Source organism: Geotrypetes seraphini, chromosome 5 (assembly GCF_902459505.1).
Source record: "Geotrypetes seraphini chromosome 5, aGeoSer1.1, whole genome shotgun sequence".
Taxonomy (NCBI): Eukaryota; Metazoa; Chordata; class Amphibia; order Gymnophiona; family Dermophiidae; genus Geotrypetes; species Geotrypetes seraphini.
Window position 1 is genome coordinate 63,746,930 of NC_047088.1, and position 58,718 is coordinate 63,805,647.

The following is a 58,718-nucleotide window of genomic DNA, read 5'->3' on the forward strand; positions in this document are numbered from 1 at the left end:
TGAAAGAGGTACGGGGGAAGGGGAAGGACGTGCGTGAGGGATTTTTGAGGAGATGTGTAACTACGGCCACTTTGCAGATGTCATCAATAGATGCAAAGCGAAAATGAGCTACCAAGGGTAGCCATAACCTGTACAGCGTCAACCCAGCCTAATTATACAGAAAGGAGACAATTGTTTTTAAAGCGGTATATCAAATTTTAAATAAAGCTTGGAAACTTAAAAAAATAAAACTTGGCGATACAGTCTGCTAGCCAAGTGGAGATGGTTCTCTTGGAAACAGCAACTCCTAGCCTATTAGAATCAAAGGCAACAAAGAGCTGGGAGGACCTTCTATGTGGTTTAGTTCGTTCCATGTAGTGTGCCAGAGCACGCTTGCATTCTAAGGTGTGAAGGGCTGCTTCTCCACGATGGGAATGCGGCTTTGGAAAGAATACAGGCAACGCAATGGATTGGTTGAAGTGGAATTCTGAGACTACTTTAGGGAAGAATTTTGATGCATTCAAAGGACTACCTGTCTTGATACTTGTACAGGAAGGATCCAATACAAGGGTTTGAATTTCACACACACGGCGTGCACACTTGAGGGCTATGAGGAGAACAATTTTCCAAATTAGAAGTTTGAGACAGCAAGATGAAAGCGGCTCAAAGGGAGATTTCATGAGAGCAGAGAGAATGATATTAAGATCCCAAGCAACAGGTCTTGATAGGTGATGTGGGAACCTGCAGGCCTTAAGCATGGGGTAGACTGCCCCCCCTTACTACACCACTGAAGGGAAGGATAAATGACTTGCCCAAGATCACAAGAAACAGCAGAGGACTTGAACTGAGCTTACCTGGCTGTCAGCCGAGTCCTCTAACCACTAGGCTACTCCTCTACTTCACACTGAATGTAGAAAAACTGAAGGAATAAGAGAAGTTATCTGCTTGACATATGTTTCAATCATTTCTGAGCTATTTCAAGACAGAGCTGGCCCCGCCTACTGATGATATCATTGGTAACATGAGGGTGAAGAGCAGGAGACGCATGCTGGAGCGTTAAGAGTGGAATTTCAATCATTTATGTGAACTTCACCTAAACATTGCCAGAAGTACATCTCACCATAACTCCCTTCTAATGTATGGTGAGGTCTGCAAAACTCCCTTAAAACCTAATATACCCACCTGTCCACTACCTCAATAGCCCTTATAGCTGTAGGTAGCACCTATGTAGCAGTATTGTAGGGTTTTGGTGGGCTCACACTTTAAATGTAGCAGTTAGAGTGGATTTTGGGCCTAGCTCCTCCTCTGTATGGTTCACTAGCCCACCTACCTGTCTACGTAAGACACTTGTGTGATGCTCTACTAGTCTTTGCCATATCAAGTGCTGCTGTTCTAGAGCCAGGTATTTATTCAAAATTTTTTGGGATGGGAGGGGATCAATGACCACTGGAGGAGTATTATTTAATCCCTAGTCAGTTTGAGTACCCTTTTGGCACTTAGATGCTTCTCAAACAGGTCTAGGTGAAAATGTCTAAAGTTCCATCCAAGACAGCCAGGGAAAGGTTTGATTATAGCAGCAGGACATCCAAGTCTAATCCCACCCATTCCCCGCCTCCCAACACACCCATTTCTACTCTGGATGCACAGTGGGTTAGAAGTCCCACTAGACGTCCAGAAAATCGGTTTTGATCATTGGCACTTGGACGTCCTGTCTATTAGGACATCCAAGTGCTGACTTAGGCGGGTTTTTAGACATTTTAAAGTTTTGATTATGAGCGCCATTAGGTAGAATGTGAGCCCACTGGGATAGATAGGGAAAAAATGCTTGAGTATCTAAATGTAAACCACTTAGGCTGTAAGTGGGATATAAATAATTTAACAAATGATGGAGCCAATGCTCAAAGCTGGGTGCTAAAGCCCACAACACAAAACTCCATAGCACAACAGCACAGAAAAATAATTAAGTGATGCTCAAAGGAAATGATATGGAAATAATATGTTCACTTAATTTGTGCTAACATATGGGGAACAAACTGAAAGCAAGGGGAGGAACATGTCTGGGTTTGGGGGCAAGTGCAGCTCTTGTGCACACAGTGGTGCTTTTCTTTTGCACTTTTAAGCACGAGCTTTTCAAGAATTGTTTGCACTTAAAATTTTTGAAAGACTCCTATTTAAGTGCAGAAAAGCACGCATCAATGTGAGCTTTTACTTTTGGCTTTGCTCAGGTTTGCACACGCTTGTTTCTTACTATCCGCGCTTAAAGTTGTCCAGGCTTACTTCTGCTTGCAAAACAGGACAAAACTCAGAGCTCAATGTGGAAAATTGACAAGAAATCTGCTCCTGAAAACTTTCTACACTACCCATGACCTGGCAGTAAATTTTCGGTGTTAGAGCTATCAGTTCTTTCTGTTCATTGCAACCCTTTCATTTGTGCATTGAGAAGGAATACTTACTGACCTCATCAATATCCATTTAAATACAATTTGCAGCCATCTTTAGCATGCACATTAACACTGGTGCTCAAGCCCTTTGAGCATTCAGCACTGTATAATGTGTGGGCAATTAACCTCATATTAATTCTGGCGGTAGTTTTGAGCATCGGCCCTTAAGTATTCTCCCTGTGTGGTTTTCTCTTGTCATCATCATCACCACTACCATTCACCTGGTGTGCTCAGCAAGAGACTGGCAACTTAGGTTGTGGGTCGCTGATGACTGAAGCAATGCTGCCATCTTGTGACTATACTTGAAAAAAGCTTCAATGCTACACTAACTTTTATGTCCAGGGTGCACTGAATGGGAAAAGGGATGGGATTTGATATACTGCTTTACTGAGGATACAATCAAAAGTTTACATATTTTTTACAGGTATAGCACCTGTAGCAAGTGTTCTCCGAGGACAGCAAGCATATATTCTCACATGTGGGTGTTGTCATTCATGGAACCTGGTACAGACACTGCCAAGTACACTGTCAGCACTCAGGAAGGTTTTTTGAAAAGAAGCTTTGCCATAAAAGTTTAATTTTTAACATCTCGCTACCCATTCTTTCTATACAACTTTAAATCTTTAGGCCGGTGTCTTCCTACCTGATGGCTCATGGGACCATCAGTTCAGTAGCAAAACTAAGAAGCCAACTAGGGGAGGTGGGCTGGCTGTGAGAATATATGCCTGCTGTCCTCAGAGAACACTACTACTACTACTATTATTTCTAGAGCGCTACCAGACATATGCAGCACTATACTAGTCACAAAGGAGACGGTCCCTGCACAAATGAGCTCACAATCTAATTAATAAAGACAAACAAAATGTTAGGGTAGGGGTTACAGTTATTGGGAATGGTTAAACTGCAACATGCAGTGGTTAAGCTGCTTCTCAAAAAAAAACCTCACTGGACTCCACCTGCCCTTCCAACTATTGCCCTGTCTCCCGCTATTGAGAACTTCTCAACTGTGCAGAGTTTTGCCAAGAATCACTTCTTATCCACGAGTTTCTGAGCCAGGACCTTTAGGGACCCCTGAGGAAGACAGTTTTGTTGAAACACAGACCGTGTTGGGCCCATAGTCCCCAACGGTTTGGGTCCTAGATATTTATTTTTGTGGATTTTTGGACTGAACTTTTAATAAAGCCTGCATCTTGATGTAACCCCCTCCTTCTCAGACTGAGGTAAAAAGTATTTTGTAGTCATGAGCACCGAGGGTTAAATTGATACCTTTCCCCAGGAGGAGTGAATTACATAAAACTATAATAATGAATGTAATAATAAAATGTAATGTAACCTGGAAATAAAAAATGTTAATTAAACCATAAACAAAATAGATATAAAGAAGCACTAAGGATTCAGAATTTAAATTAGAAATAATATTTAATAAACAAATGCTGTATATCAAATCTAGACAAATAAATTCTACTTCCCCTCTGTATAGTTCTTCTTGGAGTTTTTTTTCAGGTTAGGGTATTTGAAAGGTTTTATGTAGGGGTACCACGTAGGCCCGCTGTTGCTAGCAGACTCTCTCTTCCTGGAACCAACCTACTACTCTGACTAAAACAAATCAATAAGGGAAAACCCTATCCTAATCTAATAACCCCAAAGTTGCCTAAAATACTTTCTAAGCTAAAAAACCCCCAGATAATTGATGTTCCCTATACTTTTTCCCTCCCCAGAATTTCCTATATATAATCACAAAACTCATCCTTCTAAACATTTCATACAAATAAATCTTTTCCCAAAATCCCAAAAATCTTTACAGAAATTATTCCCCAAAAAAGATTTTTAAGGCAGTTTCACAACTTTGCTTCATTAATAGTCTCTCACAACATTCCACAGAAATCTGTCACAGGACATCTCATTAACTTCTCCAAAAATCAGGTTTCAAAAGCAGTTCACAACCTTGCTTCACCAATATTTCTCTCACAACATTACATAGGAATCTCACACAGGACCTTTCGTAAAATTTTCTCCAAACATCAGCACCACAGATTTGTCACTCAGAGAATCTCTCAAAACACTTCCCAGAAGATTCTCACAGACTATTTCTAGCATCAGATATTTCACAGATAAAACAATTCTTCACATCAGCCTGAAAGAAATATTTTCACCCTTGGATAAATACCAGAATCTATATATCAAACCTCAACTTCAACCAAAACCTCCAATTCCTATTCAAAATTCAATAAAACCAGCTATAAGGCACAGAAACCAAACTATCTGCACACAGATCCAAGTCACCCTCCCAACTGTCAAATCTGATGCTGAACTCTGAGTCTACACTAGGACAGCAAACCTGTGCAGATCAGCAACAGAAAACCAAAATTGCACCAATACAAAAGACACACAAACCAAACCTCTCAAAATAGGGGAAAAAACCCCACAGTTCTTACATTCCAGATCCTCTCTGCTTCAAAAACCCTTCAAAATCTTCTTTAAACCCTGTTTTTCACACTCAAGTAACTTTTAACCCTGGTTACAGTGATCATTTTCTCCACAGTGTCTTTGGTTTTACCTGTCTTCCTCCTTCCATTCAAGCTACTTGAATGTGCTTTCCTCTGTTGCTGCCTAGACGTCATCTCGTCTCTTGATCCGCTATAATCTGTCTTTCGCCCCCCAACACTCCGCAAAGACTGCCCTTACCAAAGTCTGCAGTGACCTGTTCCTGGAAAACAAATGGGCAGCTGATCCACAGGATCCAAAACAACAGTAGATTGGAACAGAGGTCCAAAACTCCAATGCAAAACCCACTTACCATATAAAATCACAAATACATAAACAGTTAAAAGCCTGACATGGCCATGTTGGTGTGGTTTATGTTGTTATCGCTCCATGTAATCTTATGTATACTGGCAAGACAAAAAGGAGACTCAATCTGAGGATTATCGAACACAAGAGTGTCATTAATCCTCCTCAATCAGACACAGAAGAACCCATTCACTATTCTATTACCCACCATCCAAAAATGTCAAACGAAAAGAACTCTATGACAACTTAATAGCCTCCAAAGCAGCTAAGTTGGACAAACAACTCACCACTCTGTTATCTTCAACCACAGATTACAAAACCTTCAAGAAAGAAATTAAAACCATACTCTTCAAAAAACAAGTTAAACCTATCCAGCACAACAATCCTAACCCAACATCCAACACTCTATAAACCCTTAGTACTCTCTCATTTTTCTAGTTACCAAACATTATCTAAAACCCATAATTATCCCTTAAAATTTTATCTCATCATTTAATCTATTACTTCAAAGTTGAAATGTAATTCTTGTTTTTAGTTTGGATGTAATCCGCCTTGAACTGCAAGGTAATGGCGGAATAGAAATCACTAATGTAATGTAATGTAATTAAGAGGAAAATTAAAGACAAGCCACTTGTGGAACGCACGATTGGAACTGGTCATGCTTTTGAAAAGTACAGATTCTTTGCACTGGAAACACCCAAGATGTCATGGAGAGGAGACAACAAAGACCTCCTGCTACAGGTAAATATCTTTGCTTTCTCCAAGGACAAGCAGGCATAATATTCTCACATGTGGGACTCCCAAGTTTCCAGGATGTCACCTCTGGAAGAGGTTAAACATTGAATATACAGGAGCCTGGCAAAAATGCATAGGATTGGAGGGAAAATTGGCATTAAGTAGAGAATAGATTCAGTAGAACTGTTTGCCCAAACCGACTGTCTCTTATGGAACTGTGTTCTAAACCGTAGTGAGAGGTAAACATATGGAGTGAGGACCACTTACTACTATTTATCATTTCTATAGTGCTGAAAAGTGTACACAGTGCTGTACATTCAACAAGCAACAGATGGTCCCTTCTCAGAAGAGCTTACAATTTTATTTGGACTAACAGACAGGACACATAAGGGGGTTGGGGAGTTTCTTGCAGAGAATGATAGAATGGACATACAGTAGGTAATTTTATAGAGAGTGGGAGTTAGGTGTTGAAAGCAACATCAAAAAAGAGGGCATTTAGCCATGGATTTGAATACTGCTAGAGATGGTGCCTGCCGTAAAAGACTCGGGCAGCTTATTCCATGCATAAGACAGCAAGATAAAAAGGACAAATTCTGAAGTAGGCAGTGGAGGAAAAAGTATGGATAGGAAGAACTTGCCCAATCAACGGAGCTCATGGGTGGGAGCATAGGGGGAGAGAAATGTGGAAATATATTGAGGGGCTGCAGAGTTAGTGCACTGGTAGGCCAGTAAGAGGAGTTTGAACTGTATTTGGAAATGGATGAGGAGCCAGTGAAGTGACTTGAGGAGAGGGGTAATATGAGCATGGAGGCTCTCACAGAATAAAAGTCATGCAACAGAATTTTGCATGGATTGAAGGGGAGAGAAATGGTTGAGTGGAAGACCTGAGAGAAGCAAGTTGCAGTAATCTAAGCAAGAGGTGATGAGAGTATGGATAAGGGCTTTGGTAGAGTGTTCAGAAAGGAAAGGTCACAGCACCGAAGCCCTTCAATGAGCATTTGTTTGCATTTGATGTCTTTATAGGGAGAGGCAGCAACTCTTAACTATCCCCCGAGGAAGATCCGTTTAGGATTGAAACGCCTCTACCAGCGGGCATCGGGAGTTTACATTCAATACACCAACTTTGGTGGTGGCTAGTTTCACCCACCATAAGTGTTGCCTTTTTTCTAAAAATATGTATTCTCCTTAAAATATTTATTAACTCCATGGTCACTTGGTAGATTCTATATTTTTTGTCTCGTATCTAATATAATAAAAGCCTTAGCGCGCATGTGCACTCCCACCTGCGTGCTCCCGTTTTCCGTGCCGCTTTAGGGACCCGCAGATAGGAGTGCGCATGTGCACGGCCCATGCTCGCGGCAGCAGAAAGAAGAGGCAGCACAGCGCCGCGTCTCCCGCGGCTAAACTGAGGTTGCAGGAATGCAGACTTAGGAGTAATGTTAGGAAATTGTTTTTCATGGAAAGGGTGGTTGATGCTGGGAGGCAGGGAAAATTCTGGGTGCACAGGGCCACTTGTCCTCTTTTTTTTTTTTTGCAGGAACAAATCTGGTAACCCTACCAGGTGTGGAGGGCCTTTGAGTCATCATGTCGCATTTGCGCACGCTCGGTGGCTCTCCAGATACAACCCCAAGCTTGGAACCTTCCAAAACCCGGATAAATTGCTGTTAAAATGTACAGAGCTGCGTATGCCTTTCAGCGCTATAGAAATAATAAATAGTAGTAGTAGTAGTTTTGGAAAATCTGTCAGAGCTCTAAAAAGAGGTCATGTCTGGGTTTACCTTTACATCTGGTAATCCTAAGACCCGGTCTACCCCGAGCTCAGAGACATCCTGATTGTTACATTTTTTTGTTCGCTCTGGTCATGGGTCCTTGACCCAAAGATAAGGTGACCATTTATTAATTCTCAGTCCCGCCCCCAATTCCGCCCTAGCCTCGCCCAAATCCCACCCTAGCCCTGCCCCAACCCTGCCCTAGCCCCGCCCCAATTTCTTCCATTCATTTTTCATGTACACATAATATCTTCATATTAATTCATGATGGTAACCTTAAAATTAAAAAAACCTACAAAGCACACTATACGCAGAGAAAATGTTAATTATAATTTATATTTGCGGGGTTTCAAAGATGTCAAGGCAAATGACTTTAAAATATGCAATGTCACCTCAGTAACTATAGAAAAATATAGTGCAAAATATAGACAGCAGATATAAATTCTCAAAACTGACACATTTTGATAACTTAATTGAAAATAAAATCATTTTTCCTACCTTTGCGGTCTGGTGTTTTCATGAGTCTCTTGTTGCGTTTCCTTCTGACTGTGCATCCTTTCTTTCATTTCTTTCTTTCTGTACTCAGACCCAACAATTGTCCCTTTCTATTCCCTCCCTCCCTCCTTCCTTCCTATATCCTTAGTGTCCTCGATTCCTCCTTCCTATGTCCCATCACTGCCTTCCAGTCTTTGTCTCCACCCCCTCCCCTATGCTCTGGCATCTCTCTCTTCTCCTTTCCTTCCTTCCTTCCCACTCCACCCCATGGTCTGGCATCTCTATCTCCTTCCGATCTCTCTCCTCTCCTTCCATCTCCCCCTCCCACTCCATTATCTGGCATCTCTTCTTCCTTTCTCTCCTTCCTTCCTCCTGATCTGGCATCTGTCTCCTCCCCCTCCCCCCATATACCCTGACATATCTCCCCCCTCCATGGTCTGGTAGCTCCTTTCCCTTCCCTCCCTCCCATGGTCTTGGCATATCTTTCCTCTCCTCTCCCTTCCCTGGTCTTCCTTTTCCCCTCTCTCTTCCCAGTTGGGTGCAGCAGCAGCTACTTCTCTTCCCCTATCCCCTCCCCAATTGGGTGCAGTAGCAGCTTTGCTCTTCCTCTCTCCCCCCCTCCTTGGATGCAGCAGCAGCAGCTTTTCTCTTCTCCCCTCCCCCCTTGGGTGCAGCAGCAGCAGCTTTTCTATTCCCCCTTCCCCCCTTGGGTGCAGTAGCAGCAGCTTTTCTCCTTCCCCCTCCCCCTTGGGTGCAGCAGCAGCAGCTTTTCTATTCCCCCCTTGGGTGCAGCAGCAGCAGCTTTTCTCTTCCCCTATCCCCCCCTTGGGTGCAGCAGCAGCTTTTCTATTCCCCCCTCCCCCCTTGGGTGCAGCAGCACATGTTTTCTATTTCCACATCCCCCCCTTGGGTGCAGTAGCATCATTTCTCTTCCCATCCCTCCCATCAGCAGAGTCACAAGCTTCCCTCCATTGATGACCTATCTTTCATAGGTCAGCGATGGAGGGAAGCTTATAACTTGCTGCTCTTCCTTGCTTCGGGCCTTCCTCGTTGACGGGTCCTGCCTTCGCAGAAACAGAATGTAGGAAGGAGTCAGACCCGGCAGCGAGGAAGGCCTGAAGCAAGTTGCAAGCTTCCCTCTGTGTCTCGCTTAGCTTCCCTCCATCGCTGCCCGTAGTGAACTCCTGCTCCGAGGCTCTAATGTGTACGTGCCGGCTTCCCTTCTCTTCTCCTCCCCCCGGGACGTAACTTCCGGTTTCGCAGGGAAGAGAAGGGAAGCTGGCACGCACATGTTAGAGCCCAGAGCGTGGGTTCAGTTTGCATGCTGAAGTCAGCCCGGGAAAGAGCATCGGTGGCGGCAACAGAAGGATTAGCCGGGCGCGGAGAACACTGCAGGGGTTTGGTGCTGGACCGACCGTCCCCTTGTCCCCGTGCACAGCTTCGGGACGCTGTCCCTGAAAACGGAACATTTCGGCGTCCCGAAGCGGTGGCTCGGGACAACGGGACGGTTGGTCCAATAATGGGACTATCCCGTTGAAAACGGGACGTATGGTCACCTTACCCAAAGACTGAGTGTGAGACCAGGGTTACATAGATATTTCTAATAGTTATTTTTGTTTTTGATTATTAGTGTCCTTCCCTGAAGAAGACTTGAAACTCGAGTCGGGGGGACAGGGTCATTAGAGTGAATTTTTCTACAATCAACACAGAAATTGTTTTTAGCTGCACAAGTCACTTTAACTCCTCTGAGGTTCCATATTGACGTAATACCATCTGATTCAGATAAGTACTTTGTTGTATTTATTGTTTCAACATATTTGGATGGTATTAGGGGGACAGTGAAAACTATGATGGTCCCCTATTGAACCTCAGTTGGTGTTGTCACTAATTCACGGGTTCAGGGTCTGAGTTTTTCACACAAATATTTATTATGAAATTTTCTTAATTAGAGCTGTCATATGTTACATAGATATTACACAACACTTTAATTAATGCTTCTAGGCAGCACGCAGGTGGGAGTGCACATGCGCGCTTAGGGCTTTATTATATTAGATTACTGGACAGCATTTGATTCCTCCTGTGTCGTCAGCCTGCGCCACACGGCATGCTGGGAGGAAACGCAAGCCGGGTTCCTAGAATTTGTTGTAGTCATGTCACGTAGCCTGGAGCATTGTTTCATCTTTCTCCTGCGCTGCGTGTTCAATCTTCTCCTCGCGTTCCTCTCCCTGTCCGCGTGCCTCTGTAGCATCTTGAAATGGGTACCCGGACGCACGCCTTCAGCGCGCGGTGATGGCGGCGGCTGCAGCTGGAGCGTAAGTCCACCTGCCGAACCACTTTTGCTGCTTCCAGGGGTGGAGCTGGCGCGGCGGATCAGGCAGAGGAAGGTGAGCGGAGTTCGGGTGAATAACCTAGGAAGCTGGTCTGCTTATAAATGGAAGCAGTTAAAACGAGGAGGCTCAGTCTTTATTGCTAGTGACTTATAAACTGGAGCTGTGTGTAACCATATAACCATTCCCCCCCTCCCTTTCTTTTACCGTCACATAAATTGCTGCTATTTGTTATATGAGACCCACAGAAGCCTTCTGGGAATCGTAGTTTGGTTGAAGTTAAGCAGAAAAACAATCTTTGTTTGCATTCTGTGTAGGGTTACCAGACGTCCGGATTTACCCTCTTTTTAGAGGACTGTCCAGGCATCTTGATGGCTTTTCAAAACCCGGATCTTTGTCCAGGTTTTGAAAAGCTTCCAGTTTGGGACTGCGTTGGAAGGGCATCTACGCATGTGTGGATGCAACGCAGTGATGCCCTCCTGGCGCAGCTCCGAGCACAAGAAGAGGGGGGTGGAATGGGGTGTGACTTGGTTGGGGCAGGGCTGGGTGGAATTCGGTGAACTTGTGTGTGTGTGGGAGGGGGGAGGGGGGGTAGGACCATGGGTCCGGATTTTATGATCATAAAATCTGGTAACCCTAATGATGTGGATATTGTGGAAGTTCTGTTCGTTTCTGGTTATCAGGTCGGCGTTAAAATCCTGTGAGCTGTTGTGATGGTAACACACACACCAAATGGTGAGCCATTTTGAACATTGGGTTGGCAAATTTGGTCGGTCACTAAATCAGTCAAACTGGTTTAGCGACCATTGGTACACGATCGGAGGGTTTAGTGCATCTAGGCCGAGATCTGCGGAAATACCATCCGATCAGTTAGTGGAGAAAGCGACTGACGTGTGTGGAATATTTAATGGAACGAGACATGAATTTGCTCATGTGCCAAGAAAAGCTATATTATAGGCATGTTTTATTGTAGCACATTATAGGCGCAAGTCATAAGCATCATTGGGGGAAGGGACAGTGAATTACACGAAACCATGTATTTTTTTGAACTTTACACCATGAAATCGGCCCAGTCCTTCCAGTATACATGTGCTTTTAACAAAGGAGTAATGTGTAGTAAGATATACAGTAAAACCTTGGATTGCAAGTAACTTGGTATGCAAGTGTTTTGCAAAATATTTTATTAAATTTTAACTTGATAAACAAACAAGGTCTTGCAATACAAGTGTATACAGTATACACACGTCATAACTGAGCCGATGGTTCTTATCTCTCTCTGACACTGCAGGAGTGCACTGATTGTTCTAAACGAGCAAGGTTTTGCAGTGCGAATACACGTGTCACATCATCACAACTGAACCGATGGCCCTTCTCTTTCTGACGCTGCAGGAGTGTAGTGACTGTTATAAATGAGCAACAAGTACATACTGTATTTTTTATTAAAGCTTTTGGGTTGTGGAATGAATCGTCTGAGTTTCCATTATTTCTTATGGAGAAATTCACTTTGATATATGAGTATTTTGGATTACAAGCATGTTTTCGGAACGAATTATGCTCGTTAACCAAGGTTTTACTGTATATGCTTTTTATGGTACCCCCCAACCCTATAAAAATATCCTGTACCTTTTTTTTATCTACCACCTCTTATGCAATCGGCAACCCTAGACCTTCTGGTAACTAATTCATTTGTGCATGAATCTGCCCCCGGGTTCAGAGGGCGGAGCTTACTTAAGATGGCAGTTTGAAGCAGATGTGGAGACGCTGTCGGCAGGAGAATCGTTTTCCTTAATTTACTTGATGGTAAAGAGAAAATCTAAACTCCGGGTTTTTCTGGAGGAATCGCCATTGCCAGCCGGACCGATGGACGCCTTTGTGGAGCATGGCACCCAAACTCAGTTGCCGGAAGAATCCTTGGTAGGAGGAAGCATGCTGACTGAGGCATGCAGTTACTCCATTGAGGATATCACCTTATCTCTGGAGGAGCGGAATCCACCAGCATGTCCCGAGGCGACAGAAGTGCAGTCGGAGGTTGGGCCGGCCTGAGACGCTCCCCTGATGCACCACCAGAGTAGGGAATCTGAATCTGAGCGGCGCCAGGAGTAGATACCAACGTTGCCGGTGGAGGAAGTGGATCCAACCCACGAGGAGGAGGCTATTAGGATTTCATCAGCTGCCCAAGGAACCGTAACTGCGGGGGAGCTCAGAATGGAAATTGCTCCTCTGCAGAGACCCAAAGTCTTTACTATAGAAACAATAATGGGAGGCTATATCGAATCTTCAGTCTTCTTTGGGCAAATGCAGCCACTTACCGGTGCACATCAGTGCTAGCTGAACTCTTGGAATTAAAGAATAAAATCTCAAGTCTGGAAAGCAAGTTGGTGGACTGTGATACCAGGTTGAAATCTTTGGAGGCACAGGCCCTAGTCTGGGTTAAAGATAGCGGAAATTTGCATTTCAGGTATGAAATGTAGGAAAATGCAGTTAGAAGGTGTACCTTAGGGTTATAAATTTTCCTAAAGTAGTGTTTATCTTTGCATTGGATATGTTTAAAAGGTATTTAAATGAGATTTTGAAAGTACCTGAGACATATCCGCCTCTCTCTAAAATCTATTATTTGTCTAAGAAGGTAATATCTCAAGAGTCCTAATCAGCAGAATCTTTCTGCTGACAGTTTGGACTTGACTAATTTCCTGGAGCGGTCGGAAATGGATGCCCAGGTCCCTGCAACATTATTAATTTCCTTCGCTATTGATCCAGATAGGGAATGGTTGCTAAAATTGTTTTTTAGATACAGAGAGATTCCCTTCATGACATATAAAGTGAGGATGTACCCAGATGTATCTAGGCCTACCCAGAAAAGGAGAAAACAGATTTTGCTTTTGAGACCGCAGGCTTTGCAGTTAGGAGTGACCTTCATTCTGTGCTCCCCTTGCAAATGTGTACTAGTATATCAACAGAATAGATATGTTTTTTTTATGAGCCGTAGCAGCTATCTAAATTTATTGCTACTAAAGGTTAATTACCTCCTCATCGTGAAGATTGCTTAATGATAAATGGTTCTGGGGTTTTCAAGCCGAGTCTTTATTTTCACTTATCCTTATGATGTCTCTCAGTCTATTCTTTAGCTCCGTTCTCTGTAATTGTGGACTAACCATACTTTGATAAGTTGTTTATTATCTTAAAAGTAGGGATCAAGGGCTCCTTTTACTAAGGTGCACTAGGGCTTTAACGCACGGAATAGCGCGTGCTACATTGCTGCGTGCTAGACCTTAATGCCAGCATTGAGCTGACGTTAGTTCTAGAAGCGAAGTGCGTGGTAATTTCCTGCGTGCACTAAAAACGCTAGCGCACCTTAGCAAAAGGAGCCCTAAGTGTTCTTGATCCTTTATGATGAAAAGGATTTCAGTTCATTGTATTTTTGTTTTTTGACTGATATTATTGTATAATGTTTGAAAATTATAAATAAAGAATTAAAAAAAAAAAAAAAAGAATCCAGGGGACTGTGCATACTCCCTTTTTTTGTTGTTGTTGTTTGATCCCTGGTTCTTCCTTCCATAGTTCATGGCCAGAAAGTGGGAACAGCCAGTTACTTTTGGGTCTTTGAGCCAGTGCACACTTTCCTGCTCCTGTGCACAGGTTTTTTGTTGAACAGGAATACAATAGAGACACTATGGGGTCCATAGGCCCGACAGTCACTGGCTATTGTCACCATTTTCTCAGATTCAGTTTTGGGGAGAAGTTGGGGTAGAAGGAATTGAGATAATCAGGGAGAAAGGAGCAGTGTACTTCTGTGGAGAAGTGCAGTTCGTATGAAAATAAGATTGATAAAAAGTAAGTCCTTGGGACCTCTTGAGCTACTCGGGGCACTGATCTGACTTCTCATCGCCCAAATGTTCTCTTTTACAGGTGAAGTGCATTGATGTTATTCAGGCATATGTGAACAGGATCAAGGAGGTGAATCCAATGGTAAATGCCCTAGTGAAGGAAAGGTGAGTGCTGAGAATGTAATGACTTTACCAGCACCCTGCTAAACACAGTAACAGACTTTAATACTTAAAAAAAATAAATAAATAATCTCTGCAGGTGATATCACCAGTCTTTTTTTTTTTGCTTGTCTGCCACCTAGAGAAGCTTGCATAGCAGAGTAAGGTTATCAAGATAAAATAAAGTCATTTCAACCTCAAATAGAAGGAAACTATACTACCTAATGTGTAAGGCTGTGTGGTCGAACCTATTTGCTGTACAGCTTTTTTTTGTATCTTTGGGCTTTGCTATTTAACTGAAAACTTCTTTAAAGTGGAGACTGTATTGGAGAGGAGATTGGTAAGAACAGTGTTCCCAGGGAAAGTGTCGGAATCCTTTGGTGAAATACTGGTCTTTGGCTTACAAATATGTCCTGTCTTCTTTTTTTTTTTTTTTTTTTAAACTTCATTTAGTTTTTAATGCCAACAAAAAGTGCAATACAATTTATATATAAATAATGATAATCAACCAAGCACTTATAATCAATCAGTATCTATACAAAAGATAAAAATTTCCTCCCCCATCCATCATTACCATCAGGAATAATACCAAAACAAAATATATACCCCCTCCCGCTCCCACTTCCCCTGCCTTTATCTAGACCAGGGATCTCATAGTCCCTCCTTGAGGGCCGCAATCCAGTCGGGTTTTCAGGATTTCCCCAATGAATATGCATTGAAAGCAGTGCATGCACATAGATCTCATGCATATTCATTGGGGAAATCTTGAAAACCTAACTGGATTGCGGCCCTCAAGGAGGGACTTTGAGACCCCTGATCTAGACCATAGGGAGAATCCAGCTCAGTGGATTTTGAAGTGCTCTCTGCTAGATTCCACTGGTGCTTTGATAGGGATCCTAGCTCACTCTGAATCACATGTGAAACATAATGAGATAAGTATTGCCACTAGATTATCATATTATTGCATCTCTGGTATGTTAGCATATAATTAAATATTGGGAAAGTATTATTGTAAGTTGTCTAAAATTAGTTAATAGGTGCATTAAATAAATTAAATGAAAGCACCTTTAGGCAGGTTAGCACTGCCTTGAAATATCTTTCCAAAGGCCAGATGCACTAAATTCAGTGATTGTCTAATGATCGCCGCTAAACCAGTTTTAACTGGTTTAGCGACGATTTCATTTACCTACCTGATGCAGAAATGACCCACTGTATGGCTTTCTGCCTGACGGCTCGTTTTCTGATTTGACCATGCAAATAAGCACATTAATATTGAAATGCAAAGTGATTGATGCTCTGACATGACTTCTTGATGCACAAAAAAAGTGATCGCTTTTAGCGATCTGAAAAAAGCGATAGGTCAAGTCAAAGCTGGCTTGTCCCACCGATACAAAAATATTTATAACATGCTAAACTTTTTTTAATGGGCACAAATGCTGTGTGTGTGTGTAACCTCTTGACCAATGACATCCCTCTGACACACTAGGACCGATTTCCCCCCCTCGGCAGCAGGAGGGCTGCTGACGCCCTCCCCGCTGCCCCAGTGTGAGAAAAGTTTGCCTTCTCTCCTCAGGAAGGCCTTAGGCTCCTCCCTTTGTATGCCTTGTGATGCATAGGGAGGGGCCTAAGGCACTGATTGGCATCAATCAGAAGGGGAGGGGCCTTGAGCATCTGAGCCAGTCAATGTCTTAGGCCCCTCCCTCTACATCACATGATACACTGAAGAGGAAAGGCCCACCATTTTGGACCAGCGGGCTTTGGAGCTGGAGGGACTGTGCTTCTTTCCTGCTCCCAATAAGGTACCAAGGGGCGGCGGTTGGGGGAGTCCTTCTGTTGGCAGGAGGGAGTAGGCATCCCTCCTGCTGATTTTTTGTGTATGTGGGGGGGGGGGTTGGTCCCTGGTGCCTGTTCGTCAGTAGGATGGCAGAGAGGCGGGACTTTTTTTTTTATTTTTTAGATGAGTCAGATATTGAGTATGTGTAACGTATACAACATCTGTGCCCATTTAAAATAAAAGGTTTCCTGCCTCAAACACCTTTGTGGCAGGAGGCTTCTTCCCCTGCCTCTCAGCTGTTTGGGCTTCCTCTGCCGGCTCTGTGCATGTGTGAGTCACTTTTACAGCGATCAGTCGGACAAGAGAGATGGGGAAGCCTAACTATTGCTAAGCTGTATTCCATCTGCATTAACCTTTTGAACTGACTCTCTCATACCTATCACATTTCCCACGTTGAGTGGGAAAGTCCAGCTTTCGAGTGGTATGTCCTGCCAAAAATGAGGAAACTTCCACAGGATGTGAGAAACTCAGTAGCCAACCAGTTTTTTCTTCCTACATGTGAACACCAGCAAACAAAAATTCCTGCTTTGAGAATAACAGACAGGGAGCATGGGCCACCAGATTTGAAGCTGTCCATGGTTGCAGTGCTCGCAAAGAAATGTTTGAGAGGGACATATGCAGAATGAGACAGGGTATGAACTGGGTAATGTATTAGAGCCAAAGTCTCCTGCTTAAAAATTTCTCCCCTTTGGCATCTCTTATCTGCTTTTCTTATGCAGGTATGAGGAGGCTTTGCAGGAAGCCCGTCAAGTTGATGAAATGCTGCTGACAGGAGAGGAAGATGAGGAATCACTGAAGGAGAATTTTCCCTTTTTAGGTGTTCCTATCACTGTGAAGGAAGCATTTGCACTGCGTGGTATGTTTTCATGACATCCTTTACTGTTTTTTGCGAAAAAGGTCTTTGAAGCAGTAGCTCTTTTTCTCGATAGTTTTCCCTGATGCAGCAACTTAGTGAAACAGGGCCTTGTCGGGAAATCTATTGATTATTTTAACATTATCCATCTTCAGGAACACTATGTGATACTACATGCATTTGTAATATGCTCTGCTCTGATTTTTACAAGTTTATTAAAATTTTTGATGAAATGCAAATCAAAACTTCTAAGCGATTTACAATTTATAATTAAAAAGGGAGAGACAATAAACAAATACTCACAAAACAATTCGTAATCAACTAGAAACAATAGGAAAATGGAGAGAACTACAAATTAAAAGTAAAGAATACAAAGAAGATAAACCACCGGAGACAAGAGATCTTCACAGATAAGTGCTTGTTTTCTTCCCTCTTGAATGATTTTTTATCATTGAAAGTGAATTGACAGAACTGTAAAATTTTGAAAATTTCAATAAAATAAATGGAGTTTTTTTTTGACCAAGGATGTATTTCCTATAGCAGCTTTGAAGCTGACATAGAGACTTCCAGGTGATATCGATCCCTGGAAATACTGAGGTCTTTTTCAACATAATTTTTATGAACATCTCTCACTGTGGTAATTTTTCCATAGTCTCTGGTATTTAAGGATTGAATATCTTCTGGTGGAATTTAGTAATTTTTGATATTCAGCTTGTCTGATTGGTATTAGCCTTTACTGGGTACCAGTTTTGCAAGCAGTAACTAACAAAGCTCAGTCCAGCCTAGCTGCTTTTGCAAAATATGCATTCTCCACTCGCAAAAGGCCACCTTCTAGGTTGAATTCAGTTACAAATTTTTTTTTTTTTTTTTTTTTTTACTGTATTTGAACTGCAATAAAGCTGACTGGATCCACTCACCTCTTGAAATACTTAGAAACAAATTCTCTAATTGTTAGGCTCTGGCAGGAGTTTTAGACTGAGCCCTCTTGTCTTCTTCTGCTTCAAGGGTACTTTTTTATTATGTCTTTGCCAGACCAGTCCAGAACGAATGGGTTATATCTATCTACCAGCAGATGGAGACAGATAAAAAATAGTCCCAAGAGCTTTGCCCATTAAGGGTATTGTGCAGCCTGGAATGTTTAGTATTTTGCTTTGTCTCTAGGGTCTGGAAGCACTAAAGATACCGACTGGATCACTGTTTAACCGATTGTGGACCAGTGATCGATGCACTACCAAGTCAGCCACAGTAACCATTATCTGTTCCTCTCTCTAAGAGATCCCACGTGCCTCTCCCATGCTTTGTTGAATTGATAAACACTCTGTCTCCACCACCTCTTCCATGCATCTACCACCCTTTCTGTAAAAAAATATTTCCTTAGATTACTCCTGAGCCTATCACCTCTCAACTTCATCCTGTGCCCTCTCATTCCAAAGCTTGCTTTCAAATGAGACTCGACTCATGCACATTTATGCCATGTATGCATTTAAACATCTCTATCATAGCTCCCTTCCCGCATTAAGGGGTCCTTTTACTAAGGCACGCTAGCTGTTTTAGCGCGTGCTGAACGCTAACTCGTCCATAGACTATAATGGATGCGTTAGTGTTTAGCGCATGCTCAAACAGCTAGCGCGCCTTAGGAAAAGAACCACTAAATCTGTACTTAGCGTGCAGTAAAATCCCATGGTACAATGTGTTAAACCCAGTTTCTAGAGCATTAATAAAAGGGCCCCTAAATTGAAGGAAGAGGGATTTTAATATTTCTATTTACCATGTGTGAAGAATTATTTGTATTATATTGTCCTGTTTGTTTCTGATTTTTTTTTTTTTTTTTGTGTGTGTGTGATTATATTACAGGATTTGAATTCCTCCCTCCTCATTGTGTTTCCCTTTTTGGTCTTTCTTTCCTATTAAATATTTTTTTTCTTCCTCTGTCTCTCCTGACCGTGTCTGTATGTCCTTGTTATTGTGATCACCTATTTTATTTTATATTTTTAAAATATTTTTAATAATGTACACCGCTTAGACATTTTATAAGCAGTATATCAAATTTTAATAAACTTGGAAAGTTGTACATCACTTAATAATTTTGATAGGCGATTGATAAAGCATGCTACTGCCACCATATATATATATCTAATCCAGATTGTCCCAATGTTGCAGGAATGCCTAATAGTGCTGGCCTGGTAGCTCGCCGGAATGTGATCTCCAGTACGGACGCCATTGCAGTGGCACGGTTAAAGCAAGCTGGCGCCATTCCCCTAGGAGTCACCAACTGCAGCGAGTTGTGTATGTGGTACGAGTCCAGTAACAATGTCTATGGCAGAAGCAATAATCCGTATGATGTGCGGAGAATTGTGGGTGGAAGCTCTGGTGAGTTGTGTGTTAAAAGATGTTTGCCTGGTTTCCAAAAGTGCAGAACATTAATCTGATGCTTCCAATGAATTGATATACACTTGGATGCTAATTTCATAATGGGGCGCCTAGGTTAATAGGGCACGGAGGTGGGTATTTTGTCCCTATTTTGTAAAGATGCATAGATGCCTATGTATCTTTTTATAAAATACTAGCACAAATCAGAGGCATAACCAGAGGCCCATTTTGGGGGGTTCCCAAAAATGGACAGAGGTCCTGATTTTTTTTTCTCTCCCCTCCCCCCCCCCCACGCAGCTGCAATCGCAGCCGTCCACTGCAATAAAATATTACTTTTGCTGGAAGGGATGCCAAGCCCTGCCACCTGAAGACATCTCCTGGGTCATTCCTGCAACAGCACTTTGGCCACTAATGCTAGCTCCTGTGCATGCTCAGCTAGAGAACTGAACTAAGCATGCACGAGAGAACTGGCATTAGCAGCCGAATCATGCCTTAGTGAATTAAGTGCTGCTGCAGGCACAAAACCAGGTAGGCGACTTCTTTGGCTGGTGGGACTTGACATCCCCACTGGTCATGAAAGAAGAGGGAGCTGAGGCCCTCTTGTGGCTATGCCACTGCCACAAATCCTGCAAGAAATCGTGTCTAGTTTTAAAGTGCAGAGGTTATACCAGCTTGAGGTCAGATGTAAATATTACCACATGATTGCCATACTGGGTTAGCCCAGTATCCTGTTTCCGACAGGGGCCAATCCAGGTTGCAAGAATCTGGCAAATCTCAACAAAATTCCATGCTACTGATTTGGCTTTTCCAAGGTCTACCTTAAAACAGTTTATGGATTTTACTTCAGGAGTTTGTCTGAACCTTTTTTAAACCCAACTACATTAACGGCTTTTACCACATCCTCCAGCAATGAGTTCCACATCTTAACTAATCACAGAGTGAAAAAATATTTTCTTATCTGTTTTAAAAGTATTGTTCTGTTACTTTATGGTGCTGTTTCCTCTAGTCTTTGTACTTTTTGAAAACAAGATCCCTTGCCGCGATAAGCTTAGCGGCCGCGTCTACTTACAATGTAGGCTAGCATTATGTTGGCATACATTGTACGTGTCTCCTGCTGGACTAGGGAGATGCGTACAGCTGTCTGGGTTCTCCTAAGGCTGCTTCCGTGGCAAACTACGCCTAGCCTTAGGTGAGCTTAGGCGGGCATGCGGGCCTCCCTAGGTTCATGGAGATGCTGCCAATGTAGACGGCCTGCCTCAGGAGCATTATAAAAACAAAACAAAACGTGCATCCCGATTGGCTGGTTAGACAGTGGTAGGACGCTTACCACTGCCTACAGTTGGGACGCCGTTTGCAGAATCCGGGCCTAAGTGTAAAGTTGGGCATCCAATTTTATAAAATTGGGGGCGTGGGTCAAAAAAACATATGTTAGCTAACATTTGTGTATTTGTTTTGCAAGGCCCTGCATAATACAATAATTCTCAGCAAGCAGTGAAATGATGCACCAAACATATTCTGTTATCTTTGTTGTAGGTGTTTTGAGACTCCTTATTCTCCACTCTGAATTTATTTGTTTACTTACTTAACTGTGGTCTTGTGCAGGGGGTGAAGGCTGCATTCTTGGGGCTGCTGGCTCTGTGATGGGGTTAGGTTCTGATATTGGTGGAAGCATTCGAATGCCAGCCTTCTTCAATGGTATCTTTGGACATAAACCCACCCAAGGTAATGTCTGTCACTTCTTATAAACCTCCTTTGTATGTGAACAGCTTCCTTTGGTAATGAATTCTGAAGGACTATAGCTTTTACAGAAACATTCCTTTGTCGTGAGACAACACTGTCATTGATTTGACAATTCACCTAAGATGATGCACAATGTCAGCTTCCTGGTGCTGGTGGTAGGGATGGATTGTGTTTAATATTGTTGCTATAAGAACAGTGTCTAGTGTTATCCTAATTTGTGAAAACCACGAAACAGTGTTGTAGAGCACCCTTAGAATATGATGAGCCTCATAATAAAAATTGTGCATTTACTGTGCTTGAAATCATAATGGGATGAGCAAGGAATTTTGTAATTGAAGTGTAAGCCTCTATTTTCTGCTTCAGTGCAGAAAATGTTTTGACCGGGTATTGGGATTAGCATTTGATCAAGACATGTAACAGCATTTCACGCATTAGAATATAGAGCTAACTGTTATGTGATTCTTGCTAAAAATGTCTATTTTGTTTCAGGAGTAGTCCCTAATCAGGGCCAGTTCCCTAATGCCACCGAGGCTAACAAGGACTTGCTATCTACGGGCCCCATGTGTCGATATGCTGAGGACCTTGAGCCTATGCTGAGGGTCATGGCAGGAAGTGAAGTTAGCAAGTATGTCTGTTAATCGTATTTTACTTTGTTTCAAATGTATTCCACAGCCTCCTGATATAGCCATACTTACCGGGTACTGGAGTGGAACATAGGGAAAGAGAGAGGATGGGATTTGATCAACTGCCTTTCTGTGGTTACAATCAAAGCCAGGGCTGGAGTAACACCATATTGGGCCGTAGGCAAACACATATTTGTGGGTCCCCCTTACCAGGGGCCTCCCCCCCAACATTATTTCACTTCCCTAGAAGTAGCAGGGAAAAGTGCAGAACCTTGCTGCGAGTATGATAGCAGTAATAATTTGTGAGTGAGCATGGGGATGATGCAAGCACTTGCTTTGAATAGAAAAGCTTAATGGGTAGAGTTGGAGAGTAGCCAAGTTATCCAGTTCAAAAGGGAAACTCGGTCCTAGATTTCAGCAACCCTATCTGGGAACATTATATCGCCTGGAGTGCAGGTTTCAGTTGGTATCAGGGACTACAAATAGAACACTGAATTGGAATATACTGTAAGTTCAAAAACAGGATTGACCAAAAGTTTCCCTCCTGGGCTGGGTAACTTGACAGCTTTGCAGCAGTGGGCTGAGAATCAGGGAAGCTGGACAAGTCATTTTCACTCTCTGTTGCCTCTGGTACAAACCATAGATGCCAAGGATGGATTACTCAAGAGTGAGATTTAAAGGCAATGTATACAATGGTAATAAAATGGAAAATTTCTCCAAGTAGTTGGCTAGTAACAATTGCCTGGTAAAAGGTTTTTAATCTAATGTTTTACTTGTTATAAATAAAGTCTGCCTGCATCGTGTACAAAGTCTGCAGTTTTTTGTTTTGCTTGCTCTGGATTGTTTTTCACTGCAGACAGTTGGACCATTGTTTCTTTACTTTGGTTGGGTAGTAACAATTGATTCCATCATTTTTGTCAATAGAGGTATATTTGCAATTGGACAATAATGGGAAGGAGCTATAGAGTCCAGATCGGCACTTTTCAATAAAGGTGTCAGAATTATGTTCCCCATATTCAGCGAAAAATGACCATTTTCAAGAAAATGATTTAATAATAAAGTCAGCCATGTAATAGCCTGTGAAGGGATATCCCACCCCCCAAATCAGAAGGAAATGGGTCCAATTTGCAACTACATTTTTTCAGTTTTTCACACAGTTTTAAAACTTGGGTTTCTGAAACTGGGTCAAAGGAGCTCCAAAAGCGATCCACTAAAATTACCATTGGCTCATTAGAACCTAAAGGGAAGTCATCAGGATTTACAATGGGAAATGTATCCTTAATAAGTGTAATTTTGTTATAAAAATTTTTTGCTAAATCCTCTGCAGTTGGAGTACAGTTTTGCTTTAAATTTACGCTCACTGAAGTTAATGAAGGCCAGAGTCCCATAATAGTTTTTTCTTGCAGTTCTAATCTCTAAATTGTATTTCTTGATGTGAGACATGACTTTTATTTAAATCTTTGTATTTCAAATATGAAATAGAGCCTTCTATTTTGATCTGGTTTGGTTTCAACCTTCCCAAAGATTTGGTTGCCTGTGTTTTTATAACATCTGGGAAAATTCCAGTGTGTTACCCCCCAAAAAAAATAAATAGGGAAAAATCTCCCCCTTTGATTTGGATTTTATTCACATCTTTTTGAATATTAGTTTAAGGTGTGTTTCATTCAAGTCCACTAGGGGCTCCTTTCATGAAGGTGCGCTAGTGTTTTTAGCGCATGCACCGGATTAGCATGCGCTATAGTGCGCGCTAGCCGAAAAACTACCGCCTGCGCAAGAGGAGGCGGTAGCGGCTTGCGTGCGCTATTCCACGCGTTAAGGCCCTAACGCACCTTTGTAAAAGGAGCCCTAGGTTTTCCTTATCCTTGGAGAACTTGCAATATATTTTTTGTAGCTGAGGAATGGAGAGTTAAATGACTTGCCCATGATCACACAGAGCAGCAGTAGTGCTGTAACAACCAGGCTACTCCTCCAATCTTCAGTTGTTTGATGGTACAAAAGTCCATTTAGTTTCCCTCCTGGTGTTCTGCTCTGTGTGTTATTTATGATAACTGAATTTCTCCAAGGACAAGGAGGCATAGTATTCCCACTTGTGAGTGACATTGTTCACAGAAAACCCAGTACACTTGAGTACCTGAATAAATTCATGTAAACCGTTCTGAGCTCTCTTGGGAGAATGGTATAGAAAAATGAATAAATAAATAAAATACAGACACTGCTAAGTGCACTGTACCTCTAAATCTTTAGGCAGTGTTTGCTTCAGCTCAGCTCCAGGGAGCCCATTCCTCTTCCTGTGTTTCCTACTCTACTTACACAGCAACGTCAATCTCTACTGCACCCCAATCTGTCTTCGCTCCACCTGACAGCTTGGTTTCTCTCGGGCTGACCTCTCCAGAGAATCTGTCTCAGCCTGTCCGTCGCATTTTGGATGCCTCCAGGAAACCGGTCACCCTCCAATGTTACCATCAGAAGTGGACCAGGTTCTCCTCTTGGTGTCTCCTGCATCATCACGATCCCACCTCATTAGCGGTGGAAACTGTACTGGACTATTTGCTCTCTCTGTCCGAGGCTGGCCTCAAGTCTACCTCAATCAGAGTCCACCTCAGTGCCATCACTGCGTTTCATGAGCCTATCCTCGGAAAACCTCTCACGGCTCATCCACTGGTTTCCCGGTTCATGAGAGGCCTCTTCAATGTCAAACCACCTCTGAAGCCTCCTCCTGTCGTCTGGGACCTGAATGTGGTTTTATCAGCCCTCATGAAACCCCCTTTTGAGCCTCTTGCCACAACTTTGCTCAAACTTCTAACATGGAAGGTGCTTTTCCTCATTGCCATCACCTCTGCCAGGAGGGTTAGTGAAATGCATGCACTGGTCGCCGATCCACCGTTCACTGTTTTTCACCATGATAAGGTGGTTCTGCGTACCCATCCTAAATTCCTTCCCAAGGTGGTCTCGGCTTTTCACCTCAACCAGTCCATTGTGTTGCCTGTCTTTTTCCCTAAACCCCATTCTCATCCTGGGGAACAGGCGTTGCACACGCTGGATTGTAAGCGTGCCCTTGCATACTACCTTGATCGTACCAGGGCTCACCGCTTGTCCTCTCAGCTCTTTCTGACCTTCGATCCTAACCGTCTGGGTCGTCCTGTCTCTAAACGGACGCTTTCCAACTGGCTTGCTGCCTGTATTGCGTTCTGTTATGCTCGGGCCGGTCTCTCACTGGAAGGTGCTGTCACGGCCCACAGGGTCCGAGCTATGGCTGCTTCTGTGGCTTTCCTCCGTTCCACGCCCATCGAGGAAATCTGCAAGGCTGCCACTTGGTCCTCAGTTCACACGTTCACTACTCACTACTGTCTGGATGCCTTCTCCAGACGGGATGGTCACTTCGGCCAATCTGTGTTACAAAATTTATTCTCCTAATGGCCAACCATCCCTCCTCCCTCTCTGTTAGCTTGGAGGTCACCCATGCGTAAAGAATATGCTGCCTGCTTGTCCTGGGATAAAGCACAGTTACTTACCGTAACAGGTGTTATCCAGGGACAGCAAGCAGATATTCTTACGTCCCACCCTCCTCCCCGGGTTGGCTTCTTAGCTGGCTTATCTTAACTGGGGACCACGCACTCCTCCGTCGGGCGGGAAGGCACTCGCGCATGCGCAGTGCGGCCAACTAGAACTTTCTAGTTAAAAAGGTCCATACCGGGGCTCCGTCGGTGACGTCACCCATGCGTAAAGAATATCTGCCTGCTGTCCCTGGATAACACCTGTTACGGTAAGTAACTGTGCTATTTAGTGACTCGGCGGATTTCGATATGACGGATTTTACTGAGCAAAGAATCAGAATCAAATTTTGTTTCAAACTTTAAAAAACTGCTCCAGAAAGCCTTTGGAGATAATGCCATGTGCCAAAGCAAAACCTTTCTTTGGTACAAATGCTTCAAGGACGGACGAACATCTGTCCACAAAGATGACCGTTTTGGACGACCGTCAAAAAGCACACCACCGCAAAAAGAGACCCATTTCTGCGAAATTTGTGCCAGGACTGCTAACTGGTGAACAGAAGGCACATCACGTTTCTGTCTGTTCAGAACTTCCAGAAACATTACAGTGATTAAGCACCCTCCCTATTTGCCTGACATTGCCCCCTGTGATTTTTTCCTATTCCCCAAAATGAAATTACGACTGAAAGGGTGCCATCTTAACATGATTGAAGAGATTCAGGCAGAATCGCAGGAGGTCCTCAAGGCACTCACCCAAGATGACTTCCAAAGATGCATGGACTCATGGGAAAAATGCTGGGATCGCTGTATACATTCTCAAGGGGCCTACTTCGAAGGAGTTTCGGTAAGCAATTTTTTTTTTTTTTTTACAATTGAATGCCCCAAACTTTTGGGTAGCACCTCATATGCAGTTTAAGGTCTAATGCTCATACTCCTTCAGGAAGAGAAGCCAGAACATGAGACTTTTTTGGTAAACACATTTTTTAGTCATCTTTACTTATCAGTAGAATTATAAACTACCAGTTCTATTCTTCTATAAAAGTTATTGCTTAAACAACTTTCAGAGTTTAGGAATTTCTCTCTCAAGAGAAACTTAAAGAATTCCAACAGTTGTCCAAGATTTTGTTCGCTATGAGAGAGTTCCTAGCTAGAGGCATATTTGATTCATTTGATGTATCTTGTAGAACATCTGCAGTGGCAATTGTTATGCACTGTTTATCTTGACTCAGGGTCTCTAATCTGGAAACTTCCATCCAGGATTGCCTTTCAAATGCTCCTTTATAAAGGGGGTGATCTGTTTGGAGACAAGATTGAAGATGTGGCTGATTAAAAAACAAACAAAACAAGAACATATCCCAAATTCCTCCTTAAAGTGGTTTCAAAACTTCACCTCAACCAATTCATAATTTTGCCAGTATTTTTTTCCAAAAACCACATTCCCATCCTGGAGAAGCAGACCTTCACACCTTGGATTATAAGTGTGCACTGGTATACTACCTGGACTGGACTAAACTACATAGAAAGTCCTCCTAGCTCTTTGTCGCTTTTGATCCTAATTGACTAGGAGTTGCTGTTTCCAAGAGAACTATCTCCACTTAGCTAGCAAACTGTATCTCCTTTGCATATACTCAGGCTAGGTTGATACTACAAGGCCTTGTAATAGCCTACAACGTACGGGCTATGACTCCTTGGTAGCTCATTTTCTCTCTGCATCTATTGAAGAAATCTGCAAAGCAGCTACTTGGTCCCAATCCATGCGTTCACCTCGCACTACTGTTTAGAACACAACTCCAGAACAGTTGGTTTGAACAAGCAGTTCTGCAACATCTATTTTCTACATAAAACCAACTTTCCCTTCAACCCTGTGGGATTTTGCCAGGCTCCTTGTAAAAGACTCAGAATTTACCTAAGGCTGCATTTGTCCCACTAAACAGCAGGGAGCAGTAGATAATCTCTGGGAACTACATGTCCCAGAGTGCCCTGAGCTCTGGAGTTCTGAGTCAGAGGGGTGGGACTCGCAGAAAGGAATATTTATGCCCCAAGCTGGATTCATTAGAGAGATGTCCCCTGAGAGTGAGAGGATCCCAAAGGAGAGAGACCTTCCCTAGTTATAGCTGAATTCAAGCTCTGGGGAGGACTGGAGTGAGAAAGCTAGCTGAGAACCCATCCAGGAAAACACTAAATAAATTCTTAAATCTTAAATTTATTAGGATTTTATATACCGCCTATCAAGGTTATCTAAGCGGTTTTTACAATCAGGTACTCAAGCATTTTCCCTCTCTGTCCCTGTGGGCTCACAATCTATTTAATGTACCTAAAGAGATTTGCTTCTAATCCAAGACCTCTGTAAACTGAACTTTCAGGTTTAAAGATGACTGTCCTGTGTTTGGGATGTGGTAGCTGAGTTGAAGCCAATTCAGACTTTGGTTGGAGAAAAGGGGTTTCTTTTTCCTAAATATTCTTTTGTTTGGACTATTTAACAAGTGAAGCAGAGAGGCTGAGGTAAGCTCAACTTATTGTATCAATATGTTCATGAGTCTAGAGAAGGGCTGTTTATTTTGAATGAAGGAACTGCTTCCCATGAGCTGTAAATGAGCAGGCTCAGCAGAGTAAAAGAAATAAGTTTTCCTTATACTTTCCACATGTGTTAGTGCTGTTTGTATGAAAGTGAACAAGGGTGTTCCTGGAAAACCAAGCCAGGATCTCACACACTCCTATATATTCAATGTTTATCCTCTTCCAGAGACTTCATGCTGACAGCTTGGGAGTCCCACATGTTGAGAGTATTATGCCTGCTTTTTCTCAGAGAAAGCAAAGATACTTACCTGTGGCAGGTGTTCTCCAAGGACGGCAGGCATATATTCTCACAACCCGCCCACCTTCCCTACTTGACTTCTTAGTTTTGTTACTGAACTGATGGTCCCATGAGCCGACAGGTTGAAAGGCACTTGTATTTGGGTGGTATGGGCACTGCCTAAAGATTTAAAGTGATGGTGCGCTTAGCAGTGTCCATACCGAGTTCCCCACATGTAAGAATATATGCTTGTTATCCTCAAAACCCCTGCTATATGTAAGTATCTTTCCTGCTTTGTGGGCAGGAGTATTTATCATGGTTTGGTCCTTAGAAGTAGTAATCTTCACTCTGAATTTCATTCTTCAACTCTTCTTGCTATATTCATACTTTGGGTGTAGCATTTTGAAACCAAAGAGAACAGTCCTTGATATACCGTATTTTTCGCTCCATAAGACACATCTGACCATAAGACGCACCCTAGATTTAGAGGAGGAAAATGAGAAAAAACCCATTCTGAACCAAATTCTCCCTGCCAGGCTCTACGCCCAACTCCATACTCCTTGCCTGGCTCTTCACCCTGTACCCCCTCCCTGCCAAACTCTTTACCCTGTTCCCCCCCCCCCTGGTGGTCTAGTGGTAGGCTGGGACAGGGCAGGCAGGCCTGCCTAGTGGCCTAGTGACAGGCAGACAGGCAGGCCTAGTGACAGGCAGGCAGGCCTAGTGACAGGCAGGCCCCATACCCCCCATGTACCCCCAGTACCTTAAATCATCCCCCATCCCCCCATGTGACCCCCAGTACCTTAAATCATCCACCCACGTACCCCCAGTACCTTTTTTAATCATCCCTTGTACCTTTTTAATAATACCCCCTTGTACATTTAATCATCCCCCTTGTACCTTTTTAATCATACCCCCGTACTTTTTTTTTAACCCCATACCTTTTTTAAATTCTTTCCTCCCTCGACGGCTCCTTACTATTTCCGGGCAGCAGGTGCACGATTCAGGAGCGCGGCGGTCAGGGAGCGTGTAAAGCATGGCTCGGACAGCCACACTCCTGACTCATGTGCATGCGGCTGGGAAATACAGCACCGTACGCTGGACCACCAGGCTTGCAAAAAGGTTTTGAGGCAGCGGCTACGACAGCAGTGTGGGGGGGGGGGGGGTGTTTGTTTTAAAAAAAGATTGTGCGGCTGCAGCACGGATGGGTCTTTTGTAATTGTACTGGGGGTGGCGAGTGTTTCTGAAAGGTGGTGTGGCGCGGAGGGAGTGTTTTGTAATTGTACGGGGGGGCTGGTGGGCGGTGTTTAACAAAGTGGTGCGGCTGGTGCACGGGGGAGAAGGTGTTGCAGCTGTGTGGGGGATTCAAATTGTGCACCTTTGCTTCATAAGATGCGCCGAGATTTCCACTCACTTTTGAATGGAAAAAAAGTGCGTCTTATGGAGCGAAAAATATGGTAGTCTCTAGCTATCCTGCCAATTTCATCCCCATTGGAACAGTCCCCATTGGAACAGTATAATATTCCATTTGTCTAGCTCTTAAGAAACTCCCTAATAGAAAGGATATGATTAGGGTTAGGGAACCACTTCAAAGGGGTTCAAGGAAGGTTTGGATAGGTTCCTAAAGGATAAGGGGATTGAGGGGTACAGATAGAAGTAGAGGTAGGTTATAGAAATGGCCAGGAACCACTTCACAGGTCATGGACCTGATGGGCCGCCGTGGGAGCAGACCGCTGGGCGCGATGGACCTCTGGTCTGACCCAGTGGAGGCAACTTCTTATGTTCTTATTAATATGTAAAATATATATTGGTCCTCCAGTTTTAAGATGGTACTAAATATCTTGTATTTTACCACTTAGGCTGAAGCTAGACAAGGAAGTGTCACTTACGGACATAAAATTCTACTCTATGGAGCATGATGGGGGTTCATTGTTTGTCTCCCCTGTTGATCAGGAGCTTATTCAGGCCCAGAGAAAGGTGAGTACGAAACATTCTTATTGTTTATTAATCCCTTGCTCGCAGTAGAGCTGCTGGCATTGCCCATGTTCATCTCTGCCACTTGATGACTGTGTGCGATAAGAGAGTCCCACATTTCTGGTCAAGGAATGTCCATTTATAGAGATGGCCTGGTGGCTCAGTAGCAATCTTGTGCAGTGCTTATGGAGAACGTAGGTTTAATTCTGAGAACAGGATTTCCACTCCCTGGCCTTCCACACTCCCTGGAAGGGGAGAGGAGTCATTCATCCTGTAGTGGTTGGAGTTTGGGCCCATGATTGCAAGCTTCTAGGAGTTGCTTGGATGTTGGACACCAGTTGACTGTGGCTGAGATGACTGGTCTAAGTTAGTTGGGTGTGGATATAAAAGAAAGGAAAAAGATCCTCTGCTGATGGAGGTTCATAATACCAGTTCTAGTGTGTCATTCTGGATGGATGGGTAATAATCCCATTGCTCACGAGCCATGGAGAAGGCCCCTCCCAGGGGGTGTCTGAGCCAGTCAAAGCCTTAGGCCTCTGTACGGTGTATCCTGGGATACACTGGGAGGAGCCTAAAGCCCTGATTGTCTCAAATGCTTTAAGGCCCCTCCCATGGAAGGGGAGGAGGTCCTAGCTTGGGGGGGGGGCATCTGGTGGCAGGAGGGAGTGGGCATCCCTCCTGATAATTATTTTTCAATGGGGGTGTGGAAGGAGGCGGTTCACGGCATGTCTTAGATTTTTCCTCAAAAAAGCATTTTAATTTTAAAAAATCCAAATTAAATTTAAAAAAAGGTCCATTAAAAAAAAAAAAAATCATTTTTTTAAAATCATTGATTCAGTTTTTCCTTCTCCTTACCCACCAGACTGGTTTCTGTTTTTGCACTGTGTTTTTCCTAAGCCCTTTCACTTTGTGCTTTTAGCTGCTAAGGTAACTGCATCTCTGGTTCTCAGTGCTCAATTTGTAAATTAGCTGTGGGATAGAAGGGTTCAAATTCACAGTGTTCCCTTTGAGCAGCCTTCAGTAAAGAGGAGAGGAGGAAGTGAGCTTGGAGTAGAGCAGAGAACAGTTACTGTACTCCCTAATCCAGCCCTTCTGCTGCTGACCTGTTTACCCTCTCCTTGGCTCCACAGTTCCGCTCCTTTGTGTTTACAAATTAAGCCCTGTGAAATCCTGTCTGAATGTAAAAGAACACACAAACTACCCTTTTTCTACTCAAACAAACACACTCCAAAGAAAACAGAGAATAAATAGAAGCAAATAATCAACTTTCTGTCAATGCAGAGGCTGTACAAACATCTAAGCCAACTAATGTGAGAGGTTGCAAAGGAAAAAGCCTCAGAGCTCCTACCACAAACACCGCAATGAGTGAAACATAAGTGGGAAAATATTTCAGGGGTAAAACTCGTCATAGGCATAAAAAACCTTATACATTGGGAGATGTTATAAACCTTAGGCAATGCAGGAAGAACAAGAGAAAATTACTTCAAGCGCTTTCAGCTGCTAATTACTTCATTTCAAATAATCATGAAGAGAAAAAAATGAACTGGTACTTATCCCACTCAGAAGCAGAGGCCACTCAGAAGCAGAGGAGTTACAAGTGGTTGGGAACCAGCACATCCTGAAGCAGCCGTTTCCGGTGAAACGCTGGGCACCGTGTCATGTGATACTTGCTCTACATACCTACCTTCATGTGGGATAAGTACCAGTTCATTTTTTTCTCTTCATGATTATTTGAAATGAAGTAATTAGCAGCTGAAAGCACTTGAAGTAATTTTCTCTTGTTCTTCCTGCATTGCCTGGCTTATAACATCTGCCAATGTATAAGGTTTTTATGCCTATGACGAGTTTTACCCCTGAAATATTTTCCCACTTATGTTTCACTCATTATGGTGTTTGTGGGAGGGGCTCTGAGGCTTGTAACCTCTCACATTGGTCGGCTTAGATGTCTGTAAAGCCTTTGCATTGACAAAAAGTTGATTATTTGCTTCCACTTTATTCTCTGTTTTCTTTGGAGTGTGTTTGTTTGAGTAGAAGGGGGGGTAGCTTGTGTATTATGTGATTCTTCCACATTTGTGTTTGGTGATCTGAATGTAAAAGAACTACATACATTTTATTTCATTAATAAATTCTGACTAAGATGAACTCTTGGTGCGTTTTTTTCCAATTTTTTTTTGTAGGTGGTGGAGCACCTAGAGTCACAGTTTGGTGTCTTGGTGCAGCACATGAACATTCAGAAGATGAAGTACTCTTTTCAGATGTGGTCTGCTTTGATGTCTAAAAAAATCAGTGGCCAGGTATGTAGTCATTAGATTGTTGGTGAGAAGGTGATTGGGCATTTACTGAAAGCCTGTAGGGCTTCAATTTTATTCTTGCAGATTTCGAAGAAAGTGCATATAAGGGGAAAAACTCCTTATATGGGTACCCAGTACCAGGCCCCTCCCAGTACATCCCAGGATGAATCAGGCAGGACAGGGTGCTGCTGTTTTGAAAAGGGTGGGCCACAGAAGCATGAAGTAGTAGGCATTCTTACTGTCTCCTCCCAAAGGTACATGGGGTGGGGCAGGGCCAATGCCAGTGGTTGGGATGACTAGGGGGAATCTTTATGAGCAGATGAGATATTGTTGGTCCTGTTACTTGGATAACTTGTTGAAAGGTGGGAAGGCTTTGAAAGTTTAACTTTCCTCCTTTTCAAGCATGTGTATATGATTCTTTCATTCCTAGGAAGAGCCATCATTTATAGAACTGATGGGGGATCATGGGAAGACAGTTTGGCCAGTTTGGGAGCTGATGAAATGGCTGGTGGGATTGTCTTCACACACAATTCCTGCAATTGGTAAAGTTAAATGATTTTTTTCCATCTCAGGCTGTTTGTGTTTGTGGTTACTTCTGTCTGGCCTCAACTATGATGTTTTCTCCAATTAAACGTGCATTGAATCCTCCAAGCTTTACCTTCATCATCTATCAAAATCCTTGGTGTCACATTGGATACTACCTTGTCATTTCACACTCACATCTCCAGTGCAGTTTCTTCTTCTTTTCTACGGCTTTGTCAGCGTCGTTCAGTTAAGTCATTAATAAATCGCAACTCCTTATGTATCCTTCTACATTTGCTGGTTATTTCAAGACTTGATTATTGCAATTCTTTATTAATCAGACTTCCTAAATATCAACTGCGTTGACTCCAGCTCGCTCAAAACTACACTCAAGCTTCTCTATCGTCATTCAAAATTTGACCATATTACTCCCCTTCTTAATTCTGAACATATTTCCAGTTTCCTTTAGGATACCTTTCAAATATAACACTCTTACTTTCCAGATTCAGACTTCTGATCTGCCTTCATTTTTGTCTTCACATCTGATTCCATATTCACCTAAGAGAGTCCTTCGTTCTTCCTCCCAACACCTACTGTCTATTCCATCTTTCAGGCAGTTGTTTCTGGACATTTACAGAGATTCTAGTTTCTCTGTAATGGCGCCAACACTATGGAACTCTCTTCCGTTATATTTGTGATCTGAACTATCTCTCAAAGCATTTAAGTCCCAACTGAAAACTTATTATTTCAAAATGGTGTTTGAATCTTGTTCCTAGTATTCAGATATTCTACATCTTTATCCCAAATCTGTGATCGGGAAATAAATTTCTTTGTTCATTTCTATTTGTTCTTCCATTCTTTCATTCCTCTTTCTTCTTTTTTTTTTTTCTTATCTACCCTCCTTTTGTTCCAATCCCATTTGTTCTAGCCTTATGATATTGTAATCTCTCCTGCCCTCATTTGCCCGTTGTATCCAGTTTTGTTAGAACATAAGAATATCGGTGTTCTCCCTGCTAATTTAAGTGAGCACCCGGCTGAATGAGGCTTGAAATTCAGACAGTCTGGAACGGCACTGTTAAATAGTGAAACCACAACTACCCTTCAAAATCTAGTCGACAAGATAATACTGGCTACAACGGTCTTATTACAGGAGGAGCTCACAAATCTCTCTGGTTTGCTCAGTCCTTCGTATTTTTGTGCTTTTCCGGTAACACCTCCTTTTCACTTCTCTCCGCCAACCAAATCGAGAAACACTGTCAGGCATGCGTGGTGGAAAGCCACTCCGTGCGAAAAGTAGTTGGACACTATGGCAGGAGTCTGTTTTTGCGCAGGAGTTAACAGCTCAGAGGAGCATCTGTTGCTCAATATAGAGTGATTTTGTGGTTTGTTTCTGTGCTCGGGGAGAGTTTCAAAAGAAGAATGTGAGTGAGTTTGGAGGTTGAGGGAGAGGGAGGTAGACGATGTACACGAGCGGCTATGATTAATAGGGAAAGGGATAGGAACTACTATCTCTGTGCTATGTCTTAAACAAAAACCAGATTGCCGGGGATGCTAAGCATTAACTGATTCAACATGAGTTTGAAGTTGGTTGAATACCACTCTCAAGTATGGAAGTTTTGAAAGAAATGGAAGGTTTGATACTGGCCAGTAGTTATTTGGAAAAAGAGGATCTGCATTACTTTTTTTCAAGGGTGGCTTAAATGCTAATGGAACACTGCCTAAGTGTCAAACCTTAAAAAAGGAAGTCATATTGATCATTGGAAAATAATAATAATTAACTAATAAAAATAGTGCACATTTAATTTTCCCCACCACCAAATTTCCTCATCCTGCCCCACCCGGCTGGAAAAAATTTTCATGCCACCCGGCTGGAAAAAATTTCTGGGGAGAACACTGAATAGCCTTACTGGTTCAGACCAATGGTCCATCAAGCCATGTAGCCCGTTCTCACCGTAGCCAATCCAGGTCACTAGTACCTGGCCAAAACCCAAGGTGTAGCAATATTCCATGCTACCAATACAGGGCAAGCAGTGGCTTCCCCTGTGTCTTTCTCAATAACAGACTATGAACTTTTCCTCCAGGAACTTGTCCAAACCTTTCTTAAAACCAGCTATGCTATCCGCTCTTACCACATCCTCTGGCATTGCGTTACAGAGCTTAACTATTCTCTGAGTGAAAAAAAATTTCCTCCAATTGGTTTTAAAATTATTTCCCTGTAACTTCATTGAATGCCACCTGGTCTTTGTAATTTTTGACGGAGTGAAACATCGATCCACTTGTACCCATTCTACTCCACTCAGGATTTTATAGACTTCAATCATATCTCCCCTCAGCCACCTCTTTTCCAAGCTGAAGAGCCCTAACCGTCTTAGTCTTTCCTCATATGAGAGGAGTTCCATCCCCTTTACCATCTTGGTCGTTCTTCTTTGAACCTTTTCTAGCGCCACTATATCTTTCTTGTTAATTTATGTTTGCCCATTTTCATTGTTTGTTTGTTTAGATGGTTCCCATTGCCTTGTCCTTGTAAACTGCTTTGAGTTTGACTTTTCTTTGTTAAAAATGGCAAAATAACCGTAACTGTTAACTGGTAGTATTGTTCTTTCTCCTTATGCCAGAATAAGCTGAAATAGAATCACAGCTGCAGGGTTGCAGCTGGATGCTTTCAAAGTAGTCTAATATATAGAAACCACTGCTTGGTCCATGCTGGCCCTGGCAACATATCCAGAGCAGCCTTCAGCTTGGCTTCTGTTCCACCATTGATAAACTGTTTTCACTGTTTACTATTCCTGGAATTCACTGTTTTCTATTCCTTGAATTATTGCAAGAGGGCATGAGGACTGAAAATTCAAAACATTTGCTCTTATTTTATAGCACTAGAAAATATACACAGCATTGTGCAACGGTGATAAGTGTTTTGGAGATTAAGTAACTTGCTGAGGGTCACCCAAGGAGTGTGAGTACTGGGATTGAAAATCTGCTTTCTGTGGTTCTCAGCCTACTACTACAAGTACCAGGCTTCTCCTCCACAGGAGTTCTTTTTCATTTCTCTTATAATTGTATATTCTATGATCAACATTGGAGAAATCATGTGACTCCAGACGAATGGATTGAGTCCATCCACCAGCAGGCAGAGATAGAGAACACCGATTTGTGACCTGTGATGTAGAAATGGGGGATTACATCAAGGAATTGTCTGGATGGGAACATCCGAAAGGAGTGGAAATGCAGTGGGCAAAACTGAAAGGAGCAATTGTAAGAGCAACAAACCTTTTTGAGAGGCAAGTAAGTAAAAGTAAGAGGAAAAGTAATAACTGAGAAGGTAAGAAATAAGAGGTTAGCTTTCATAAACTACAAAAAATTGCAGAAAGAGGAAGACAGGCAAAAATATCTGGAAAAGTTAAGAGAGGCTGGTCATGTAGTCAGGAAAGCAAATATGCAATGGAAGAAAAAATAGCTGACACAGTAAAAGGGGGAGACAAGATATTTTTTAGATATAACTCGTATTAATGATTGGAAGAAGTACAAAAGTGGCACTATGAGATTCAAAGGTGACATGTAGAAACTGATAAAGAAAAGGCTGACTTGCTTAACAAATATTTCTGTTCTGTGTTCATGGCTGAAGGGCAGGAGTGGGACCACAGAAGACAAATGTGAATAGGGATGGAGTGATAGACCCTGATTGATTTTCAGAGGGTTGTGTTCATGAGGAGCTAGCTAAAATAAAGGTAGATAAGCGATGGGGCCAGATGGTGTAAATCCAAGGGTGGTGAAGGAACTTAAGGAAGTTCTGGTGGCTCCGCTGATTGACCTTTTCAATGAATCTCTAGAGTAAGGAGTGGTACTGGAGGACTGGAGAAGGGCAGATGTGGTCCCTCTCCACAAAAGTAGAAGTAAGGAATTAACAGGCCGGTAATTCTGACTTTTGTGGTAAGCAAATTAATGGAAACACTTTTAAAACAGAGAATAGTGAAGTTTCTGGAATCCTGTGGATTACAAAATCAGAGGCAACATGGATTCACTAGAGGTAGGTCTTGTCAGACAAATCTGATCGATTTGTTTGACTGGGTGACCAGATAATTGGATAGAGGGTGTGTGTAAGATGTGACGTATTTAGATTTTGCAAAGCCTTTGACAGATGTCTAATAAATAAATCGAGTGCCCTCGGGATGGGTCCCAAAGTGATGGGCTGGGTCAAGAACTGGTTGAGTAGAAGATGACAGAGGGTAGTGATCAATGGAGATCGCTCTGAGGAAAGGGTTGTTACCAGTGGTGTGCTTCAAGGTTCTGTTCTTAGGCCTGTTGTTTTTAATATTTTTATAAACGATATTGTTTGAAGGGCTGTCGGGTAATATTTCCCTCTTTGCAGATGATACCAAGATCTGCAAGAGTGGACACGCCGGATGGTGTGAATAACATGAAGAAAGACCTGGCAAAGCTTGAAGAATGGTCTGAAATTGGGCTGTGAGGAAACAGACTCAGGAGTTTAGAAAAATAAAAGCTTTTTGGCTTTTGCACCTTTGTACAGTGGTTGTCTATGCTAGACTAGACTCTACCACAATCGCTTATGTATTGGGATTTTCACATTATCAATCTCAACATGTTCTGGCCACCTAAAATCATTATCTTTTCCAATCAACATTTCATCAGTCTTATTGATATTCAGCATCAACTTTATGATTCATCATCCACATACCGGTACCAACAGTTTGCAAACTAATGGAAAGTTTAGATTGTAACTCAATTTCCCAATTATCCATCGGGAAAAAGAATTGAATGTCGTCAGCATAAAAACGGTAGCTCACATGCACATTAGAATGGTCAATGACTGAACACTGAGACGTAGAAGGCTGAGAGTCATATTTAAGCCCTTTTAGGGCATCAGCATGAAATGGTGGACAGAGACAGACCTAAAAAGTCAGCGGATAGTGGGGTCCTCACTCCAAGGTATCAGGCTGACAAGTCTGTGAAAGAGTAGCAGCAGCAGCATCATCCAAAAAAGAGTGTCAGGAGACAGGATAGGCATAATATCCATGCAACAACTAACGCAATCAAGATTAGTCATAGCCAGAAGAGAGGGCTCTCGCACAGGGACCTCCGGCACCCGAGTGACCAGCCTGGAAGAAGGTGACGCACCTGCTGGCTGCATCAAATGAGCCTAAGGAAATCCAGGGAAAATGCACATCCCGTGTTTGGATTTCTGCAACTCGTGGATTGCAGGAAGGGATTAAACACCTAGAGTATAGAATCCTACAGGGACTAACGGAAAGAAGATTATCAAAGGTAAAAACCTAATCTTCCATTCTAGAGCCTTCCCGGTGCACGAGGCCATTAAGGGGTTGATTTCTGCGCAGTGGTCTTCATCAGACTCCAGTCTCAAGGTGGTGTGGATGATGAACTGACTTTATCCCCTCTCTTCAGAGGAGCTGGAAAAGCATAAGTGACCTAAGGTGGATTTGCTTCCTGTCATTGGGAGGTATTGCTCTCAAGGCTCCCAAAACTGGAAGCTGGAGTCGTCGTTGAAGCTTTCTTTGAGGTGGCTGTGTTATCCCTCCAGGTAGTGGTTTGCAGCTCTTATATGGCCTGGACTTGTCTCAGTTGGGTGCCTGGTGGAGTCAGAGACTTCTGGCCTGGGCCATTTTCCTGATGTAGAGATGGGTCACTCTTATCTGGCACATTTGCTGTACAATCTGGTGTACAATAAGGAAAGGAAATTAGCGCTGTTCCGTGGTGCAGTCCTTTCCAAATGGACAATTCAACTGATGATTGTAATCCAAACTTAGGCAAAGACTTCCTGTTAGTTCCTCTTTGGTTGAATTGTCTATTTGGAAAGGACTGCACCATGGAACAGTGCTAAAATAAAGCTAAGTTTAAATTTCTTTTCCTTATTTAATGCTGGATATCTGTGCTGCACCCTGGAACATAAGTCTTACCTCTTTAGTTGTAAACTTGAAATTCCCTTAGTGTTGGGTGACCCTTTTTGTGATTAAGCACCAAATTTAGCTCAGGTTCTGAGCCAGAGACCTTTTCTCCCTCTTAAAGGGAGTTTTTTTTTTTTTCTCTCTGTCTCAGTTTACCCAGAGTGGACCAATGATAAAATCGGGTTAACTCCTTTTTTAGCCTTTTTGGCTCTGTGAGTGATAGATATCCTTTGGATTCTGAGGTCCGTTTGAAAATAAAGTGCGTTTTTTTGGTGATCTCCCAACACTGAGATAAAGATATCTGATTTGAGCAGTGTGTTACTAACCAATTAGTGCAGGGCAGGGCCAGGACTTCCTGGTTAGCAGCAATTTAAGTTTGCCAGTCGGTTAGGTGCTTGGAGAAAGTTTAGATAACAAAAAGGTTGCCCTGACTTTATTTGGGCAGATACCCAAATACTGGTTTAAATATTGATGGGACCTGAATAACATCTGTTGGCCAGCCAGACCTGAATAATTTGAGTAGGATTATTCCCACAACAGTCTGCACCTTCAAAATCACTGACTGCCGTGGGCTGATTAGGAAAGATGTAAAACTGCACATATTGCTTCAAGATATCACCTATTCTATTCTTGCTGTCTTGCATTTCAGTTTCACGTATCTCTGCTCCATCCCTTCTCTTCTCCACCCCAGGTCTTGCATTTGTAGAGAAGTTGGTAAAGCTGAACCCTAGTGGAAATGCCAAATTTGAAATCATGGCTAAGAATCTCCAGACAGAGATGGTGAATTTCCTGGGGGATGATGGAGTGCTGCTGTACCCTTCGCATCCCAAGATTGCTCCTAAACACCACTTTCCCCTTGGGATGCCCTTCAACTTTGCATATACAGGTGAGCTTGCTTATTTGAGTTATGAGTGGAAGAGAGATCTTGCCACCAAGGCTGCGCTATATAACTATGAGACAGTACAACATATAGAGGCTCACTTTAAAAGCACACAGACATACAAAGTTCTGTGAGCACCATTATGTTTTAAATAACATCATTTCAGCCCTCATTTCCTATGGCAAATGTTCCAGTTTTACTCTTCCCCTGCACATTTGATAACAGCACCAATCTTCAAAACTAGGAAAGTCTGATTTTAGGCTTTAAATATTGCAGAATTCTTAAAAAAATTCTTTTAAAGTTTTAAAATACATTAAATACGTATAACAACTTGCATGGAAAATAGGGCCAAAATAGCATATTAATAAGGAATATAATCCTTAATAAACATTTTTCTTTTACCTCTATCCAGTCCTCAAGTATAGCGAGGTGTGCTTAACATAATTCTAAGAAATATAGCCTTTAGTCTTTCTACCATTTGATGTACCCCAAATGGATCGATAGGCTTCATGGCAATTTACAATGAAACAAATATGTAACAAAAAGAAATTGTGAAACTAAATCCCACTTAAACTTAAAAATATGGATGCCGCTATTTAACACCACATATCGGTAGTTCAATTACAATTGAGGTCCCAATTGGAGAACTCCAGGTCTCATCAAAAGAAATCACTTCCTCCTTTTCTGCATATTCCTGGCTACCTATTGGAAGACATTTATAAGTCTATCCATAAACTTCTCTTTTTCTTTTTTTTTAAGACAATTTCAAAATCCAATTTCTATTAGGCTCTAACACATAGTTCACAATCATAGTTTCAGTTTTCAACATTATATCACCAGAAGTTTCTGGAATATCAAGAGGACTCAAAATAGTCTAGGGAAATATTAGATAACTGTTTTCCCATCCTCTTGTAATTTCTTATAAGTAGGAAGGAAGATAAGTACGTGATATTGGCAGGCATGCTGATTCTAGAACTTTCAAAACATCAAAGAAATATATTTTTTAACATATCTACTGACTGATAGAGTTGATTTAAGAAGGGTTATGAATCTAAGAGTACATTTCCATTGTTTATTTTCTGAATCTTCTACTTTCTTTCAAAGATTCTGTGAATCCTGTATAAATACTGTTTTTTCCAAAATAACTTGAGTCTTTTTCAAGTATTTGTACACAACTTATCCACGAGACACATATACTTTTCTAACAACTCTGTTATAGATGATATTTGCTGAGATAACAAAGCATTCTGAGCTGAAAGATCTTTCCATAGTCATAAGTGCTTCCCATACAGTCTCTAAAGTAATATTCTTTGGTTTAGATAATGAAAGATGAAATGTAGATAACCTTATCTTAGCTGAGTCCTCTATTCAAAAAGTCAGAACATAGGGAAAATGATAGTTGCCATATGCCCACAGCTTCTTTTATCTCACTGCTTGGCACTTTGTGTGAAATGTTTTGCTGTTGAAGACCTTCTGGCATCTCTATTGAAGTGGGGTCATGCTCGCTCTGGATGTAGCACCAACCTTCTGGGTCAGCATCTGACTCGGGAAGGAAGTTGTCTCTGGAGACAGTCCAGGCTGGGGTTGCTCCAGAGTGCATGGGACAAGGCAAACTTTCCTCAGCTTATGCACAGCCTGTTCCAGAGTACTGTATTCTGGAATTCCATGGAGATTGTGAATCTCCATTGGACCAGTTGGTGGGCAACTTGCTAAAGATATGGCTGCATGCCTGAACAAAACTGAAAATGAATGAACACATATTTAGGGAAACAGTGCTTGGTGCCAGGATCTATGCCTAAATTTAAGCATGAGACATGATCAAATTTTTTTCTCTTTAGATTAGTTTGACTGCTGTGTTTTGTAAGAGTTGTAGACAAAGTATTTCTTTTTGCGTTATGCCCTGGTATAGAGCATTGCAGTAATCGATGTGAGAAATAACAAGAGAATGAATCAAAATGTTAACAAGGTGGGTCGAGAAGAGAGGTGATGGAACGGATAAGTCTTAATTTGTAAAAGCATTTCTAGATAAATGTGCTAATTTGATTGTGGAAATTAAGGTCTTTATCAAGGACGATCCCCAGAAGTTTGACTTTTGTATCAATTTGGATTGGGGAAGAGTCTATGCAAATTGACATGCATATATCTTTTGCAGAGGTTGGGAATAGCACGCCCTTAGATTTTGAGATGTTTAGTGCAAGTTTGTTTTGCTGAAGCCAGGAGCTGATTTTATTAAGTTTAGAGTTGATTTCCAGTATTTCCTCTGAGGCATTTGGGTTTAGGAGGTGTAGTAGTTGGATATCATCTGCATATGTAAAGACAGTAAATCCAATGGATTGAGCTAGAGTTAACAGGAGGGGGCCAAGAAACATAGAAACATTAAAAAAAAAAACCCCCAACATAGATGTGTGAAGAGATTTGGTGTGAGAATAGAACCTTGTGGGACCCCGTATGTTTGAGAGATGATTGAAGATGATGTGTTATTGAAGCTTACTTTATAGTTTCGATCTTGGAAGTATGAGCAAAAAACCATTGCAGTGCTGTGCCGGTAATACCGGTAGATTGTAATCTTTTGAGAAGTAGAGAATGATCCACGGTATTGAAAGCTGAAGTGAGGTCTAATGATATCAAGAGAACTGACTTGCGGTGATCTCTGAAGTAGTGAATAGCTGTTGTCAGACCTATTAGAGAGATTTCATTGGAGTGATGAGTACGCAAATCGGTTTGGTTAGGGTGGAGAACATTGTTTTTTTCCACAAAGTTAGAAAGTTGGTTGAAAACCACCTTTTCTGTAAGTTGGCTACAAATGGTAGATTTGCAATGGGATGTTAGTTGGAGATTTGATCGTTGGGAGTATTTGCTTGTTTGAGTTTGGGGCATATCAGAGCAGATTTCCAAGATGTAGGCATAGTGCTGATGGAGAAGATTTTGTTGGTCATTTTAAGGAGATAAGGTCCAAATATTGCAAAATGTTTTTTGAACGTGATTAGAGATATGGTTTCAAGGGTGTTGTTGGGTAAGTTTAAGACCAGTATTATTTTATGGATTTCATCTAGTCTAGGTTGGCGAAATTCTGATAGGGAGCTGAAAGAGAGATAGTTCTCCGAGTTAGGGGAATCTGGTGACCTGGAGTCTGGATGATTTACAAGATTGTTTTGTACATCTCTGATTGTTATTGAAGAAGTTAGCAAGATCCTGTGCTGTAGGTATGTTCAGATTGGAGGCTGGCTTTCTAGAATAAGGAGAGAGGGAATGAACAATGGAGTAGAGGGCAGAAGAGTTGCATGCATTAGCTATGTGTTTGGCATAATATTTTTTCTTTGCAGCTTGTATTAAGTTTTTGTTAGATGTAGCTTGTTCTTTGTATCTCTGTAAGGCAGATGTAGAACGCTGGCGTCTCCACTGACGTTCCGAGGAGCGAAGTTGTAAGTGGAGGAGAGCTAAGTCTTGGTTGAGCCATGGCTTCTGTCTAGCATTAGAAATGTAGGTGCGTGTGTGAGGCGCCAGGGTGTCCATCATCAATTGTGTCCAGGCTTGGATTGCTCTTCCAGTTCAAGTTTGGAAAATTCTTTTAAATTAAGTTCAAGATTATTAGTGATTGTAGCAGAGGAGATTTTGCTTTAGTGTCTGGTATTATAGGTTCCTCTGGTTGAGTGGCTGATATCGGCTGGCAGTAGTAGGTATAATGTAATTAAATAATGATCTGTCCAGGGAAGGGAGTGGGTTTGTTGGTTGATGAATTTCGATGAAAGTGGTTTTGGAGTAAAGATCATGTCTATTGTATGGCCAGCTGAGAGTGTAGGGGTAGATATTAAAGGTGTTAGTGAGATATCAGAGATCAAGATTAGAATGTCCAATGTGTGAGGATTATTTGGAGCATCAAAGTGAATATTAAAGTCGCCCAGTATTACCAGGTTTTTGTGAGAGATACTAAAGTCCAGAATAGCAGATTGAAGAGATGTGAATGAATCCTTGGAAATAGGAGTGGGGAGGTATATGAGCCGAAAATGAATGGGGTATGTATTAATTAGTGTGAATTGTAGGATTTTGGCGAAAGGACAGTTATTGCTTAGTGATTTAAAATTGAGGGGGAGAGAGGAGTGATAAATGACAGCGAGGCCTCCCCCCTTTTTATTTGCATGGCAGAGGGACTTGAAAAGATAATTGTTTGGTTGATATAGGCATCCTCTCCTTCGGATTGCCAGATTTCATTTAGACAGAGGATATGTAGGCCATGTTGTATTATAAGGTCATGTACTAGGTGGTTTTTGCTCTTAATTGAACAAACATTTAGGAGACTGATTTTGGATTTAGTTGGGGAGCTAGCGACTTGGATGGGAGGAGGGGATGCGAAGGCAAAGGGGACTGAAGTTAAGTATCTAGGTCGTGGATTGGTCATGGAGTGTAAAATTTGAGAAGATGGTCGGTGTCCCCATAAGAGTGGGATCTGCGTGCCCATGATTGTTGTTTGAGGGGTAAGAGGAAATGAGAGTAGTAAAGATGGAAAAGAAAGAGGTAATATGGTAGGTGAAGTAACATTCTAAGATAAGTATGTTTGTATTGCCCAAAGATAGCGTATGAAGGAGTGCAATAAGGAGCAGGATATTCTCCTTAAGCGTGCTCCTTTGCTGCCGCAGTAGCTCTTCCTTTAAATTTAGTGCTTCCTGCGGCGTGCACCAATCTTCTAAGGGGGTTTAGCCTGGGGAAATAATCAGGACAAGTAAACATTCTTGGGAAGTCTATTCCATACATACAACGCCCATTAAGTAAAGAAATATTTGCTGATATTGCTCATGAGTCTGTTCCACTTGAAGTCTCACAGCATGTCTGAATTGTGTGAATTGAAGGGAATTTTTTTTTTTTCTGTGGGTCAACTTACTTGGTGCCATGGAACATGAGCATATCCCTGACTAATCAGAAATGCAAATCCTTTGCCAGATTAGTAGAGCACAGTAGCAGTAGGTGTCATTGTTTAATAGGGATAAAATGAAATGATTAGCAATGATTCCATGAGCCAATACTTTGTGATGATAAAGGTCTGTTTTCTCTGTCTTTCTGTACAGGCATCTTTAATATACTGGGCCTTCCTGTAACCCAGTGCCCACTTGGTTTAAGCAGTGAAGGACTTCCTCTGGGCATTCAGTTGGTTGCCAGTCATTTCAATGACCATCTCACTCTAAGTGTCGCTAAATACCTGGAGAAAGCTTTTGGTGGTTGGACCCTTCCTGGAAGGTCATAACTGATTGATTACAACAGAAAAACGTGATGGCTCAAAGCGCCATAAGAATAAAAATGACTGAGCTCCTAATTGAAACTGTTGAGGTACTAGAAAGCGGACTCTCCACTTGACATACACATTAAACAAAGCCACATCTTAAACTTTCCTGACCATTGTGTCATAAAGGTGTGAGGTACGCTAAGAAAAATGTTTAAGCCCTGCACCTAACTGGAATGTGGGAGTGTGGCACAGTGGTTAGAGCTACAGCCTCAGCACTCTGAGGTTGTGTGTTCAAATCCCATGCTACTCCTTGTGACTCTGGGCAAGTCACTTAATCCCCCATTGCCTCAGGTACATTAGGTAGAGTTGTGAGCTTACCAGGACAGATAGGGACAAATGTTTGAGTACCTGTATGTAAAACCACTTAGATTATAAGTGGTATATAAATACTGAAATAAATAACTGGAAAATAAGTCATGAAGGAGACCTAGGGTTGACAAGTCCATCTCTTCTTAACAACAAATTGCATTGAGTCAGCCATTATATCCTTGCTGGGACCAAATTATCACATTTTGTTCTGTTTGATCTAGTGACATCCTTATTATAATAATAATAATAAATTTATTCTTGTATACCGCCCAACCACGAAATTCCAGGTGGTTAACAACTAAGAAGATCTGTACAATCAGTGAAAAACACATCAGATTAAAAAAAAAATAAAAGAAGATAAAAAATTACAGAATTATTTGACAATATTGCCAATCTATCACAGCTCTTCATATATATATATATATATATATATATATATACACATATATAGTCTTCTAATTTAATAGTAAAGTGCTCAGACCACATAACCTTTAATTAGATGATAACACCTAACTGTGGTTATTATAGGGACCATCATTGCCTTTACTGTCCCTAACCCAACCCAAGCACACAAAATAATTATAAAATGACTTATCTGAAATCTGTTGGGTTGGGAGTTCGGTAGCCACAGTTTCCGAATGTGCCAGTGCCAGTGCCAGTGCTCAAAAATGTGCAGCAGTGCCAGTGTAAAAGCTTAAATCACCAAATTAAAATCCATGGCCCCCCAACTCGCGTTTCGGCTCTTCATCAGGGGTCACTGTTAAGATCATTAAAACATATAAACATCATCATAATAAGAGCTGTGATAGATTGGCAATATTGTTGAATCTTTCATCACAGATTCTACCATTCAATATCTCCCTTTGTTTATGAAATAATTATTTGACAAACATAATTATTTGACAAACTTATCAAACAAGTGAGTTTTTAAACATTTTCTATTTGACAGATAAGCGGACTTAACCAAGAGTTCAGTTTGCCTAACTGAAAGGCAAATGTCCTATTCAAAAATTTCTTGTAACGACAGTTCTTGATTGAAGGATACATAAACATTAACTTATTGCGAGTGTTTTTTAATGAGGTATAAAAATTGAATTGAGAGGCTAGATTTCCTGGAGCCAGACAAAAAAGAGATTTAAAACATAGACAATCAAATTTAAAAAGAATGTGTACATCAGAGGGCAACCAATGTAATTGCCGATAGAATGGGCTAATATGATCGTATTTCTTTTGGCCAAAATTAAACGCACTGCTGTATATTGTATTAGTTGAATACGTTGTAAGTTTTTCTTAAGTGATGCAAGATAGACAATGTTACAATAATCGAGGACAGACAGGATTAAAGACTGTACCAAAATTCTAAAAGGATCATAAAACAGCGTTTTATCTTGAGGTCAGTGTGATCCTCAAATGTTAGTTGTCTATCTAATATAACCCCTAGAATCTTAATAGAAGGAACAATTTCAAAGGTTTGATTATTATTAAAACGTGTTTGTCTGAAATGGAATCATTTGGGCTCGCAATGAAAAATTTTGTTTTGTCTGAGTTGAGTTTAAGTTTAATTCTAAACATCCAGTTGTATCTTTGCCAAAAACTATCAACTCCAGGCTCCACAATTCACTTGAATATCTTTTAGTAGCATCATCTTTATAAATGTCAGAATATTTGTACTATGATTATTGCAGATTCTAATATATTACTACTATCTGTTAGGGGCTGCAAATTAAAAAAATATCATGAATATCTTCTGTCATATCAAGGACCTGGAACATGAGCATATCCCTGACTAATCAGAAATGCAAATCCTTTGCCACCATAGAGCAGTAGGTGTCATTGTTTAAAAGGATAAAATGAAATGATTATGCTATCTGATTCCTATTTGGAATTTAGAAGACATTTAAAGACATATTTGTTTCTGAAACATCTAGGCAACTAGTTGGTATGGATATTGTAACGAATTACCTAGATCACCATAGTATTATTTCTAATTTTCTGGTTATCTAATTTGTTTCTTAATTGTATTCTTTTTAATTTTTTGTAAATTGCATAGAACTTTACGGTCCTGCGGTATATAAATTGATTATTATTTATTATTATTATTATTATTTCTAGAGCAGTACCAGAGTCACAAAGGAGACAGTCCATGCTCAAATGAGCTTGCAATCTAAACCAGTGGTATTCAACCCAGTCCTCATGGCCCATCTGGCCTGTCAGGTTTTCAGGATATCAACAATGAATATGGATGACAGAGACTTTGAAAACCCAAATGGCCAGGTGCTCCCTGAGGACTGGATTGAATACCATTGTTCTAAACAATCAAGATGGGCAAACAGGATGCCAGGGTAGGGGTTATAATTAGAGGGGATGGTTAAACTGCTGGTTAGGGTGGTGAGCAGACAGCAGTGGTGAGTAGGGTTATGAGTTGAAGGCTATCTCAAAAAGGTGGGTTTCAACTTACCTTTGAACAAGGGAGGGGCATGGCGGACAGACCAGGTAGTTTATTCCAGGCAGTACTCTGTTCTGGAATTTCCTATAAAGAAATAATTTCTGCTTATTTTCTCAAATCTACATCTACAGATGAATTTTTAGTCCCAGAAGACAGCGTTTCCATTTCTAGAAAAGCTGTAAGATGAAGAAAGGAGTAGTTTAAGAGTTGAGCATAAGATGCTGTGGACATTTGCATCATAAGAGATGTTTTCTGTAAAGGTTTCTCATTCCAGCTTTTCATGAATTGGCAGCAAGAGCTGTATGGTAGGGACAGCTGCTTTCTGCAGTGATGATGGTGAGAGAGAAAATAGTTACTGACAAATTCGTCCCATTTGTTTAAGAACATAAGAATAGCCTTACTGGGTCAGACCAATGGTCCATCTAGCTCAGTATCCCATCTTCACCCAGTTAGTAGCAGCAGTCCATGCCAACGATCCAGGGCAAATAGTGGCTTCTGCCATGTCTGTCTCAACAGCAGACTATGAACTTTTCCTCCAAGATCTTGTCTAAACCTTTTTTTTTAAAACCAGCTACATTAACTGCTCTTACCACATACTCTGGCAACACATTACAGAGCTTAACTATTCTCCGAGTGAAAAAATATTTCCTCCTATTGGCGACTATCTCATGTGTTGAGTATCAAATTACCTAGATATGATAAGGACAATATTATTCTATTGGACACGTGGAAAACTTTGAAATTTATTGATAAATTAACAGATGTTCCAATGGAGAAATCTACTTTTCATTCCTTGTGGCTAAACTCCAAGATTCAAATAGGCGGTGCTGGGATCTCATGGAAGAATTAGAGACTTCTTGATTTTCACGACTGCAACAATCATTTGGTATTTTAAAGACTCAAAATTATAGATGGTTGCAGTTGAAGCAGGCCATTCAGAGTGGGTTCCCTGATTGGCAAAATTTTAAAACTTACTATAGTTTGCAGATCCTATGTTTCCAGACAGATATTTTAGGACATCAGGCCGCCAGATGGTATAAATTTCTGAATGCTTGAATAAAAAAACAAAAAATAGTCTTAGAGATATTTGGAGCATGGAGATAAAGCAGTATATTTCTGCATCTTGATTTCCACGAATTTGGACTTGGAGGTTGAAATGTACAACATCAGCATCTATGAGACAAACTTGGTTTTTCTTGTTGCATAGGATTTTTTGGACCTCAGTTCGTTTGCAAAAGTTAGACAGTTCTAAATCTAATAAGTGTCATATTGATATAGGGACTTTGGATCATCTGTTGTTTTATTGTCCTTTGATACTTAATTTTTAGAAGTCGATATGGGGCCAAATTAATGTTGTACTTGGGTCATCGAAACCATTGACTTATGAAGCCCTATTTTGTGGTACTTTACTACATGTTAAACCTTCTTTAGATTGTTATAAAAGCCGGCTTTTCTTAATAATGACGGGAATAGCAATGCAGATGATTACGCGCAATTGGAAGAGTTATGATAGACTTAATTATACTTTTTGGTAAGCGAACTTATGTTGCAGTTACAAATATGAAAGAATGAACGCTCAATTTTTGGGATATAGTAATGCATTTAGAAGGGTGTGGAGCTCATTGACATCATTTGTTGAATCACATTAGTTGTCATGTACCTTTTCTTTTTAGTTAATTTCCTTATACATCCTGGGTGGGAGGGAGGGAGGTGGAAAGGCATCATTATTTCTTGTATTTAGTTTATTGAAATTCTATATGTGGTTATACTTTTATGGATGAATGGGAGGAAGGGGGGAGAAAATGATGGTTTTAGAATGTTTGTATATTTAAAGTGCTTTTCCTGATTCCCTTTAAAATTTTTGCAATGCACTGTTAATATTTGAAAATTAATAAAGATTAAAAAAAAAAAAAAGAATCTAATGACAGGAGGCTAGCGCGTTATATGTGCATGAAGAACTAGTTACCGTACTACAAACCTTCTGGTAATCATTGAAATGAATGGAGTAATAAAGGTCCCTCAACTACTTTTAAACATATCTCTGGCTGTATGTAGGTGAGTCTTACTACAGCTATAGAAAAGCCTTCTAAAATCTATTGGTTCTTCTAAAATCTAATTATTTTTTCATTTTTCCATTGGATCATCTTCCTTCCACTGTACTTTTGGATTCTGGAGCCTCCCTACAAATTCAGTTCTCCCTTAAGATTTTGGGAATACTTTTTGATTCTTCTCTTACTTTTAAGGATCAAATAAACTCTCTGGTTAAGAAATGTTTTTTCAGCTTATGAATGTTGAGGAAGGTCAGATCTCTTTTTCATCAACATCATTTTTCTGTTTTGGTCCAATCTATTATATTATCCGGGTTAGATTATTGTAACGCCATTTATTTTGGCATCACTAAGAACTGCCTTCAAAGACTACAATTGATTCAGAATACTGTTGCGAAGTTGATCTATAGAAAGAGCAAATTTGACCATGTGACTCCTTTGCTTTTCTCTCTCCATTGGCTCCTGGTTTATTTTAGAATTCAGTTTAAGTGTTTATGTATCGTTTTAAAGATTTTACATGGTATCTTTGCTCCTCTTGTTCCTCTGCTATGGAATGTTTATAGATTTTCATTTGCGAGAGGCATTCATTGATTTGAACTTTTTCTTCCTTCTAGGAAAGGAATTGAAGGAGTTAAGACTTTTAGAAGCTCTCTGGCGTTTAAATTTCCCTAACTATGGAATGAACTTCCCCTAATTTTGAGGTGTCCCAGTTCCTTCCAACTCTTCCATAAACTTCTAAAAACTTTTTTATTTGCTAAACATTTTGAAAACTAACTCTTGTATTTCAGTTTACTTTATTTTTTAAATTTATTGTTAGCCGCGTCGAGCTTCCTTTCGTTGAAGACCCGGTATAAAAGGTTAAGTTTTAGTTTAGTTTAGTTTAAAAGTAAGAAATTTTTGGATCACACACTAAGCAGCCATTCATGATAAAGATTTTAAATTGTTATTGCTTACATTGCCATACCTTAAGAAGGATATGGTGATACTCGAGAGGGTTCAGAGGAGAGAGACACGTTTGATAAAGGGTATGGAAAACCTTTCATACACTGAGAGACTGGAGAAACTGGGGCTCTTTTCCCTGGAGAAAAGGAGAATTGGAGGGGATATGATAGAGATTTACAAGATCATGAAGGGCATAGAGAAAGTAGAGAGGGACAGATTCTTCAAACTTTCAAAAACTACAAGAACGAGAGGGCATTCGGAAAAGTTGAAAGGGGACGATTCAAAAACCAATGCTAGGAAGTTTTTCTTCACCCAACGGATGGTGGATACCTGGAATGCGCTTCCAGAGGGCATGATAGGACAGAGTACGGTATTAGGGTTCAAGAAGGGATTGGACAATTTTCTGAAGGAAAAGGAGATAGAGGGGCATAGATAGAGGACTACTACACAGGTCCTGGACCTGTTGGGCCGCCACGCGAGCGGACTGCTGGGCACGATGGACCTCTGGTCTGAACCAGCAGAGATGGTACTTATGTTCTTATGTTCTTATCTTGCTCTTATGAACGTTTCAGAAATCAGTTGAAAACCTTTCTCTTTTCAAAACATCTGACTAAATAGATATTCTGTTTTTGTAACTTTCATTTATAATCGTTTGTAAACCGCACTGAACTTATGGTTATGCGGTCTAGAAATTTGGTGTTATGTTATATAATCTATTATCAGATGCAGGTTAATTTTAGGATACTTTCCTACCTTGTCTTTTTTTTATATTTTCCTGAGGGGAAAATGAAACTTTCTAGAACTACTCAAGGCCCTAATTTCAGCAGGTATTATTCAGATATACCCGGTGGGAGAATTAGCAGAATTTTACTTAGGTACCCTGTTAGCATTTGTATAGATACGTTAGCATGCTACACATTTGTATACGTACATGGAGCCACTTGGATTACATAGGCCAATAAAAACTTTTTTTTCTTGGTGCCTTGGGTTTTTTGACCTGTTCTGGGGGTTATTTGGGGCACAGATTCAGAAAATTACATTGGATAGACTGCATCAGCTCTAGTTTCTTAGATATGGTTGCTTTTTATGCTTTTGGGATATTAGAGCTAAACATGAACATTGGACAAAAAATGATTGGCCTCCGAGGGAAAATATGTTGGGTGGAGGACAAAATGTTATCAATAAATCTTTGGTAGCACAAGATAGAATCATACTGCCACCACTACATTTAAAGCTAGGCCTGATGAAACAATTTGTAAAGGCTTTGAATAAAGATAGTTCATACATTGAATACATAATGCATATGTTACGTGGACTTACATGGAAAAACTGAAGGCAGGAATTTTCAATGGTCTACAGATCAGACAACTTATAAATGACCCACATTTCATAGCATCAGTGAATGAAATCGAATCATGTGCCTGATCTTTATTTATTCTTGTTATAAAAAACTTTATTGGCAACAAGAAGGCAGACAGCTACCCACAATTAGTAGAGGATATGCTCTTTCTTTTCAACAGGCTTGGCTGCAACATGAGTATTAAAGTCCATTATCTGTTCAGTCACTTAGATCGCTTTCCAGAGAACCTTGGTGACTTAAGTGAAGAGCAAGGTGAAAGATTTCACCAAGACATAAAAACAATGGAAGCCAGATACCAAGGAAGATGGGATGCACACATAATGGCAGACTATTGTTGGAATCTGATGTGAGATTGTCCTGGCAGATCCCACTCCCGGAAGTCTTACAAAAGGAGCTTCTTGTACATTGAATGACCGGAAAGTTTGTATCATAAACTTGTGCTTTTGGTATGAAATAAGTAGATTTTCATGTTGTACATGTTTCTTTTAATTTTTAATTATGTTTCCTTCATGCTTAAAATATTAATTAATTTAAACACTACATTAAAATATCCTGAGTTTTTCCATGGGTGAGCAGAGTGAAGAGTGGTATATGACACATGTCCTGTATCTTAAAAACTAGAGCTAATAGGAGAAAACTTGTGCCATTTTTAAAATCAGCAGGTCAAATATACCAAGAAACAGGTCTAACTTTTGAGGCACCAAAATGAGTGTTGGCTAGTGTTATAGAATTGCCCTTGTCTATGTGGGCTGCTTTAATAGTTCCTATCCTATATAATAAAAGGCTAACTCGCGCATGCGCACTTCTATTTGCGTGTTCCGTGCGCTGTAGGTCTGTGGCCGAAGGAGTGCGCATGCGCACGAATACGTCACCACCCGATCGCCTCCACAAGCCGGACCGCAGCCAGACGACGATCTCCGTTCCTCCTGCACCATGGCACACCAGGCATGTCCCTGCCTCCCCCGCCGCCGGCCTCGGGTTCCTGGGGGCCGGCGGTGCGAGCCGCCCGGCCGGTGCTGAGGCCCCGCCTCCCCGCTACACAGCGCCGCCAGACGCAACTGCAGCGCATGAGAGGAGCCGCGGGGGTGCCTTTTAAAACGGCTCCCTTCTCCGAGTGCCCAGCCCCTCTTCCTTTTTTTGCGATCCATCGAGCGGCTACCCAGCCTTCTTCCACCACCTACCGAGCCAGACCCCGCCTCCCCAGTTCCAACCGACACGGCGCCGCCAGACCCGGACAGCTTCAAATAGGAGGAAATAACATTAGGGCCCGACATTCACAGACCCGCGAGCAGGGTTGCCATGGAAACCCAGCCGCCATAACAAGACAGCAAGACCGGTCCTGGAAGAGAAAGGGAAAGCGAGGCAGAAAATGGGTGAGAACAGGAGAGCAAAACAGTGAGAGGGGGCAAAAGGGGAAGGGGAGGAAGAGTGGGAGAAACCCCGGCCAAAACCAAAAATAAAAACAACCACAGAGAGGGAAAGGGACACTTCCATTTGGGCCAGGGAAGGGTGGGGCTTCTCGGTGGATTAATAGGCTCCAGGGACATGGGAGAAAAGGGGGCTGGAAGCTGAAAGGAAAAAGATGGGAGAAGAGGGCTGGGGGGGGGGCCTAAAAAATGAGTTTGGAGCTGGGGCTGAAAATAGGGGACATGTGAAGGAAGGAGGCTTTAACAGGCTTAAACACTAGAGGGGATCAGGAGTGACATGCACAGCAGGGGCTTAGAGGGCAAGAGAGCTGCAGTTGGAGAGACTGAGGAAGGAATAAAATAATTTAAAAAAAAGAGACACCTACAGGGAAACACAGGATCAGGAGCATACAGAGAAAACAGAAGTTTGAAGGAATCAGGAACATATACAAAAAGGAGAGCAGAGACCCCTGCAAGAAGAGAAAAAGAGCAAAGAGACTGGGGATGAGAAAGAGAGCAGAGATGCTTGCAGGGAGAAAAAACTAAGCAGTAATGTTACAGCTTGAGAGTGCAGACTGAGGAAGAAAGCAGAGACAGCGCTACACAGGGAAATGGAGGGAGGAAAGAGACAGAAAGAAAAAGACAGACAGACATATATTCTAGCACCCGTTCATGTAACGGGCTTAACGACTAGTACTATATAAAACACTTATATACAATGCAATATTTACTTTATCTACTGTTTGAAGGCTATATCAAAAATAACATTTTATGCATTCCTATATACTGGTGAAATTTTATGCATTCATATATACTGGTGAAAGTAAGCTAGATTTAAATATTTAGGTCAAAAGGTTTCTTCCACTTTGTACATCTAGCAAATATCTGCTGAAAAACAGAGGTCCATGTAGCTCTGCTGAATTATTTCTGTTGGCAAGACAGTAGGACAGATAATCATATTATTTTCATGATTTGTACAGCACTTACAAGATGTTAACACACTACAGCACACTTTCATATTATAGACGGTTCTTATACCTTGAAATTTATAGTATGATAAAGGCAGATTCACAGACCAAAAAAAGAAATATCACAAAGGAAAGGCATAGAGTTGACAAAATTGGCACTCGACACTTGTTGCCTCCCACTCAACTCTTAATACCTTGCAAGTACTACACAGACACGCTGTTCTTCGACAATATTTGGATTTATTAATGGCTGCAACCGTAAATGCCCTACTACAACATCATCTACAAACAGCAAATACCAACATATGAAAACTTTCACCATGCACAATTTAGATACCAATGTATATCATCATATTCATTCGCCTGAACATTTTATATATATATATACCATAGGCACAACATCATATTGCTGCATCTTAGTCCTTATACCCATCAATTAATCCGTGTCCTGCCCAGCATCTCTGGCTGGGCCACTGTTCTCGTGGGAGAGCTGTTCAAGCTGCCCCGCCTTCTCCCCATCCCGTTCAAGGAGGGGCCATCCACCTATCGGTTGACAAGCAAGCCTCTGAGTACTTACCTCACTTGCTTCTGCAAAGCTATATATATCCACATGTTTTGTTATCACGCTCTCAGATGCCTCCTCTGCCGAACTGCCTATGCTCCCTTCTACCGGCCTCACCCTCAGAGCTGTCCACCCTTTACCGCACAAGTTGGATCAACTGACCTGAGGTATCGCCGCTGCCCCCTAGAAGGTGGGGCACTTGTCCTGAGTCTGATAAGAAAGATCTGCACCAGGTACTTCAAAGTGCATGACTTTTTTTATTGCTAGAAATAAGCTGAAGGCTTAGTTTAATTTACTTTTCTAAATAATATATTGTTTCAATATATAACGACCTAAAGGGTGTGTGTGTGTGTGTATGTGTGTGGGGAGGGTCATTCCTTAATCCCTCCAATGGTTATCTGGTCAATTTGGGTACCTTTTGGTACTTAGATGCTTTTAAAACAGGTCTAGGCTCTGCCTTTTAAGTTCCATCCTGGATGTCTTGGGAAATGATCGCTTATCATCACAAGATGTCCAAGCTGAATGCCCATATCACGCCTCCAACTCCCCATCGAACTTTGGATGTACAGCAGCTAAGAAGCCTAGCTAGATGTCCAGCAAATTGGCTTTGAAAATCGGCACTTGGACGTTTTGGCTAGGAAAACATCCAAGTGTCAATTTATACCATTTATTTTGGACTTCTTAGTATTTTGAAAATTTCCCTATGTGTCTTTATAAAATAGGCTTAATATTGGCATCTAATTGGCTCTTGATCTAGACTTTTTTTTAAAATAAAGTTATCCTCCACAAGTCTAAATCCAGGCCAGGCTTTCTAACATTCTGGGACTGGAATATAGCCTCCAAGTTATATAGCTGGCACACATCAGGTAAAGATTGCTCTAACTTCTGTGCTACTTAGAAGAATATAAATGCTGACAGAGTGAAAAAACTTGCCTTTAATTTAAGTCCACATTGTTCTTTATTTGCTTTGGAAAGCTGAAATGAAACTGTTATTTTTTGCCTTTCAATGTATTCTACTGCTGTGAAGACATTTTTTCTGCTATTGGCGACTGCCAAAATAAGCACTGCATTGAGCTGCCAACTGGGAGGGCTGACCTGTCTTACTACATCATCCACAGCAGTCTTAGAGTTGTCTCATGACCCAGATCACTCCTGTAAAACTGATTCTGGTCTTCATATGCAGGGATATAAAACCAGAACAGGGGTGGCATCTAATCAGTAGGCAAGCTTAGAGTACCACACTGACACATTATGCAATAACTGCATGAAGCCCTGCAAAGGGTTTGAGATTGAGAGAGACCACTAGAACAGCCCAAGCCTCTCTGCTCATTAGCTTGCTCTTTTCTTGGGGTGGGAGGGTGGGGCTTGCTTGAGGAGGGAGGAGTCCTTAGTTTATAACTGGACCATTAATGTGGAATGCATTGTCCGGAACATTACGCCATTGTAGAAATCTGCAATTCAGGAAGTTGCTTAAAACCCATCTGTTTGTTCAAGCCTTCTTTAAGTGAATATAAAATATCTTTTGAGTTATGTTTTTATTGAAAAATGGTGTACTAAATTGAAGAATGGTGGTTACCTGATATCTAGTTTGGATGCAGTCTTGTCGAGGACATCTTGGTTGATAAAGGGAAATCTAAGTAGGGATATTCACAATTTGCAGTGTATTTTATAAAAAAAGCATGCTTAATGTAGAGCCTTTTGTAAAATACACATAAAGCCATGGGAAAACATCTATTTAGTGGCATTTGCAATTTTATTTTTTTAAAAAACCATTAAAAAAGTGGCATCTCTTGAGGCTCTTTGGCTTGGTTTCTCTAAATGGCACCGTTGTCGGCGGCTGCCTTAAAAGTGGCCAATGATCACGTGTCCAGTCATGTGATGGCACTGTTTAGAGAATTGCACCCACAGCGTGGCCCAGCCTCGGAACAGGCTTGACCCTCCACCGCTGACTCTTGCCTTCATCCGCCTGTTCCTACTGACATCAGTGGCCCTATGCGGTTGTGAACAAAGAAAAAAAAAAAATGACTCGGTGCAACTTCATCAGCCCTGTGCAGCTGTGAAAAAAATAACAACCCAGCAGCAGCTGAGCTGGCCCTGACCCACCAACCCGACACCGGCGTGATTACACACGCACCCCTCCCAGGTGAATAATTACATAATTTTAACCCCTTAAGGGATTACACTAGTATGCGGTGGCACACAGTTTGCGATACACTGGTGTATTTCGTAAGGTGGGCATGAACATGAGCAGATTCTTGCCGAAATGGGTCAGCTTATAAAACTGCATGGAAAATTTGGTGCTTTGAAGTGCAGCTCCTGATTGGTGAGGCCTGACTTTAGTGCAGGAAGAGGCGGTTGGAGCATACCGCAAGTTATTTCCTTCACTCGCCGGCGCTCCGGCTGCTCTCTCCTGCCTCTCTGGCTGCCCTCTCCTGCCCGGTCATTCGCAGTCGGAAAATACCATGAATGACAGGGACTGCGAATCGCCGACCATGAATTACCGGGGGAGCACTGTATATCCAGTTACATGAGTATTCCATAAAGAAAAGTAGGCACCTGCTTTCCTTTGAAGTATAGATTCCAATGTGACGCCATTTATAGTACAAGGGATCTTCAAATAGTTTCTGCACTTTTATTTTTTTAAACACTATTAAATATCTCATAAGCAAATTATATCACTTTTCAACATTAATCAGGCTGTTTAAATACCCCCCCCCCTTACCACTTCTCCCGTCCCCAACCATTTCCCACGAAAATATGAAAGTGAGGAAACATTTTGACGAAGCCTCATATTACCTTCTACAGGGGTGAATTTGTTAAGACATTTTATTGCATATGTGGTAATATATATGCATTATTATTATTATTTATTCAATTTTCTATACCATTCTCCCAGGGGAGCTCAGAACGGTTTACATTAATTTATTCAGGTACTCAAGCATTTTCCCTGTCTGTCCTGGTGGGCTCACCATCTATCTAATGTACCTGGGACATTACTTGGCTTTTTAAAAATTGAGTTGGATGTAAAAAAGAATGCATATTGGCAAGCTGTCAAGGGGATTAGATTGGCATGCACTAGTATCATTGACTTAGCAAACAGGCTCCTTTTCTGGTTGCAGATCTTGCAGAACATTGCTGCCAAACCGGTTCTGTATGGTCGTGTATTGAAAAGATTATTTGAATAGATTGAACTGGCTACCAATTTCAGTCACAGTAGAATTAAAAGTTGCTATGTATAGCATCTCCAGTAGATACAAACTTTTAGTAGACAGTTATGTAGTTCTGCTTCTTTTATGTGAAATTTTTTTCTGCTGCTTTCGAGCAACCACATGCGAGCCTGCTCAGGAGTAGCCCCCATGCACTGGTATATACTCCCAGAGGGGCTAAGTCTAACTCCAGACTACCTCTACTTCAGGGAGCAGATGAAAGCCTGGCTCTTCACCCAAGACTTTAATATATAGAGTGATTGACTATACACTCCTCCTGCACAAAAATTTGTTCGCCACACACACTAAATCAGTTCCTTATACCTTGTTTAACTGTATAAACAACTTGCCCTGAGTTTAGCCTTCCATCTTTTTCTCCCAATGCACGCT

The 58,718-nt window shown here is 41.6% G+C and overlaps 1 protein-coding gene across 1 annotated transcript; it reads left to right on the forward strand.

Moving 5' to 3' along the window:
* Nucleotides 1-10,278: 10,278 nt before the first annotated feature.
* On the forward strand, nucleotides 10,279-45,824 carry FAAH2 (fatty acid amide hydrolase 2). Its single transcript, XM_033947163.1, has 11 exons — nucleotides 10,279-10,593; nucleotides 14,443-14,525; nucleotides 17,073-17,209; nucleotides 19,367-19,576; nucleotides 21,179-21,298; nucleotides 21,806-21,941; nucleotides 30,081-30,198; nucleotides 32,373-32,489; nucleotides 32,917-33,028; nucleotides 39,618-39,812; nucleotides 44,867-45,824. The coding sequence occupies exons 1-11, from the start codon at nucleotides 10,360-10,362 to the stop codon at nucleotides 45,040-45,042; spliced, it is 1,638 nt and encodes a 545-aa protein (XP_033803054.1). The 5' UTR covers nucleotides 10,279-10,359; the 3' UTR covers nucleotides 45,043-45,824.
* The last annotated feature ends 12,894 nt before the right edge of the window (nucleotides 45,825-58,718 follow it).

Coding starts and splice junctions, on each gene's coding strand:
- FAAH2 (XM_033947163.1), top strand. CDS start 10,360: ATGTCACGTAGCCTGGAGCATTGTTTCATCTTTCTCCTGCGCTGCGTG. Junction 19,577..21,178: donor AATTGTGGGTGGAAGCTCTG/GTGAGTTGTGTG, acceptor GGTCTTGTGCAG/GGGGTGAAGGCTGCATTCTT. Junction 30,199..32,372: donor TTATTCAGGCCCAGAGAAAG/GTGAGTACGAAA, acceptor TTTTTTTTGTAG/GTGGTGGAGCACCTAGAGTC.